We start from the raw sequence: 64,248 nt of genomic DNA, 5'->3' as shown, positions 1-64,248 counted from the left end.
AATGTCCACAATAGCCAAACTATGGAAAGAACCCAGATGTCCATCAGTAAATGAATGGATATACATCTCACATCTTTATCCATTCATTTACTGATGGACATCTGGGTTCTTTCCATATATATATATATATATATACACACACACACACACACACACACACACACACTACATACATACACACAAAATGGAACACAATGCAGCATTCAAAAAATGAAATTTTCCTACTTGCAATGATGTGGATGGAACTAGAGAGTATTACGCTAAGCGAAATAAGTCAATCATAGAAAGACAATTATCATATGATTTCACCGATACGAGGAATTTGAGAAACAAGACAGAGGATCATAGGGAAAGGGAGGGAAAAACGAAACAAGATGAAACCAGAGAGGGAGACAAACATTAAGAGACTCAATCTCAGGTGACGGCTGCTGGAGTGGAGGGGAGTGGAACTGCTGGGGTGGTAGGGTGATGGGCACTGTGTACTATGGTGAGCACTGTGAATCGTGTAAGACTGGTGAATCACAGACCTCTACCCCTGAAACAAATAATACATTATATGTTAATTTTAAAATAAAAATAAATAAATAAAATCTTTTTACAAATCGAGAGAAAAGAACATAAGTGTTCTATGACCTTTTAAATTTTTGTTGAATCATTAAAAACTTTCACACTACAGGTTTTAACTGTATATGGAAGTGAAAAAAATAGTAAGACCCAATACATAATACACTAAAAATTTTTTTAAAAGATTTTATTTATTTGAGAGAAAGGAAGAGATGGAGATAGAGCACGAGCAGGAAGAGGAGCAGGAGAGGAGAGAAAGACTCCCCACTCAGTAGGGAGCTCAATGGGACTGGATCCCAGGACTCTGGGATCTCGATCTGAGCCGAAGGCAGAAGCTTAAGTGACCGAGCCATCAAGGCGCCCCTTCACTTACACTTTTAACACTGGGTTCAGGTTTCATTAATATCAACAGAAACCTTGAAGGTCCTGGCTGTCATAAAGTCACAGGGAGCTTATTCAGAATGTTGTAAAATTCCACACTGGAAATTCAAAACCTAAAATTCAACCTGTTTCAAAGCAGCTTCTCGTTAACAAAGGAACCAGATGATAACAGACACACTTCTGACTTTTCAGCCTCATCTTATATACATTTAAAAACACCCAAATTGGGGGCACCTGGGTGGCTCAGTGGGTTAAGCCGCTGCCTTCGGCTCAGGTCATGATCTCAGGGTCCTGGGATCGAGTCCCGCATCGGGCTCTCTGCTCAGCAGGGAGCCTGCCTCCTCCTGTCTCTCTCTGCCTGCCTCTCTGCCTACTTGTGATCTCTGTCTGTCAAATAAATAAAATCTTTAAACAAACAAACCAACAAACAAACCACCCAAATTGCCCAATATACATACAGGCATTTAATGCCTTGCACTTAACTGTTAATTATTATTTAAATGGGGTGCCTGGGTGGCTCAGCAGGTTAAGCTTCTGCTTTCAGCTCAGGTCATGATCTCAGGGTCCTGGGATTGAGCCCTGCATGGGGCTCTCTGCACAGCAGGGAGCCTGTTTCCCACCACCCCCACTGCCTGCCTCTCTGTCTACTTGTGATCTCTGTCAAATAAATAAATAAAATATTTTAAAAAATAATTATTTAAATGGTGCAATAATAGAATGAATCAATAGTATGAATCAAGCAAGTGAATAAATTCAACTATATTATGAAATTTCTCTAATTTCCAGAAATGGGTTTTTAACTGGATATTTAAGATCTCATATAGATTGAGGGGTGCCTGGGTAGGTAAGTGGTTTGAGCCTCTGCCTTTGGCTCAGGTCATGATCCCAGAGTCCTGGGATTGAGCCCCACATCAGACTCCCTGCTCAGCGGGGAGTCTGCTTCTCCTTCTCTCTCTGCCTGCTAATACCCCTGCTTGTGTCCCCCCCGACCCCTGGTCAAATAAATTTTAAAAAATAAATAAAATGAAATCTCATATAGATCAGGGGAGAAACGTAACTACGTACTCTTTAAAAATCTGATGAAAGTTCTTTCCTTCTAAAAGTTCAGGTGAGGAGATACAACACTTCATGTAGCATTTCAGGGAGTTCACAGAACATCCATAATCCAATCAGAAGATGTGGTTAAGAATCTACAACTAGGGCCTGCCTGGGTGGCTCAGTGGGTTAAGCCTCTGCCTTTGGCTCAGGTCCTGATCTCGGGGTTCTGGGATCGAGTCCTACATCGGGCTCTCTGCTAGGCAGGGAGCCTGCTTCCTCCTCTCTCTCTCTCTCTCTCTCTCTCTACTTGTGATCCCTCTCTCTTTCAAATAAATAAAATCTTTAAAAAAAAAAAAAGAATCTAGAACTATTCCTAGATAAAATCCTGCCAAAAACTGTTTCAGAGCCATTACAAGTCTTGCAAACTCAGGTCACTTTCCAAGGGAGGGTAATCCTCAGAGCAGTCATGGGCCATCAGAACCACACTGAATGGTGGCTCTTGCCTTGTTATGCAAGTTTATTCAGTCTAGGTTCTTCAACAAACCACTATCCCTGAAGCTCTCCTCTGTGAGTATTGGTCTTAGAAAACCCTACTGAAGAGACAGACTCAACATTACATTGTTGAGAAACACAACAGAACCAGCCAAATCAAATTGAAAGTTACCTTGCATAGGAGGTTAGCTGCTGTGGGCAAAGCACAAGTGGGACCTGAGCCTATTGTGGACAGCATTCTACTCTTTCTGTCCTTTCTTTTCTCCCTCCTCTCCATTCCTTCTCTTTCTCCTCTTCCTTGATTCTCCCTCTCTTATTCTTCTCTCCTGCTGTCTCTGACATTGGCCCACATGGACACTGTTTCATCCACCTGTGGTGCAAGAGATTTTAAGCCTTATTAAAGCCAATAGAGAAAGATCATCCTGAGTCACACTGAATTCAAGAAACAACCCAACAGGAGGCAATGAGGATACCTCGACAATGCCCAAGCAACAATTCTTGCTAGGGAAGCTCACTCTTTGGGGGAAGGAATTTTGAGCAAGGAAGGGGGTTAGAGGTTTTTTAAAAAACTGATTTGATGTCAAGAGAAAAAGATTGCCTAAGCAGTATCTATTAATGAAGTCACAGAATGGCTCTACCTCTGGAACGAGCTTCATTTTCTTATATTTTGGTAAGAAATTTGATTCTCAATTGGGAATTCAGCCACTCTACCCACTCAAGGGCAAGATGATAAGGTTCTATCAAACCAAGTGTCTAAACAAACCTGAGACTCTACCAAGGTCAGAAATGCTGCACTTGAAGCCAAAAGATCTCTCTTTGGCTTGTTTTGACTTGTAACCACAAGTTTATCTTGTCTGGGTGTCCAATCACTTTATAAAACAAATGCTGATTTCTGCACTACAGCATCCTCTGAAGAAGCAACGGGAGTCTTGGATGTAACCTTTCGGGGATTCTCTAATTTTTTTTTTTTTTTTGCGCTTCTCTAATTTCCACAGGACTTTAAGTTTTTTCTCCTGAGATCCAGGAACAAAGAATGGTTTGGGAAATGCTGAACCCAATGCATTATAACATCACCAGCATGATGCCCGAAGTCATGCCTGTGGCCACCATGCTGATGCTGTTGCTCACTGGCTTTCTTCTTTTGGTTTGGAATTATGAAGACACATCCTCAATACCAGGTGAGTCAGTCATTTAGTTCTGTAACTAAGGAGATTGTTTACTTGGGGCTCTCGGTCCATGAGGGTAAGGAAAATTTTACAAAAGGACAAAAGCAAACATGGGGAAATGTCAGAAGCCCATAGCAATGTTAGCAAATAAAAACTCAGGTGAAAAATTTTACACCAATTACCTGCACTTTTCAAATGAAAGCATTTGAAAAAAAAAAAAATCTTAGATAATCCCTTCCAGTCTGTGCTTTGCTTTGGTAAAGTAGACTTGGCAGAAGTATCCTTTCAAGTAAGTTTGAAAAAAAAAGATGGAAAAAAAAAAAAAGTAAGTTTGAGATGGGGTGAAGCAAGGTAAACCAGGAATTTTTTTTTAAATTCAAACTCATTCCAGTGTTGCTCTGGAGGTGAAAATGTCTCTGGAATGCCTTCTTTTTTTAAAGATTTTATTTTTAAGTAATCTCTACATCCAGTGTAGGGCTTGAGCTCACAACCTAGAGATCAAGAGTCATGTGCTCCTCTGACCAGCCAGGCTCCTCTGAGCCAGCCAGGCTCACCTGGAATGCTTCTTATACCCCTCTCCTTCTCCCTCTTGCTTTGCCTCATCCATGCGCTCTGCCCTCTTCCTTTTTTGAACTTATTTCCTCTCTTCATCCCACTCTTTCTTTCTCCTTCATCCCACATTTCCTCTTAGTCTTGGGGGTAGGTGTGATGGTGGTGCCACCATAAGAGTTGGCTGGGTCCTGGGCAATGGAAGAAAAATAGGGACCACTATGGTTCCCTTAGAACATCATACCCTGAAAGAATCATCAACAAGATCTGTGGATAACCAAACATAGGGTGTCATATAATTATGCAGATAACTCCAAAAGAAACTGCTACCACTCCACACTATCAGATTAATTCAGAGTTATCAGAACTATTCAAATATTTCTCTGGTGTTCAGTGAAAATTGTTCAGGGCAGGCATCAATCCCCAGTTTCATGAGATAACCAACAAGGCTTTACTTCAAGAGCATAGTCATTACGCACTTCCAAGTGCAGTGGGCCTCATCACAGAGCGACTAAATGTAGGAATGTGAAGCTGATGCCAAGTGCCCCATGTCTGGTTCTTCCAAACCTTTCCAGAGAACTGTGTGTCCTGTTGATCTGATTTAGCCTGGTGTTGTAGGGGGCTTTCATGCCCACTTAAACAGAGCACTCAGTTAATGCTGTTCTCTGCTCCCTGAGGGTTCTGAGAGAAGACTCTTTCATGGCCTTTAACTTGGGCTCCTTCCCACAACAGCCCCTTCCTCACTGGACTTCTCCCACAGTGGGCTCCCAAGTCAGGATCTGTGAATGATAGGTGAGGTGGAGAGTATTTTTTAGCAAGTCCCCCCAGACATTTATGTTGCAAGTGTTAGAAGTCGTCCCTGGATCTTTGAAAAAGGAGGTCAGGCTATGGGGGGCAAGCACAAGAACCGGCACCCCTGGAGCTTTAGATCAGGAGCCTACATGACAGCTCAGTGTGTCTACCATTCCTGCGCTGGGGACATCATGCTGTCATACACTAATTGTACTATGGTTCTCCGCCATGTCTGGAGCAGGGCCTGCATGGTGATATTAAAAAAAATCTGGGATGCCTGGGTGGCTCAGCTGCTTGAGGGTCTGACTCTTGATTTTAACTCAGTTCATGACCTCGGGGTCATGAGATAGAGCCCGCCTGGCCCGCACTGGGCACCATGCTAGGCTTGGAGCCTGCTTAAGATTCTCTCTCTCCTTCTCCCTCTGTACCATGACCCCCAGCTAAAAAAAAAATAAATAAAATAAAAATTTAAAAAACCTTCCCAAGTGATTTTTTTCATTAGCAGTCAGAATTGAGAGCCATAGATATGAGCCCAACCCCTTCACTTGACAGAAGGGGAAACTGAGCCCCAGAGAAGTGAACGGCCTTACCCAAACAATTATGAGAAATAAACCACTGAGTTCAAACCCTTCAGTGAGGGGTTAAAGCCCCCAAAAAGGAAATGGCTTGTCAGTATCTCAGCTTGAAAGGAAGTGGGAGTTGAGGGGCAGGGGTGTAACCAGGAATTCCTAAATTTCAGCTTAGTGATCATTTTGCTAGCCGGGAATCTTCTAGTCCCATGCTTTCCCTTAGGAAATGTGAGCTCTGGTCAGAATCCACTCATGACACAGACTAAGGTCCCATGGTGCCCAGCGGGGGAAGGAAAAGTGGGAAAATTGGCTTTGTTGGGGTGGTTCTTCCTGAACTCCTTTTGGTAGTTTCCTCAAATCACTGGTTCTCTGGGTTCTTGGTTTTACAGGTTTGGGGGAAGCTTAGGGTCAGGGAAAGTCAAGGGGATTAAGAAGGTGTAATAATTTAAAAACACTTAAGTTAGTTACAATTTACAAAGCAGTTTCACATTCATTTTTCTCTTGTGATCCTCATAGCACTCTGGTGAGGTAGGTGTGTTTATGCCTATTTTGCAGATAAAGAAACAGATTAAAGAGGGTCAATGGTGCGTAGCTAGTAAGCGATGAAACTGGAACTCAGAGCTAAGTCTCTTGAGCCATCCCTGAACCTGCATCTGGGTCCACTTCCCCAGAGCCTCTCTCTGCCCTGGGCACCATGTCCCCAGAGGATGGCACTGGGAAAAGGACATGGCCACACATTTCCCTTTCTCCCACTAAGAAAAGTGCACAAATAAATATATCACCACAACACAAGACAAGAAACAGGGTGTTAGCATCCCAGAAACTTCTCTTGGGCCTCCTCTCTCACTTCCAGAGATAAACATTCTTCTGTCTTGTGATAATCACTCCCTTGCTTTTTATAATTTTGCCACCTAATCTCATATCCCCAAATAATACAGATTAATTTTGCCTGTTACTTTTAACTGTTTTAGCAATTAAGTCCTATGTTACTTCTATATTCTTCTTTTGCTCAGTATTGTGTTTGGAAACTTCATCCACATTGTGACATGCCACTATAGCTCGCATGGTATGCAGTAGCACACACATCTCATGGTTTAGTTACTGATGATACTGTTCTCAAACTGGCTCCAGTTTGAGACTATTGTGAGCAGTGCTGCTATGGACCTTCCCATGCACAGGTTTCTCTGGGGCGTACATATAGCCTGGAATGCAACACCTTCTGCATTAGGACAGTGGGTGAGAAGTCCCAGCTGTTGGCTTCCGGGAGGCTATTTCTGCACAAACACGCAGTGTAGTATTCATTGCTCCTCTTTGGGTATGGAAGAGCCTCCCGAAATCACTGCAGGCCTAGATCAGCCTTCCCAAATCCGACAGGCGGAGAGCAGCTTAAGGTGATTGCAAACAAAGTATTTCCTAAATATCATACCAAAGTCTCTCCCCTCCTAGAACAGTCTTTTCTCAGATGGAGGATTTAAGATATACATGTAAATGAAAGGGTCACACTGTGTTATAATAATTCAATATTGTACTTTCTCCTCACATACTCTCCTCTCCTGGCCGGGACTCTGATGGGAACCTAGTTATGCATATCGCTCATCTCTGGCCTCTGACTTGTAGCTAGGGTCTTTACCTAGCAAAGTCTCAGTAAGTTGTTTGTTGGATGACTTAAGCTGACACGTGACTGATCACTAGGGACCCCAGACTCGGATTCTCCTCTGGTTAGAACATTCAGGTTTTCAACCTCAGCAAAGCTCATTGTCATCTCCCTTTTTCAGTGGATAGAGATCTGCACTGTCATATTTTAAACTCGAATGGTGGTTCCCTAATATTAAAACTATCTACATGGCACCCAACTGTTAGATTATAAAAAGGAAGAGTGCAGCTTTTCATTTGTATGTCTTTGTACCTCGTGGGCCTAGCATATTAAGTAAGTAAATGTTTGTTGAATGAATCTATTTTCAAATAGCCAGATGTCTGACCTCCCGTGGACTAAATGTACATGACACAACAATATTTTTCCATTTTATCAAAATGTAAATACTACCTAAAATACTCTAAATGAGGATGACACTTAAAACTTCATCCTTTACATTATACACCCATTTCTAATTAATTTAAAAAATTCACCAGGGAACACTTACTACACATCTACAATGTTTCAAGCTGTAAACACCAGCAGAGTAGTTTATTGTTACGTACATTTTAGTTGATTAGAGATCTATATATCTGATGACCTTTAAGGAAATACATATTCAAATTTGCTTTTTTCAATCTTTTAAAGAACTTAATGAAATTATTTAATATAAAGTCAGTCATCTTCTTATAATACAGTATTATCAGAACAATCAGAAGATTAAGAAGAACCTTTTGAAAATGTTTTGATTCTATAGATACTACCAAAGACCTTCACTTCAAAGATTTTATTTATTTATTTGTCAGAGAGAAAGAGAGAGAGTGAGCACAAGCAGGGGGAGCAGCAGGCAGAAGGAGAAACAAACTCCCTGCTGAGCAAGGAGCCCGATGCTGAACTCAATCCCAGGACCCTGGGATCATGACCTGAGCTGAAGGCAGACACTTAACGACTGAGCCACCCAGGCGTCCTAAAAGACCTTCACTCTAAAGAAAAAAACCTGACAGTCTTATCCCCATTAATCCAGCGATTGCAAAAGACTAAATCGTATTTGCCAAATTTGGGAATTAAGATCTAATTTAGATAATTTAAGCAGAATTAAGATCTAATTTAGATAATTTAAGCAGAAGCTTAGATTATCCAGATTTATTTACACAGTGCTTGCCCCTGGAATGAGAATACTGTCTCAAACCATTGTGCATGTTGGTTTCCTATTTTACTACTGGAATGGAATTAAAGGAGAAAGATTTGATGTAGAAAAGCTACTATTCCCAGGAAAACTCCTAAAACCATTCCAAGAAGTTTCTGTCTAACTTTTTACTGCCACCAGTAAAATCAAGCTAGCAAGTTTGTTCTCTGGTCTAAGCAATAGCAAATTTCTCCATTTTTAATGTAAGCAAGGACATGAACAGTCACTTCTCTTGAGTAAAACCACATCACTGGACCAAATTCTAGTCCAGACTCTAATTGGACTCATTGACTAATTCCTCAATGCTTAGCTGTATTATTTGCATAATGAAATTTAGCTTAGGATTCTTCTCTCAAACGGAATCCTTTTTGAAGGAAAAAAAAATGAATGGTTAAAAAAAAATGAATGGTTAAAAAGTTTACACCAAAACTACAATCTAATTTTAACCCACCCATTCCATCAGCTGGGCATTCAAATCGAAAGTTTTCAGACAAAACTAGACAGCCAAACAGATCAGTCAGCTTGTCGCATGTCCTGGTCTCCGTGCTTGGAACTAGATGGACTGACTGACTTGTATTTAAAACTCACTGACATTGTTTAACATGGCAAGAAAATAGTAGACCCCTACCCTGGTTCATTCAGGTCAAAATGATGGAGACCAAATGGAACTACTGTGGTATAGACACTGAACTACTCTTTTTTCATGTTAAGCTTGTTTCTTTGTTTAGTGATTCACAGATATACACTGGAAGATATCAAAGACCTTTCAGATATAAAAGAACACAAGCAGAAATAACATAAAGCGGTTGCTCTTTTTTGGTGTCTGCTAAAATGCTGACTGTGGTCTGATGACTCTTCTAGGTCCTGGCTATTGTATGGGGATCGGGCCCCTCATTTCCCACTGCAGGTTCCTGTGGATGGGCATCGGCAGTGCCTGCAACTACTACAACAAGATGTATGGAGAGTTCATGAGAGTCTGGATATGTGGAGAGGAAACACTCGTTATTAGCAAGTGAGTCTGTTATAATCAGAGACAAATTTTTAAAACCAAGGCTGTGTTTTTCCTATTAAGTAACAAACTTATTTTGATATCTTGACGCTTTTGTTGCTAAGGCTGTGTTTTTACTTCCCAGGTAAAAAAAAAAAAAATCTAATCCTATATAGAAGTGGAATGCTTGAGTTTTGCCTAAACCCAAAGGTACATAGATAAAGAACTCTGGAAAGCTGGGAAACTATTTGAAATTTCTCTGAGCAGTGAATGGAAACTTAGAATCCAAAGGATTTGAGTTTGACAAGACATACTTTAGGGAGAGGCATTATCTTTTCTGCTTTCCTAAGATTTTGGTCTAATTGCTGTAAGCAAGCAGTTAAAACAAAATAAAACCAAACCCTCGAGAGAAAGGAATCTGCATCAATTTGCTAATGTGCTTCTAATGGCAGGCTCTGGAGCACCTCTAGAAGCGGAAACAGTAGAAAAAGATGTCTTTTTTTTTTTTAATTTTTTTTTTTTAATTTATTTGACAAAGATCGCAAGTTGGCAGAGAGGCAGGCAGAGAGAGAGGGGGAAGCAGGCTCCCCGCTGAGCAGAGAGCCCGACATGGGGCTTGATCCCAGGACCCTGGGATCATGACCTGAGCCGAAGGCAGAGGCCTTAACCCACTGAGCCACCCAGACGACCTGGAAAAAGATGTCATTCTTATGCTCCTATTCTATTTATGACTGTTGTCCAGTGTCTCAGCTGAGTGACCTTAAATAAATCAGGAATATTTCTTATTTTTAAAAAATGATTTGTTATATTTTCTGGATAAATTTAGCAGATTGAATTCATCCGGGGTTAATCAAATAGGCATTGACTGTAGAGATCTAGCTTTGTGAAATACTAGTTTTCTTATTTACTGATCATAGAAAATAGAGAGCACATTCCACTAGACTTTCAGCTATCTTCACTGGATATTTCACAATGTTATACTCCAACACTGTGTCATTGATAAGTTTTTATATTCCCTGACAGTAAAACTAGGGTTTTACTGATCCATTAGAATTTTTGTCCAGATATATAAACTGTTACTCAGAAGTAAGTGAAGCATTTCTGGAAACTACAGTGATTTCTTTCAAGCCAAGACTACATGCATTATTTCATAAAATACCATGGTAATCTCAAAGGTCAATTCTTTGAACCAAATAACACAGAAGGGAGTGGGGACCAATAATTATTGTTGGGTTTACTTCTCTGGGCTACTCTGGTCAGCCAGGATATAGGTTTTAGAAATTAATACTTTACATTAGCAATGGCCTACAGTCTTGAAATGTCTCAAAATGTCCTCAAAATGTCTCAAAATGTCCTGGGACTGATGACACAAGGGCTTCGGGGCTTGGGATGTTTGGCCCTGTTCTTTCATCCACCGGCATAGCTAGTTGGCTTCCAGCCCTTCTCAGCAGACAGGTGAAGTGACCCGCAGGGTATTTAACCTACAGCTCAGGACGTAAAGCAGTGGTTCTCACCCAGGCTGCACATTAAAGTCACCCAGGGAGCTTTTAAACATCCCAATGCCCAGGGCACACCCCAGCTTTCAGAATCTCTTGAGGGGGGGGTGGAACCTGGGCAACAGGTATTTGTAGAGCTCCCCAAGTAATGCCAATGTGCTGCAGAGTCTGAGGCAGGAGAACAGGTAAGCAGCTGCTAGCACCAGGGGACCTTGCCTTGGGGTTGGGCAGCAGCTAAGCAGGGTTGGAGTGCTTTCCTCTGATCAACTTACCCTTCAGTCTAGCTCAAGTGGTGGTAGTATAAGATAAGAACTGGAGTGAAGAATGGGACAAAGGACCAGAGGACCAGAACACATACTACACATTTGGATCACAAGATCCAATCCTGGAAGCCCAAAGCCATTCCTGAAGTAGGATCCTTCAGTGACAGTGCAAGGTGGCATCGGACTGCTCTCCTGTCTTCATTAAGAAAGTCACCTTCGCGACCCTGACCAATTCAGATGCTGATTCATGCTCTAGATGAGTACACAACCCATCCCGCCCTTCCCCCAGCTCTCCCAGTTCTCTCCTCATCCTGCCCTCACAGGCTCTTCACTGGTTGGAGTCTTTGTGTTCTCTTTAATTGCCTCTGAACCGCTCAATTTTGTTGTTAAGGGCTGAGCTCCCTGCAGGAATAGGACATGTTTGTCCCCATCTCCTCCCCTTGCCTGTTCTTCAGGTCCCTTCCAGAACTACCCGTGCCTCTTGAAAATACCCCACTGGACCTCAGAAAGCTTTTTATTTTTAGTTGAGTAGTTTGCCAGGTTTTTTCTTTTGAAAAGTTTAAGATCTGCAGTCATTACAACTGAGTAGAGATTATGGTCCAACTTTCCCTACCAACATCATCCCAAAGTGGTGGGGGCTACAGAACTTCACAGGCAGGGGACAGAGGGGGTTTGGGGGGGTGGGGCGGGAAGGTCAGGCTAGAGTGCTGCCAGGATGTTGCCTGAGCAGCTGGGAGTTTTGGGAGAAAGTTCATCTCATCATCAGTAGATGAGGCAGGTGAGCTCTTAAGGGTCTACAGATACTGTACATGACACTGTGTGTTGTGTGTATATACTAGTTTTAGTAACGAATAAAAAAAAAAGACTATAGGTAGCATCCATTAAAGAGAGTTAGCAATTAACATACTAATTAGGGTTATTTTTGCATACTTGTTAGTAATTAACATACTAATTAGGATTATATTTGTATATCTGTTTTAATCATGTGTACATTTATAGGGAATGCATTCATGTATTCTTTCAACATACATTTATTGAGAATTTACTATATATTAAGCACTGGATGATCCTAACATATAATTATTATTGGCTCCCATTCACTAAATAAATATTTATTGAGAACTTAACTATGTACATGGGATGTCATGAGCAGATCAGTCAAATATCCTTACTCTCGTGGAGAAGTATATTGTTGTGTTGTTAATATACCAACAACAGATGAGTAAAACATATAGTATAGGAGTAGAGTGACCTAATGTCTTGGTATGCCTGGGACTAGGGGGTTTCACAGGATGTGGGACTTTTAATGCTAAAACTGGGACAGTCCCAAGCAAACCAAGGTGGTTGCTCATCAGGTAGATATGAGCTATATAGGAGACTAAAGTGGGGAGGACCAGTTGCAGGCAGTTAAGAATGGCCTCACTGAGAAGATAGCATTTGAATAAAGACCTAAAGGAAGTGAGGGAGTGAGTCATGCAGAGATGTAGAGGAAAAGCATTCTGGATGAAAGGAAGAACAAGTGCAAAGTCACTGAGGTGGGAGCCTGTCTGAAATATTCAAGGAACACCAAGGATACCAGTGTGGCTACAGGAAGAATAGTGGTGATGACATTAGAGAGGTATTAAGATACCCAGTCATGCTGGGCCTTGTTGGCCGTTGTAACAACTCTGAATTTTATCCTGCATGAGATGGGAAGCCTTTGAAGAGTTTGAGCAGAAGAGTGACATATCTGACTCATTCATGTTTCAGCACATTCCTGGCTTCTCTACCCACATTTTACTTCCATTCTACCTACATTCTTTAAGAATAGGTGCTAAAGGAACAAGGATGAATGTACGGAGAGCAGTTATGCAAGAGAGGGTAGCTGGTCCACGTCAGCACAGTAGAAGTGATAGGATGAGAGGTGAAATTCTAAGCATATTTTGAGGGCAAAGCCAGTAAGGTGTTAAGAGATTGGAAGTTGGGTGTAAGAATCAAGGTGACAGCATAATTTCTGCCTCTAGTACCTAGAAAAATGCAGGTATCATTACCTCAGATAAGTGGAGCAAGTGTGGGATGGGGAGAAATAAGGATTCCATTTGGGATATTTTGACTTGACATGCCTAGTAGACAGCTGAGTGGGATGTTGTAAAAGAAGGTTTGTGTCTTTAGACCACCCCCCTCCCATCTCACAACCATAATCAGAAACTAGAAAAGGAGGCTGAGAAGGACAGCCAAAGAAGGGAAAACCAGAAGCATGCACAGGTCTGAAAGCCAGGTGATGAATGCAAATCAGAAGGGATGGAATTGTCAACCATGCCAGAGAGTGCCTGGTGAATAGGAGATTTGAGTGTTGCATTTAGCAAAAGGGAGGTCATGGGTGACCTTGAAAAGAGCAGTTTCAATGGAGTGCTGGGGGCAAAAGTAGGACTATAGTACAGAAAGAGGGGAAAGAATTACAGACAGCAGATGTAGACAACTGTTCCAAGGAGTTTGTCTTAAAGGCAGCAGAGAAATGGGACAAAGAAATAGAAAGGATGTATGGTCAAAGGAGCCTTTGTTAAGATAGGAGAATTTACAAAGTGTGTGTTGAGATGGCAATAATGGATTACAAAGCAAAGTTGTTGATGGAAGAGAAAGGGGTGTGCTAGGTGAGATGGCAAGGGGGTCCAAGTGACGAGTAGAGTTGGTCTTGAATAGGGACATGGAAGTTCACCCACAGTAAGTTTAGGAAGTCTGAAAATATGAGCACAGATCCTAATAGTTGGAGCTTGCAGAGATTCTAGTTTCTTCTTTTTCTTCAGTAAAATAGGAAATAAAGTCTTTAGCTGAGACTGAGGAAGTAGAGTATTTGAGGAGCAAGAAGTCGGGCTGTAATAGTCATCTAGAACAGTGGCAGTGAAGGGACTTGAGGAAATGGAGAATTGCCAGCTGCGCTAAGGATCCACTTGAATTTAACTGGGACCTGTGTGTGTGTGTGTGTGTGTGTGTGTGTGTGTGTACATGTGCATGTGCGGTTTTTACCCCAGGCACATTCAGCTGTCAGGGGTAAGCACAGAGTAAGCTAAGAGTTGGATTTAGCCAGGGGTGAATTTTTACCAGGCAAGTATGACAAAGTAAGGAGAGGGTCAAGGGAGTTGAGAATGCATGGGAAGAGAGTGATTTTAATGATTGACAATAAAATATTTTTCCAATTTTTTATTAAGTAAATGTTCAAATGAATAGGAAAGCTGAAAGAGCAGTTCTCTCATTCCCTGCCCCACGTGACATTGACCTTCTCAAGAGACCAAGTCAATTGTCTTATGGGATGTTCTGCATTTCCAAATTTCTCTCATTACATTATGGTGTCACTTAACATACTCCCCTATTCCCTGTATTTCTTATAAACTGAAAATTATGGCTTAAGGCTCAGTTTCATTCAGGTTAAACACTTTTGTAACGATACCTCCTTGGCAATATTGGGCACTTCATACTGCATCCCATCAAGAGACAAGAAAATGTTGTCCCACTATCAGGGATGTTAAATGTGATCACTGGGTAGGGTAGTTACAGGCAGATCTCTCTATTATAAAAATTGTTTTTCTCTTGCATGATTCCACTATTTAAGCTGGATAAGTGAGACTATTAGAGGGGCAAAGGACAGGGGAAAGGCAATGGGATCAACAGACTGTAAGTCTCAAGCACAAAACAGGTCTACACAGGCAAGTGTTTTTAACTGTTTGGTACCAATTATTCCATTAGTTTCTCTTCCATATGTTCAGTACTCATCATTCCTGAACCTGGCACAGAGGCATGAGCGTGAGTCCTTTTTTTTTTTTAAGATTGTATTTTTAATTTTTTTTTATTTTTTTGAAGATTTTCTTTTTAAGTAACCTCTATACCCAACACAGGTCTCAAACTCACAACCCCAAGATCAAGAGTCCTGTGCTCCATCAACGAGCCAGCCAGGTGCCCCTATGTGAGTCCTTTAAATTCAGAACTGAAGGTGGCTTCCTCCTCAATACCTAAGAACTTACTCTGGCTACTTTTCATTTTGAATAGACAATAGGTTTGCCATCTTTGACAATGTCTTTTGACTTTAGTCATGTTTAAAGAAGAATAATGAAGGGGAAAGGGGGATATAGGCTTCCACTTATGGAATGAATAAGTCACAAGGATGAAGGTACAAGACAGGAATACAGTCAAAGGTGTTGTAATAGCACTGTATGGTGACAGATAGCAGCTGTGCTTGTGGTGAGCACAGCATAATGTATAAACTGGTTGAATGACAACCTTTTACTTCTGAAACTAACGTAACACTGTGTCAACTATATTCAAATAAGGAAGAAAGAAAAGAAAAGAAAAAAAGAAAAAGAGAGAAAGAGGAAGAGAAGAAGGACGGAAGGATGGGGGGGGAGGGAGAAAGGGAAGGAGGGAGGGAGGGAAGAGAGGAAGGAAGGATAATGACCTCATTTACCATCCAGTTTACACTACCCACTACCCCTCCTGAGCCTGGGGATTCCCTTAGTCTCTCTTGAGTGGTAAGAAGTCCTTACTCTCCCAGTCAGTATAACATCTCCTTTAACTGGTATTACAGGCTAGCCCACAAGGCTGGAGCAAGGTCTCTACTATTTTCGGAATGTCCTGAGAGCTCTGGGCTGGAGTCCTTAGTTCTTCACCAACTTTCTTTTCTTCACTTTCTTGATTTATTCTGGTTAGATAAAGCCAGCCTACTTTTGATCAAAGACTTGGTTTTACTTTATTTTTTTTCCATTCTGACATTCTTTTTTTTTTTAATCATTTTTTTTAATTTATTTTCAGCATAACAGTATTCATTGTTTTTGTACCACACCCAGTGCTCCATGCAGTCCGTGCCCTCTCTAATACCCACCACCTGGTTCCCCCAACCTCCCACCCCCCACCTCTTCAAACCCTTCAGATTGTTTTTCAGAGTCCATAGTCTCTCATTGTTCACCTCCTTGGTTTTACATTGCTCACCTGCAGCCGGTCTTCTCCCTCAAGGTCTCTCACTTCTGTCTTCGTCCCTTGCCAAGTCCCAGCCTCCGACTCAAAGAAATCACTGAGTTGTTGGCGCCCCCTAAAGAACACATTTATGTCTGAAGTTAGCTCTTTAGTAACTACACTTTTAGCAGGATTTAAGTCTGGAGTCTCTTGTTCTTTTTTTAAAATTGATTAGTAATTTTTCAAAGTAAATGGACAGGTTAATGTGGTTAAATGCAAAAAGTAAATGTGGTTAAATGCAGTATATAAAAAATAGTGTTCTGCTTTACCTCTGAACACTTAAAAATTTTAGATATGAATTTGTGAATACAGAATGTACAAATCACTTACTTTCTGTTGTCAGTATAGACTAAGGTAGGGGGAGGTAAAAGAAGCTAAAGTCCTGAAATCTATTAATAAGATTTTCAGTCCTCTCATAGCATGATTTTTATATACAGGACAAAGTTTTAGCTATTTGCCAGTCAAATTAATTCCCTAGAATATAAACAGAAGCATCTGGATTTTTGTTTTTATTTTTGTCGCTAGGGAGAGAAAAAACTTGTGCAAAACACAGGGATCATTTGATAAATATATCCAGAATCGAGAGAACATTTGACTTAATAGAGAGTGTTTTGATTTGAAAATAAGAATTTGTTTCCTTAAAGAAATTATCTAGTACATAATTTATTCATAAAATAATTGTTTTCGTTTTTTCACACTGACATTATTTCAGGGTCTTTCTTTTAAAATTTAAATAGGACTACGGAACCATCATAAATGTGAGGATTTGGCTATTTCTTAGCCCGCAGCCTGATCTATTTAATCAGAGCCCCCAGCTCCTTTGGCCCAATGCCTTCTTTGGGAATGTGTTTTCACAAGCACTAACTGAACAACCTCATTAAGGCAAAGTCATCCTTTTAGGAACCAAGTATCAACTTTAAGAGGGAAGAGCAAGTAGTAATATGGCCACTCCAGCCCAGTGTAGGAACCAGGTACATACACTATAATGGCCACTCCCATCTCTCAGGGTTATGTGTTCAGAAACTTCCCATAGTAAGAGAATTTGCAGTTGAAAAACAAAATTTCAGTGGAAAAGTGGAGAGGAAGAACCGCAGTCACAATGAACACATGAAAACTTGTATAAATATTAAGGTCACCCAAATAGAAAAAAAATAACAACAGCGTCTAAAATGTAACACAGGTGATATTTTATGTATTTTGATTTTGTACATTTAAGGCACCATGCTGTTAGGTGTTTTTTTCCCCCCGCTACCCCTCCCACACCAGAAAGCTGCCCAGGTTCTCCCTCCTTTGCAGTAGCAGAGAGACATTTATAGATATACTTTGCTTTCTTGCAATAATGTGCCCGTTTTCTTCCTATTCCTCTGCTCAAATGTTTAGTTCCTTTCTAATTTTGTGATCTCTTTCTCTGAACTCCAATCTGGTCTCAGAGACATGGAGTAATTTATAATCCCCAGGTGAAAAAAAGCTTTGGGAGATCTATTTGAACTTACCTGGCAGACCTGAGTAGTTTAGTTCTTAAGCCCCAAGTTTAAGAGTTATGTCACTTGGGGTTTGCCTGAAATCCCCACCAGAGCATACACAGCTAAGTGACATTTATACATGGCCTGGCTCTGGCACTGTTAACACGGCCAAAAGCCAGACTCCTGACAGTTTACCCTGCCTCCACTTTCTTCACACCTCCCATGGTTGCATGCCAAAAACCTCTATTCCTCCTCTGCTCATCATTCTGCCTCCTCTTTTTAATTCCCAAACCCTTCTCCCTCCCATTTTCTCCCTATCTCCAAGAAAAATGGCGATCCATTTGAATATACTTGAGTGGAAATTTGTTGAAGTGGCTGAAAATATATATGGAGGGAAGTAAATCTGCTTATGCTTACAGTTTACCAAGGGTAATTTGCATTTGGCCATATTGTCCACATATAAGTACTTGGACATCGGCCTTACGATCTGAAGAACCTGTCACCATGCACCTCAGAGGAGTCTGGGTAATGTATGTGCTTGGAACAGGCTTTGTTACCATAGGGAGGCCAAGGACAACACATGAGACTTTCTGAGCACAAACTCTGCAGTCCTCTGTGTACTCTGTGTTTCTAGTGTCCACTCAGGAGCACAGGGATGTTGGAGGGCCCCAAGCCTCTGAGGTGGCATGCTCCAGCCTTCTGTATGGAAGGGCTGGGCCTTGAAAGGAAGTGGCTGACGTGTGACCTCCCTTTCTTCACTTACTCAGGCATGACCATGCACCACTGTGGGTGAGGATTTGGGGATCTGGCAGCTTGCACCCCCTTCTGCACTGTTTCATCTGCCGCTTGTTCTCACTCTGCCCACTTTCTTCAATATCCTTTAGATAACCTCATTTGATTTTTTTCCAAGTGGGGTCTACACCTACGATATGATATTGGCATTTATGAAAACAATAGTCATACAAGCACCACATGTCCTGTTTATTATCTTCTCTATCCTCCAGTAAACACTGCCCTGTCTGTCTTCATGTAGTGTCCATCTTGCTTAGCTTATGAAGGGTTAGCCACATAGCTTATTAACACATGCCATCTTGGAGTTCTGGCTTCCTGACCCATTCCATCCATGGCCTCAGCCATCACTCAGCCCTTGTCCAGCTAGCCTGCTTCCCTCTGGGCCCTGCATGAAGCTATTTTCCAGCCAAAGCCCCATGCCACAGGAAATGCAGTCACCTGTAACATCTCTTAATTTTTCTCTTGGCAGGTGAAAAATGAATTCATTCCATCTACCCCCTAATTCTCAACTTCATAAATTACAGCAGACTTCTTTTGCTGAGTACGGAGCCAGGAGTCCTCTCTCTACAAATCTTCACTCTACAGCATTCATCTCAGCTCCCCACCCTCTCCTTCCCCATGCTGCTTGCACCCACCCTCCAATAAACCCACCTATTATGTATCCTGAAGAGGTATCATTTTGTATCATTTTGTCTTTTATCCTTTTGATTATTACTTAAATTACCCATTTATCCTTCTAATGCCATAGGCTAACTCCTAAGCAGTCTTAACATCTTCTCAACAAAGCGAGTCAGTCTCTCCCTACAGAAGAGTTCTATACCACTGTCCTAAGAATAGAATACTCTACTCACATGTGCAGCCTCCTATAACTCCTTCAGCTTGAGTTTTATCACATTTTCTAATTTTCAGTGCCTCATCATGCCCAAATTGCCTCCTGGGATGTGGAGGGGCAGGAAGTAGCTCCTAGAGGAGGAAAAGGCCTTAAAAGCTGGGCATGGCAGGGGATGGAAGCAAAACAGTGGAGAGGAGCGGAGAAGTTCAAAGAAGACTGTTGGCAAGGTCCCAGTGTTGCTGCCTCGAGGGCTATCAATGCCTCCCCATGCCCTATATCCTAAGAGAACTGTGTGACCCTGGAGACCTTGATGAGTCAGGATGGAATGTAGAGTCTCAAGATAACTGCTGCCACCACCACAGAGAGCCTTCCAGGCCCAGCCCAGCCAGCGAAGCCAGACCCATGAGTGCCCAGGAGATTCCTTCAAGCCCAGAATGATACCCATCGGAGAGGCTAGGCCTGATGAGAGATTCTGAGGATAGGTGGTATGAGGAAGAACTGCTTGTTCCAAACAGAAGAAGACTTCAGCAATTCCAGGAACTCATGATTCTGAGACTCAGTCCTGCAGGGGGTGGTGACTGCCTGGAGTGGGGCTGGACTCTTCTGGGACTCAGGGCCTTGCAGCTCTGACCCCAGTCGTGGCTAGTATTTTTGTGATTTGGAATTAGAAAAAAAGGGGGGGGATAAGGAATGGTGTGTGTGTGTGTGTTCTATCTTTGGTGATACTCAAACAGGGAGTCAGTAAGTAGGAATATTTCAACTGTAGAGGGATGTTCTTATGCTCACAAACACTACTCAATATGAATACTAGAATGTCTTGCATTTTTAAAAAAGATTTATTTATTTATTTTTAGAGAGAGGGAGAGAGTGTGTGAGTAGGGGAGGAGTCAAAAGGAGAGGGAGAGAATCTCCAGCAGACTTTGTGCTGGGAACAGAGTCCACCCTGGGGCTTAATCTCAGGACCTCAAGATCATGACCTGAGTCAAAACCAAGCATTGGAAACTTAACCTACTGGCACCCCTTGAATGCTTTGCATTTAGAGCAACATGCATTTGCTAAGAAAGCCACCTGGTAGTCAAAATCATCATCATGAGCTTTCTGGACCCTTCAAAATTAACACGAAGTTTTGCTGTCTCTGTAGGTCCTCAAGTATGTTCCACATAATGAAGCACAGTCACTACAGCTCCCGATTCGGCAGCAAACTTGGATTGCAGTGCATCGGAATGCATGAAAATGGCATCATATTTAACAATAATCCAACCCTCTGGAAAGCCATTCGTCCTTTCTTTACAAAAGGTAATCAGATGCTGGTGACCTTCTGCTCTTTTGTCTGTAAATGAGCCCCTTTTCTGGAACTTAAATTCTGCTGCATCACTTACATTGAAATAATAAGATATGGGAGGCACTATTCTAAGTACTTGATATTTTAATCCCACAACAACCTCATGGGGTAAATACTCTTGTCACCTACATTTTACACATAAGAAAGCTGAAATAACTTACCCAAGGTCCCCAAATTAGTAAATGGTGGCCCAGAAGACAATGCCAGTGCCTACATTTTTAACAAACTCCATTCTTCCTGTTGATACACAAAGCAATTCCACAGACATGAAGAAGAGCTACAGCTCTGTACTTAGGATCATTTCAATTAAGAATTTAGTGTTTCAGTCACATATTTGATTTAAACATAGCCAAACAATGTGTTCACTGAATCATTGACTGACGTCCTGGATGTTTTAACAGAAAGCAATTTGTGAATAAAACTAGAGAATTTTAGAACTAGGAAGGACTATATATGTCATCTCATCCAGTCTCTGAATTTTATAGTTGGGGAAATGCAGTCCTAGAGAGGTTGTGAATTTTATTCAGGCAACATAGCAAATAATAGATGAGCAGAGACTTGGTCCCAAGGCTCCTTATCTAGACCCCTTTACTGCATTTCACTGGAAAATGAAGCAGCTGGAGAATACACACGGCCAGTCTTTGACATCAATATCAAGGAAGATAATCATGCCCTGTCAACACTGTCAGTGATAGAATCTGGGGCTAGATGGATCTTAGGCCTGACCATGCAACATTCTTCCCTCCAGCCAGCCTCTGTAGTGAACCTGGATGCCTCCCATGTGGCTATTTGGACTGGGAGAATCTATGCCGGACACAGCTGAGCATTGATTCTCTCTACAGAGTTGCCCATCACCAAGGCTGAGTACAACTCTACTATAGACCCCACTGTATTAATCTCCTAGTGCTGCTGTAACAAATTGCCACAAACTTAGTGAGTACCCAGAATACAATGATAGTCAAGACATGGTCCTTGCCCTCAGGGAATTTATAATAGGGGGAGGGGCAGATATCATATCACCAAATATTATCCTAGGTGATATATTATGCTAGAGGTGTGTGCAGAGTGCTACAAGACATAGAAAAAATGGGCCATCTAAAGTATTCTGAAGGGTCATGGGAGGTTTTTTCAGGAGCAGATGCTTGCAGTAAGTTTTGAAAGAAGATAAAAGCTATCTACATTAAGAAAGTTTGACAAGGATGCATTCCACAGAAGGAAATAACAGGATACTCCAAGACAGAGAAGGGTGGATCAGCACTGTATGTCCATAAGTAGGCCCTTGTGCCTGTGATGGACACATGTAGGCATGAGGCCTAGGGGAGGCACCAAGCTGAGTTTATCTCAAAAGTTACAATAAGTCATTCAAGATTTTAAGCAGAATGACATGAACATCTCTTTGTGACTTTTTTTAGATAAACATTGTATATAGAAGATCAGATTTTCTAATAAAAACATTATAAAACTACCCATATTAAATGCCAAAAATAGAGGTCTTTTAAAAAAAAAAAGTTAGAGGTCTAATTACTTATTAGAAGTTCCCTGCTGTGTCTGACATTTTTAGTAATCAATGAGAGTCCCAAGCATTTTTTTAAAGATTTTATTTATTTGAGAGAAAGAGAACATGAGTGAGAAGCAGAGGCAGAGGGAGAAGCAGACTCCTCACTGAGCAGGGAACCTGAAGTGGGGCTCCATTCCCCGGACCCTGAGATCATGACCTGAGCTGAAGCCAAACGCTTAACTGACTAAGCCACCCAGGCATTTCTTGACTCTCCCTTGAGAGTTATGTTTTTCATTAGTTTTCCTGATATAGCAGAAATTTGGAGTTACCCTATGACCCTGCAATTACACTGGGTATTTACCCCAAAGATACAGATGTAGTGGAAAAAAAGGCCATATGGGCCAAAGGGCCATATGCTCCCCAATGTTCATAGCAGCCATGGCCACAATAGCCAAACTGTGGAAAGAGCCGAGATGCCCTTCAACAGACGAATGGATAAAGAAAATGTGGTCTATATACACAATGGAGTATTACTCAGCCATCAGAAAGGATGAATACCCAACTTTTGCATCAACATGGATGGGACTGGAGGAGATTATACTGAGTAAAATAAGTCAAGCAGAGAAAGTTAATTATCATTTGATTTCACTTATTTGTGGAATATGAGGCATAGCATGGAGGACATTAGAAGAAGGAAGAGAAAAAAGAAGGGGGGTGAAATTGGTGGGGGAGATGAACCATGAAAGACTATGGACTCTGAGAAACAAACTGAGGGTTTTAGAGGGGAGGGGTGCGTGGGGATGGATGAGCCCAGTGGTGGGTATTAAGGAGGGCACAGACTGCATGGAGCACTGGGTATTATATGCACACAATGAATTATGGAACACTACATCAAACAATAATGTTGTACTGTATGGTGACTAAGATAACGTAATAAAAAAAAAGAAATTTGGGAGTACATTTTGGTATCTAAAGTAGTAACATTAATGAAGGCTTTGATTCCCTGGGCTTACCTATGGAGAGATAATGAAGAGCAGCCTAGGCAAATGGCCCATCCTGGAGAGATGAAGGTGGAGGGGCAAAAAATAGCTTGTATTTCCTGAAACTGCCAGAAGAGTTCTCCACAGTGAAGGAATTACGTTGATTACTTGCTCTACTTTTTTTTTTTTTTTTTTAACCTGGATAAGATTCAGTACTTTTTCACACATTTTAAAAATTAAAATTATATCCACATCAGACCACTGCCTATAAGCAATGATATTACATTTTGCTTATATGGTTGAAACGTGGCTTCCAGCTCTTGGACAGAGAGGCAAGTCATACATTGGTATAGGAGGAAACCACCAGTGATATTCCAAGCCAACCCTTCTGCACAAAGGGCTGAATCATTAAAGAATATTAAGGAATCCCACCTGGGAATGTGATAGAAAGTATGAAAATCAGAAAGTATGCTACCAACCCAACCTTCCTTTTTTATAGATAAGTAGAAATCTTAGGACTCTAGAACTGCTTACCAGGCTTCCTTTCTTATTTGCAAAGTCTGCCTTCAGGGGGCTCTTTTGTACAACTGATTTTTTTTTTAAAGAAAGAATTATGGCTACAAATTTTCCTAGGATTTTTCATTGCATTTCAAAAACTTACTTTAACAGTAAGTCTGAATAATAAAAGACATAAGTAGGAGAGATGGCTCTTAAAGAAAACTTAAAAAAAAAATAGGAGAAAGGAAGGCTTTAAGAGTTAAATTCTCTAGACAGATCATCTACCAACATGACCCACTAGCTACCCAGATGACCTGGAGCAGAGCCAGTTCACTCTGTCTTTACTCATTTATTCACCCATCCTTTCATTCGTTCATTCCTCTATTTGACAAATAGGATTTGAAGGCCACCATGTACTGTGGACTTGAAGGACAGTGCTAATAGCAGGCTGTCACTGCATTTCAAGAATTCCCAGCCAGTTGGGAAGACTGGTACACAAACAAAAATTTGCTTAGTTGTCACGACCTTGGCTGAGTAAAACAAATCTAGAAGTAGTCTGAAGAGAAACCGAAATTAACAGAAGAACACTCTGGGTAATTTCTAAGACTAGTGTTTTGAACTGCATAAACCACAATTAAACAGGAAGCACTTTAGATCAAATAGTCAAGGGCCAGTTTGAGTAGTTCGATAGCAATACCCTGCCACCTGTTGAAATATAAACATCTCCCTGGCCAAATCTAGACCTTCTTTAGAGAAATACATATACAATAAATATGGAAAATCATTGATGTGTGATTCACAACCATAAGAACTAAATGTTTCATTTGTAGTCTCTCAAGTGATTTGCCATAACATGAAGAAGAGTTTAATTTTGAATATTTTAAGATTTTCATTCATTCATTCATTCATTCATTCACTTTTCCCCATAAAGGTGATGCATGTTTGTAAAAAATTAGGAGAATGCAGAAAAGTATTCAAAAAGACATGAAAATTTCTGCCAAGTTATTGAATTAAAAAAATCATGTATGGTGAAACTCCACACAGAAAAGGCCAAACTAAGCTGATTGTGTGTGTCCCTAAGTTCATGTGACTCCCTCTCCGACATGCTCCCCTCAGCTTTGTCTGGCCCAGGCCTTGTGCGCATGGTGACCGTTTGTGTTGGATCCGTCCTCACGCATCTGGACAGGCTGGAGGAGGTCAGCAACGAACTGGGGTACATCGATGTGTTGACCCTCATGCGGCGTATCATGCTGGACACCTCCAACGTTCTCTTCCTGGGGATCCCCTTGGACGGTATGTGAGAACTGACAAGCTCCCCTTTATTGACTAAGGGGATGGAGGGGATGACAGACTCAAGGAGAGATAATGCTGCTTTTGTACATCACTCGTATTCAAACATCTCCAAGTATTCTTCTGATTTTTTTCCCCCTAGAGTGTCTGCCTTGCTCCTTTATAAGTTTCTGTAAGTAGGGACCATCTCCTCATTGCTCTGGGAAATATGATTCTACCCAGTCAAAATTTGACAAATATGATCAGTTCGTTTGGCCATGAATATACCCTACCACCAATCAAATGGATATATTTAACCAATTCCAAGCATTCTTGTGGGCACATGCACACACACACACACACACACACACACACATACACATGCACAGATATACATACATATATACATAAATATACATATATAGTCCTCCCTCAAAGCTACTAAGCATGAAAATTTTGACTGTCTGTACGATAATGGTGCTGGTGTTGAAGCTGCTGGAAATGATAAAAAGAGCTACTATTAGTTTAGTATCTACTATAAAAAAGTTGCTTTATATATGGAGTTTGTCATGTAGCATTATAACAACTCTTATAAGAATATCCCACTCAAAAAGCTACTCCCTTCGCTATACTACAGAAACAAATATTAAAACACATACACGCAACTCTATCACCACCAAAAAATAAACACTAATCAGTTGGGTTAATTCCATGCTGCTGTTGTCCAGCGTAATGTAATTTCCCCTGAATTCTAGCATATTTGCTGACTCGTGCATTCATTCAAAAAATATTTGCTAATTGCCTATTTTATGCTAGGCACTGTTCTAGGTTCTGGGGACTGAACAGTGAACAAGACAGATAAAGTCCTTGCCTTCAAGGTGGTCACATCCCAGTGGCAATATAAACAGAAACAAGTAAATATACATAATACATCAGGCAATACTAAGTGCCCTGAAGAATAAACGAAGCAGGGCAAGGGGACAGAAAGTGAAGAAGGAGGTGCATGGGGTGGGGGGAGACGGTGTGGCTATCCCAGAGACTGTTGTCAGGAAAGGATTGCACAGGGAGGACACCTGGACATCAGCCTATATGAAGGGAGATCGGGAGCCACATCCAAGTCTGAGGGAAGAACACTTCCGGCACGAGAACAGGGCCTCATTTTAACAATGGCCCAAGGCAGCTGAGCTGTAACACCTGCTGCCTCACTGGCCACATTTGGAAGAACAGATAAGCTATAAGCCTCCTTTTCTCCTCTCCAGCTCTGCTTACCTCATGTCCCCTGCTCTTTACTTACTCCCCACAAAAGTCATAGAAACCATGCCTGACTGTCATTTGGATGGGAGCCCCATTCAACTCTGAGTATTTTTAGTCACACCCATTGCTTCATCCCCTTCAGACAGGAACACTAATCCTGGCTGGCCTGTCCTACATGCAGCTTCCCAGTTTCTTGGTCTGAAAAAGTGATAACACTATATTACTCCCCTAGCAAGATTGTAAGGATTAAATGAGGTCTCTTTTGTAAAGCATTTTGCATGGTGACTGGTATTTAGCAGTTGAAAAGAAACGTCTGTTCCCTTCCTTCTTGCACAATTTGAAAAATGCAAGAGTTTTCTTTCCCCAAACATGCAATTTAATAAAGGATGTTCATTAGGAGTTGACTATGCATGAGGCTCAGGGTAAGGGATACTAAGATGAATTCTATACTCTGGATCAAGATGTAACCAGGAGAGAGTGATGTGGCTTTTTGCCCTCCCAGGTACCAGAATTGAGGCCAATGACACCCATAATTACTTGTGTCCCTCTTATTTCCCATAGTCCAAAAAAACCAGGAAGGAGTTGGACACTCAAAGAGGTGACATGAGATTCTAGGCTGTGTCTATAACACAAACTTGAAAACTTGCAAACTCTGGTTAACTTGGTTGATTTAGATGTCAAGCAGAATAAGTTAATGTTGGTTTGTCTAGTGGCATTCATATGGCTAAAACACCTACTAAAGCCCAGGGTGGCAAGAGACTCTATACAGGGGGACTTCTCTTCTCAGATAACTTTCTTGGGCTCACATTTTTGCTCAACTACTCTGCTCTTTGTTTTGTTTTTCCAGAAAGTGCCATCGTGGTTAAAATCCAGGGTTATTTTGATGCATGGCAAGCTCTCCTTCTCAAACCAGACATCTTCTTTAAGATTTCTTGGCTATACAAAAAGTATGAAAAGTCTGTGTAAGTAACACAAGTTTGGAAAACTTATCAGTGAGATTGGATTGACTTTGGGTTGTGTCTTTGCTATTGTTGGCCTCTTTGGCTAGCTTTCTGCTCTTCAGAACCCACAGGGGAGCTGTGGATGAAGTTGCTGATGAAACACTGTACAGCAATTTGGCTGCACGTGGTGGCCAGACCGGAGTAAGGGAGGCCTGAGGCCCAGGCAGCTTTTCAACAAGGGGACCAAGTGGGTGGTCTGAGAGCCCCATGTCTGGAATTAGGACATGGCAGTGTAGTTTCAGTTGAAGAGATGGGTTGGCTAAACCTATCATTATTATCTGTAAAAATTCTCTTTTCATATCTGGAAAGTGGAAACACAAAATCATTTTATAGCCCTGTTGCTTCTGAATAAATTTAATATAATTCAACTTGTAGGAATTAACAGTAGTCTCAAAAGAATTTTTTCACAATGAATATAATGGACTTCAACAAAATGTGTGATTTCCTTTTTTTTTTTTTTTTGGTCATATATATTAGGGGGATCCTGAAACTGTCATTAAATGGCTTTGCCTTGATTATAAACAAGTCTAGACAGAAACTGGACAAATGCTCAATGGCCTACAGGCTAAAGAATAGGTTTCTAGAGTAAGGAGCCAGCCACTAAACACTGCCCCTCTAACCATCAGTGAGGAGATTATGGGGTTTAGAGGCAGACAGACCTGGTTTATATCCTGTCTCTACCGCTTAGTAACTAATTGGCCTTGGGCAGTTATTTAAAATAAAATATAATCTACCTTCCAGAATAGAGATATAGATTAATGAGAGCCTATATATGGGCAATTATCACAGAGGATGGCACATAGAAGGCACTAAAGATGATAGTTTTCTCCTTCCCTCTGTTCATATCTTCTCCCAGATGTCCCTGATGATCTTAAATTCTCCATCTCTAAAAGTTCCCAAACTTGTTTGAAGACCCAACTTTATCCAGTTTGTGTATTTTGAAATTTAATAATGTTAGTCTCCAGGAAGGAAGCCAACTTGATGTCGCTTTATATATTCTCCTGCGGTTGGTGAATATTAAGTAGGTGATTTGGACACTTGGGTCTTTATATGTTTCATTTAGTTTTCACCAGAGCTTATTGTGACTTGAATCCATGAGATAAAGGATTCATCACTTCCATATGTTCAAATTTGACAGTGGTTTGAAGAGTCTCATTTTATGCTTCCTGGTCATTAGTTTGGCTTTGGTTTTGGCCAGCAAGCCCGTTGAAACTTATTGCATGAAACTATATAATGGTTTCTCTTAGGTTTCTATAGAAATTAGCTCCACAATATTCCCTCTGTATATAATATTTGCCAATGGTTGTTAGTACACTAATCTATATATCCTAAGTCCTAGAGCAGTAAAGACAGAGAGAAATCTTTTAATCTTCTCTCCCACCCATGCCCATTGTAATAAAGCCATTTTTTTTAAATTAAAGTGTAACTGACATAAAATATTTCAGGTATACAAACAACACCATGAGTCAGTAATTTTAAATATTGTGAAATGATCACCATTATATCTCACTACTAAACTTTCTTCTCGTGATGAAAACTTTTAAGATCTATACTCTTAGCAACTTTCAAATCTGTAATACAGTATTGTTAACTATAGTCACTACGCTGTACATCATGTCTCCATGACTTATTTTATAACTAGAAGTTTCTACCTTTTGATCCCTTCAGCCATTTTGCCCGCCCTTACCCCCCTCCACCTCTGGCAGCCACCAATCTGTTCTCTGTATCTTTGAGCTAGGGTTTTGTGTTTTAAGAGTCCACATATAAATGAGATCATGTATTAGTTGACTTTCTCTATCATGCCAGTACTTTTTTTAGAAATATACTGATGGAAAGGATTCTGGGACAACTACTCCCATCCCTATTTATTCAGTTTTATACTTCTGCCTGTCTTAATTCCCAATATTACAGCAGTATTGTTTTCTACTTTTTATTCTGGCAAGTTTGAGGTTTTTTTAGCCACAGAACACCTTAAATAAGTGTTCTTGGCCTGGACTGATAACCTAACCAACCTGTTTGGATGCAAAATACGCTCAGAGTTCCAAACCACAGATCCACAGATACATTCTTATAATACATGTTTGTAAGTTGGAGATTTCCTGTTTCCTGAACACTGTCGATGAACTCAATTCTCCCAGTTTTTAAGGGCATATAAATTCAGACGCATACATCTATGTAAGACCAGCTTCTAACCTGAATAGGGAGGATTCCAATGGACATTCATAGGTCCCAATTCTGGCCCAGGGAGGACGTAGGTGGTCAGAATGGCTGCAGTTCCATCAAGGAATTCTCCATGAATTTATAGTCTTAGAGCATTTCAACAACTCCTCGACCTAAATTTAGGGGCCGTGGCTCAGGTAGGAATGCTATGAGCATTCACAGCCCACCAACTGAGTGAGTATCTGTCCCTTATAAGTAAGAGTTTCAGTAAATATTTGCTGAGTAAATGGACTGGTAGATGAACGAATGAATGAATGAATAAATGAATGTAAATTTATCTCTGGTGTATTTCTGGAGGTATGTATGTATCTACAGACACACTTACAGAGATACACAATAGATGGCAGCTTCATTTTGAATGACACAGTTACTACACTAGCCTGAAGAATACCTCTTCAAATGTCCAAACACCTTTCTTGAGGGGCGCCTGGGTGGCTCAGTTGGTTATGTGTCTGCCTTCATCTCAGGTATGATCTCAGGGTTCTGGGATCAAGTCCATCTTAGGCTCCATGCTCAGTGGGGAGTCTGCTTCTCCCTCTGCCTGCTGCTCCCCCTGATTGTGCCTGTGCTCTCTCTTTCTGACAAATGAATAATAAAATCTTAAAAAAAAAAATTTCCTTGAGATGCCCATAAAGAAACTTCAAAAAGTGGGAAGAATCTTAAAGAATGTTCCCTTACTTTTCCTGCTGAGCTGGAGTAAACATAGAGGTTATTTATGTCAGCACCACCCACAAGGTGTACAGGTGACCATATCAGCAAATTTTTGAAAGAAAGATTTATTGTACATGTAAGGTAATGCAGAATAGCATGCCCTGAGATTGGTAAACAATACACTTACAGGTGGACTCATACAGTTTAAGACAAAGGCAAGCACAGCAGAATCTAGATCTTAAGATGGACTTACTGTTCATTGAGTCTGAGCCCTTCACTTTAAAAGAGATGTAAGAGATGTAAAATAGGTCACATAGAAAGAGAACAATCTGAACTAGAACCTGACTCTCTCTTTCCAAGGTGCTCTTCCCGTTACCACACCATCAAAACACACATAATATACATACTCTTGTGGCTAGTCAATCAATAAATATCTACTTCATGTTTACTATGTGGGAGAAACTGCAAGGTACAGGAGTAAATATCAAGAATAATATTTGATCCCTTGTGTTCACTTTCTAGAACAGGAAATCTCAAACTCAATTGTTTCCAGAGTTGGGCAAGTAGAAAGGGGCTGGGTGGTTATGAGTCAATAGGAAGTGAAGGTGCCTGGGGCAAATTGGTGAGTGCATGCCCACACCAAAGACCTTCACTTGTCTTTGGGTTTGTTTTTCAACTTAGACACTGTACTGGACCCATCAAAAATCAGAAAACATGATTGGATTTATCATTCTGGTACCAGCTTTTAACCCTTAACTAGAGGTTACAGCCTTCATTTTGCTACCAGTACCTACAAATCATAGCTAAATTTGGTTCCTTCAGATGAAGTGTAATGAAAATGTAATTTAAGGATCTTTGCGAAAAATTAAGTTTAAATTCAGTAATTCATGAGTGCTAAAGGCTTCAATTAAAGCAGATAATTTTATTTAAACAAATGGCAAATGAATTCGTTTTTGGGTGCCTGGGTGGCTCAGCTGGTTGAGCAACTGTCTTCAGCTCAGGTCATGATCCCGGGGTCCCGTGATTGAGTCCCTCGTCGGGCTCCCTGCTCAGTGGGAAGTCTGTTTCTCCCTCTGACCCTCCCACATCTCGTGTTCTCTCTTTCTCAAATAATTTTTTTTAAATCTTTAAAAAAAATGAATTCGTTTTTCTAGATGTCTTAACTGACTGCAGATAGATTATATTTTCCCTTTTTTTTTTCTTTTTTAGCAAGGATTTGAAAGATGCCATGGAAATTCTGATAGAAGAAAAAAGACATAGAATTTCCACAGCAGAGAAACTGGAAGACTATATGGATTTTGCCACCGAGTTGATTTTTGCTGAGGTACTGACCTGGATTAACCATAATTCCCACACAATATATGTACTCGACTGTGTGCAGGTTGTGTAAAGATCCCCTCTTGTAACTGTTGCATACTTCTGCTGTTTAAGTATCTGCTCTAGTACTTCTATAATGATGACTCAAAGAGCCCACTCACTGCACATTCTGGTGAGACTGACCTTTAAGATTGAAACTACTGTGTCTGCACAGCACAAAATATGAAAATGGGGGAGCCCAGAGACAGTAAATACAGATAATTAGTTAAATTTTTCTGATCTCACCTGAAGACTATTACGAAAAATGTCAATTACAGAGGTGTAATATTTATGACCTCGTTTTACTGATGTTTTTGATCCTGACTGTCCCTTCCCCTCCTTTTTGGAAGCTTTGAGTCTCTTTCCTAACTTTTCTCCCTTCTTGCAATTGTTCAGAAGCGTGGTGACCTGACAAGAGAGAATGTGAACCAATGCATACTGGAAATGCTGGTTGCAGCACCAGACACCATGTCTGTCTCTGTGTTTTTTATGCTATTTCTCATTGCAAAGCACCCTAAGGTTGAAGAGGCAATAGTGAAGGAGATCCAGACTGTTATTGGTAAGAACTTATCAAATAATAATAGAGCTTAGAAAACAATTCCTTCTGAACCTCAGCTTTTTATGTCCTAAGAATCTGATTTCAAAAAAAATCTTTATTTTAATCCAACCAGAGAATAATAAAGGTAGTCATTTTGCCACACTTGGTTATGCCAGATAGATCGCAAATCCATTCTTACTGTGTTTTTTTTTATTATAAAAACAGTGCATCCTCATTGCAAAAAAATTAAATAACACAGAGATGTATAAAGCAGAAAGTGACATTCCCTGACCCCTTCCACTCTCTTCACCAGCCTCATCTGCACTCCCCAGGGGGAACCACTGTTAATACTTTGCTGTATATTCTTCAAGGTCTTCCTTAATGTGCACTTAAATGTTCTGCCTACCCTACCAGGGTCAAATGCTTTTGTGGGTCCTTCCAGGGAACTGGCTATCATCCACAGCAGTGTTTCTGGGTTTCAAGCAATCTGTTTACAAATGAACTTCCAGTCAGTGGCAGAAGGACAAGGGGAGGATGACAACAAAGGGACAGGAATGATCAGTTTCCCTCTCCCCCCAAATCCAGTGATGCTGGACCCTTCTTCCCCCAGCCCTCTCCCCCTCCACCAGGTCCCTGCTCAGCTCTTCCTGACACCACATTTTCTGTTCTGCCTTTGCCTAAGCATCATTCTGCACGCTGCCACCCCCTTCCATACAAACACTGTCACATTTGGAGGAAATTGCTTTCTGGGGAACAAAACCAGAATTCCTTATTTGGAATGTCCTTCATGTGGATAATCTTTTTTCTTTTCTTTTCTTTTCTTTTTTTTTTTAAGAGGGAGAGCAAATGAGAGAGAGCAAGCACAGGTACCATGAGCATGGGTGGGTGGGGTTGGTGGGAAGAGGAAGAGGAAGAGGAAGAGAGAGAAAGAGATGCCTCAGGATCCTGGGCTGATTTTGATTCTGCAAGAGTAGTAACCCATTCGAGGATGTTCTGATGCAGGGCTTGATCTCATAGCTCTGGGATCATAAGGAGCCGAAATCAAGAGTCAGACGCTTAACCGACTGAGCCACCCAGGCTCCCCAACATAGATGATCTTTTTAGGAACACATTTCTGACATGTGAAGAGATATCAGTAATGATAAAGACCTTTCTCTCTTGACCTTATACAATCCCTGTGAAAAGACTTACTTGGTTGCAGAGCGGCACCATCTTTTTAAAGCCATTCGAGTGTTACTTGAAATAGTTGACAGAAAGGGGAAATTTCACAGAAGGGTTAAATATGTGAGAGAAGGTATCTACAGATGTGTTGCTGTGGATGGGAAATTACCTGGGAAGACAGATAGCAGGAAACCAGAATAACATCTAAGCCCCCAATTCCAGAATGGCTTCTCATGTGCCCCCTGTCAGGTGCTGGGTTCTGGGTCAGGCATAGGGGGACATCAGTGAATAAGGCAGAGCTATTCCTATACCTGTAGGGCTCACAGGCTGGCAGGAGAAAGAGAACTTAACAAGGAAGCCCAGTGGAGTGAAGAGAGAGCCATAGAATGATGGAGTTCAGGCAACAAGGGGAAAATTGTTCTTGAAACCATGAGCATTTAATACAATTTCCTTGAGAGGTGAAAAGTGTTTGTGCCCTATGATGTCCCCCTGACACTTCAACAAACCTTTACAAAGACGGAAAGCAGCTGAACCGTTTGTCCATGTGTTCGTGCTCCCTCCAGATATACCTACATATAATTACTTCCTAGGGAATGCCTCTGATTATCTTCTCTATCATCTTCACTTCTATCCACCCCACCCCAGATAAATGTACCCCATGAGACCCGTGAGTATTAAAAAAAAGCAGTATGCAAAGTGCAGGGCTGTTACAGTTCTCTAACCAAATGAGAACTTTTCTGAATGGCATAGTTGTATAGGAGACAAAGCTGACTGAGGACCCTGGGCTGATTTTGGTTCTGCAAAAGTGGTAACCCATTTGAGAATGCTCTGAAGCTTTGCCAATTCTGGGAGTAATCCCAGCCTCTCTGACCAGTGTCAGGCCAATCTGAAACAGTGAAAGTATCTGTCAACCCTAGCACATCCAGAGTTTAGCTGAGGCACCTGTTTTGCTCTGGTAGGGAGAGAGGTTCTTGCCACTCTACTGCAATAGGTCGTACTTGATGAGATGGAAGGAGGGACTATCAGTGATGCATTCCAGGCAGATGACTGCACAGGTGACCAGACGAGAAAATTTCATTGAAAGGGATTTAATTCACCATTTCACTTTGACTAGAGAAGGAGTGAATGTGTCCTAGAATTTAGAGGAGGATCCCAAACTCAAAGACCTCAGAGGCCAGGCAGATAAAAGTTTGAAGCAGACTGTAGGTCTATATAAAACTGCAGGTGGATGCCCCTCTAAAGGGCTCATCGGCCACTCAAGGTCAGCCCGTCACTGTCATGCAGGGATGTGGGTCCAGTATCCCCAGGTTTTCTGATTTTTCTAGAAATCCAGACTTTTCCATGAAATCTCCTAGGTTTTATAGTAATTAGCTTCAAGTCTGAATTTTTATAAAACATGCTGTGAACCAAATGACATATTCAGCCTAGGTTGCTGGTTTACATTAGAATCTAGAAAAAAAAATTATTTTCAGCCAGGAGAAGACTTTTCTGTGGAAACTATGGGAGTTTTAATGCCCATCACATATTGTAACTACCATTACCTCCTTGTCCTGTTTACCTGTTCCCACAGGTGAAAGAGATGTAAGGATTGATGATATGCAAAAATTAAAAGTGGTGGAGAACTTTATCTACGAGAGCATGCGGTACCAGCCTGTTGTGAACTTGGTCATGCGCAAAGCCTTACAGGATGATGTCATTGATGGCTACCCAGTGAAAAAGGGGACTAACATTATCCTGAATATTGGAAGAATGCATAGACTCGAGTTTTTCCCCAAGCCCAATGAATTTACTCTTGAAAACTTTGCAAAGAATGTAAGAGCTCTTCTTTAAAACTAAGCATGCCACTCTTAAAAATGTCAACTGTTAAATCCTCTCTGGGTCTGTGTTTGCACCATGTACATTTCATTCTATTTACTTGTTTCCCTCTCTTGCCTCACCAGAAGCACATGTTTCCTCTAGCTTAGGACAAGACTACCGTCCTCAAGCCAACAATGCTGGGTCTCCAGCTCTGAGAAGCATCCACATGGTGGCCACACAATGGGTCAAAGGTCCAGCCCTTAATTTGGCTGCCATGAGACAAATGTTGTTTAACCCAACTACTTTCCCATTTCAACTTGTCCCTTTGTAACCATGTAGATCCAACTCTGGTACCACGTAAGCAAAGGAAAATCCAGTTGTGCTTCAGATGGAAATCAAACGAGACCAAGAGATTTAGCTTTTACAGTCTGCCTTTGGTTAGCCAAATGGCCCAATGAACCCTAGTTCCCATTCTAAATGGAATTCAGTACCTAGAAGAGCTTCAGCTTTTTCTATCACTGAAATATAGTGTAGATTCTGCTTCAGTTATGTCAAATTTTAGGCAATGATGTTTATTAACCAAAATTTTCCAGATATTTCCCTCATCCTCCTCTTTTTCCATTTGCATATGATGTATAAATCTGATCCCAATTAATCCAGTTCTCTAATTCATTCTGTTTCTATGTGATCAACCCATGCTATATTGACAACGGGTCAACAAAAATTTATTGAACATATACTATGCCCCAGGTACTATGTAAACACAGATGGTAACAAGACAGACAGATGTGGTCCCCATTAATTTTTTGCATATCTAAAAATATTTGGATGCTTGACACTAATGGGCCAGGAGTCAACATCTTTGCACAAAAAAAACAATCTTTGCCTTGGTGAAATGCAGTAGAGTAATAAAGCTGTGGTTATCACACAGACCTAGTTGAGTATGCTAACATTGGCTGTAATAACATGATGTGCATTGCTTTATCCCAGCAAATTAATGTGAAAAGCAAAAGCAGGGACTGTCCAAGTTGGGCATATATCACGGGGTGAATCATACTGGATAAAAAAAAGAACTTATTTGAGTTACACTCATGCATCTCAGTGAAGGAACAGTATGGTTTGGACCCTATAACAGCATTCTGACCAATTGGTGGTTTCAGGGTGAATCAAAGAGAGACTGCATGACTCTGGCTAACTGTCTGATCATTTTCATAGGTTCCCTACAGGTATTTTCAGCCTTTTGGTTTTGGGCCCCGTAGCTGTGCAGGAAAATACATCGCCATGGTGATGATGAAAGTTGTCCTGGTTACACTTCTGAGACGATTCCACGTGCAGACATTGCAAGGAGAGTGTGTTGAAAGTTTACGGAAAACATATGGCTTGTCCTTACACCCAGATGAAACTAGCAACTTGCTGGATATGGTTTTTATCCCAAGAAATTCAGAAAAGTGCCTCAAACACTAAAGAAAATTGATCAGTACCTACTCTGGAGCATTTCTCATCAGTAGTTCACATGAAAATCGTCCGTCTTTACCAGGTAGTGTCATCCTCACAATGAACATTTGGTGGCCTGTGCCATTTTATAGGCATACCTCATATGGATTGTCAGCAAGTCAGGAGACATTGCTCACCTGTTCTTTCCAAATCAGAGAACAAGATTTCCGGAGAAAATAGAGGCCAAGAGTTTATAGGGAAAATAGTCAATCCCACAAAACATGCTTTGGAAAAAGTAGGTCATCAGCAAAACTTATGTCCTCCTTCCCACAAAATCTCCACTGCCCTGCCCCAAGAGCACTTTAATGTCTGGGGCAGAAACACTCAAGTCCATTAGAAAGGCCAGCCTGATGTCCAGGTACTTAGGGCCCAACATACCTGCTAATGTGAATAGAAGTATTTTGATTTAGTTTTCAGTGGTAAGCTCCATGACATTCATATTCTTTGGAGAAGTGCTTACAAATTCAACATTTGATGTTTCCTATGAATTATTCAATTAACTCTTGATTACCCACAGGTGACCTGTCTGTGGCAAAAGTTAAATAGGTGACTATCCTTTCCCAGGGTCTCAATTTATGCCTCAGCCACTCAATCCCACTTCAATAGACACAGATTTGGGTAATATAAAGTAACTTAGTAATAGCCTGAGTAAAATATAATCAGGACCACACATCTGCTGTAGGAAAAGAAAAATCACCCAGTGCATTTCAAATTCAAATAAAAATTCTTTTCTTCATGTTTGCATCATTGCTTAGCTCCACTAGTGCTAGTCAAGAGATAACTTTAAATAATGGTATCTATGAACTCTTACAATGGCCCCAATGATTTGAGAGAGGAGAGCTCCTTTACATCTACATCTAATTCCACAACCTAGTGGGTTCAAACCCATTCCAACCTCTTTCTCCCTCAACAGTTTCCCCCTCTCTTTCTTTCCGTGATTCCAAAGTTAACAGCAACAGATCAGTAGAGAACTTGGTCAGGGTAGAGGTCTTGCAATCATCTTTTATCCTACCTCGAATTTAATAGTTACTTCAGAGATTTAACAGCTATTGAGTTTATTGAATCATTATACATAGCCACGGATAAAATGCACACCTTGTAAATTAGTTCTTTAAAGAGAATCAAGTATGGAGCCCCGGGTGGCTCAGTCAGTTAAGCATCTGACTCTCGGTTTCGGTTCAGGTCATGATCTCAGGGTTGTGAGATCGAGCCACGTGTCGGGCTCCATGCTGGGTGTGGAGCCTGTTTAAGATAACTTCTCTCCCTCTCCTTCTGCTCCTCTCCCCACTCTTGTGTGCTCTCACTCTAAAATAAATAAGGAATAATAAAAATTTTAAAAAATAAAGAATCAAGTAGACAAGTTAATTTTCCAAATACCACTTTACTTGTGTTAATAGCCAATATGATTGTATCTACTGAATGCCATTTAAAAATTGTAAACTCATTTACAAGTAAGTAAATGTTTGCTATTGAGTTAAGTGCCATCTCAACATTTGAATATTTTTTTCATCCTATTGTTTGGTAATAGGACAACAGATGAGAATAAAATGAGAGTATAAGAACCTTGAGAGTAGGAGCTCTTTTATTTCTTTTGTAATCCATCCCAATCCCCCATTCTGATTCTGTATATTTACCCTGGAAGAAGGATATCACTGAACAGACACTCTTGCTTATACATAATTTAAGTGGCCTCAGAATCCAAGTAAAGGGGAGGCAGGTATTCTAAGAATTCAAGGATAGGTTTTAGTAAAGAAGGAAATATTTGAACTTGGAACAATATGGATCATTTATATGGCTTAAACATACACAGAAATATACCTGTATACCTGGATATGTCCATAGTCAGGTCTGGACAATCATCCAAATAATTCAGACTCCAGTAAGAAAGGACAGGATTTTATAGTTAATGTACCCAAGTTAATTCACTTGATGACTATAAACACACACTTTACTTGGCCTCTAGCTGGAGCTGCAGGGTAGAGGAAAACAGACTTCAGACAGTATACTTTGCCCATCCAGTTCCCTTGGAACATCTACTGTATTTTGTATGTATGCATGTAGCCAAGGCCAATGTTTACACAGTCAAAGTCAAATGGAAGGTTTATATAGTTATACAGAGATATTGTAGATACAAAAATATGCTGGGGAAAAGCTAGATATGGGGGTGGGGGACAAGGGAAGGATAGGAAGAGGGAAAGTGTTGGTTTGAATGACCCAAGAAGACTCCCAAAATCAAATTATCCTGGTAGTCATTCAACTTTTCATTCTGCTTGGTCTGTACTAACAACCCTCATATGTTTGTACAGGCTTTGCTTAAGGAATTGGGAGTATCATTGATTTTTCATTAGGTTGATCAACATATATTTGAAAATCCTGTTTTCAGAATTTTGCCTCATTGTTATGTACTTAATTATCATCTTGAATGTGCTGTGGATTCAACTTTTACCAGTTTTCAAAGAAATTGTCAGTGAAATGCATGTATAAAGACTCTATTGTGGTGAAATCATGAAGACAGTTGTGCCCTCCTATCTTCAGGTGTACTGGACACTGCTCCCTCTGCTGTCATTGACATCCCACTTTTTTCTCATCCAAGGAGAAAATAATGCCATACGGATCATCCCACATATTGAGAAATGTCAGTTGGAAGTTGTCACTTTTATTTCTAAATAGCACCTTTGGCTAATCAAGGTGCTAATATTCTCATAAGTGTATGGCATTGGCCCACTAGAAAGAATACAAGCTGAACCCTCCTCAGTCTCCTGTATCATCTGGGCTCTGTGACTGAATCTTTCACCCATACTTGCAGAAGGATATGCTCAATTAAATTCCGTCAAAGTAATGAATGACATGGAATTTGTGATACTTTAGTTGGACTTAGCTCACGAAAAGCAAAGTTAAAGGCTGAACTCTCCAGGGCTCAACAGATAGGGCTTACCTGAGTGAACGCCCTCATTTCTTTTCTGCAGCTCTTTGCAGATGTTGGCCAATGTCTAGGGAGCCAATGGCCATACCCTCTTTCCACCAGCTCAACCAAACAGGATGCATTCACACAAATCAACCTGGTCCAAGTCCAGCCTGTTAAGTATACTCTGCCCTTCTTTTTCTATCAAGAAAGCATTTTAAAGCATAAAACAAATGGGAATCATTATAAGAATATAATTATAAAAATTACTATAAGAATAACCTTGAATCCACTCTTATTATAACCAAATGTAAACGTTTCACAAACTTCAGTATTTTTAATTTACAGTAGTCCCCCTTTATCCATGGTTTCACTCTGCACCATTTCAGAGACCCACGGTCAACAGCAGTGAGGGAGAAGATGATCCTTCGCAAGTACTATGAGAAGGTCAACAGTAGCCTAACACTGTGTCACGGTGCCTGCATCACTCACCTCATTTCTGCTCACCATGCCGGCATTTTATCATCTCACACCATCACAAGAAGAAGGGTTCATACAGTATAGTGAGATCTTTTGAGAAAGAGTGAAACCACTTTCATACAACTCATATCACAATCTGTTGTCAAAATTGTTCTCTTTTATTACTAACTATTGTTGTTAATCTTTTACTGTGCTTAATTTATAAGTTAAACTTTATCATAGAGATGTCTGTACAGGAAGAAAACAGTATGTATAGGGTTTGGTACTATCTGTGGTTTCAGGCATCCACTGTGGGTCTTGGACGGCATCCCACATGGATAGTGTGGACTACTGTATTAGTAAAATATTTCTTATGATGACGATCTGAAATTACAAGACCTAGAGGTTGAGCCTGTGGCCCAAGTGGTTTTTTAAATTCCTTTCAGCTCTATGACCTCCTAAATAAGGAGGCAATAAAGCCTCGAATCTAGGCTTGGCCTTTTCTTAAATGTATAGTTGGGGCAAGCTGTTCAATCTCTCCATACCTCAGTTTTCTCATCAATCCAATGGGGATAATAATTACTTCAGAAGGTTCCTGTAAGGCTTATAAGAGATGATTCATGTGAAGCTGTTAGGACAGTGTCTGGTACAGGACAACTTCTCAATAAGCATAGGCACAATAATGATGCTGCTCAGCAGTTATGTTGACTCATGACACCCTCAAACATTTTCACATGCAGTAGAGAGGGCAGAAGATGTGCCAGATGCTTTTACATCCATTTCCCATTTTAAGCTTCATGACGACTCTCACATTAGTATGATTGCTCCAGGAAGCCCCACATTGTATTCATGAGAACAGAAACCCAGGGAGTTTGGGAGACTTGCCCTCAAGTCCACCACTCCTTCCAAAGCCCTTGGCCCCTTCATCGAGCTTCCCCTTTGCAACAGGACTCACTGCTGGAAGGCTGAGAAGGACAGTCAGTTTCCCAGCTCTCCCATCTTGTGATGTTAGGCAAGCCCCTTTTGAGACTTGTCATTCCTTGTCTCCTTACCGAAGAAATATGACACAGGAAATATATCAGTTTCTTCATCCATAAAATCTGGATGATTCTGCCTTACTCACCCCACACACAGGTATGTTTGGAGAATCTTTCTCAAAAAGAGATAGTCCATGGGAAAGCGCTATAAAATTTCTCTTAGTATAAGGTGGGGGATCTATTCCCCAACCACTAGGAACATTTCTAGTTTTGCACAATTTCAATTCCTTTCAGCTGCAGTACTGTGTAAAAAAGAGAGCGGAAGAAAAAAAATAGTAATTTACTATAACCACACAGTAGGCAAACTGGACCTTATGATGGCCACAAAATCATCTCTATTTTGGCCAAATTGGAAAAGGCTAAGAAGCCGACTATGGTGGACAGCTGTTAAGGAAATTCTACATTTGGCAAGGATTCCAGATATGAATGAACTTTTCAGTCTTTCATTACTTCCAAATTGTTATGTGTTTGGCATGGAGGAAACCCAACCAGACACAGTGCATACAAGCTTCCTCTGCTAGCCTATTTGAGCTCAGATGGATAAGTAGCTGAACACAATACCCCTTTGCCTCCTTCCCACTCCAGGTTATTGTGAAAGTGTGTTTCTTCTTTCAGACCAAGAAAACAAGAATGACTGCATTTACTTTCTTATTCTTCTAAGTTCTTTATATTCTCACTTAATTCTCCCAGCAATACTATGAAGCAAGTATTATCCTCATTTCCAGAAAAAGTCACCCAGCCATCCAGCCACGTATACCCCTTTGCTACCTGCTTGCTAGAGTTTCCCTCTCATACCTGTACATCCCCAACACACATGGTGAGTGTCTCAAGTTCTCTTATCAAAACCTATTCTCAAAAAAATTTTTTAAGTCTGCTTTTAACCAATCTGTTTTCTTTAAGATTTTATTTTTAAATAATCACTACATCTAATGTGGGACTTAAACTCACAACCCTGAGATCAACAGTCATGTACTCCCACCACAGGAGCCAAGCAGGCACCCCTCTCCTCTGGTTTTTAGATCTACCTAAATTATAAATGATAAAGCAAAGCTAAGGCTTGAAATGTTATCCTCCCTTCCAACACAGGTTTTTGTTTGTCCAGAGGATTTCCCCAAAGCATTATAGACAACAACAAGCTGGGCTTGTGGAAGGAGAGGAGGGAAAAGGAGGCAGTGCCTTTGAGAACCCCTTAAAATGATAGCACCTACTTCACACACACAGGAAGCTGGCTTTACCTACACAGTAGTCTCTAAGTTGTTAAGGGTCCTGAATCAGAATGTCTAGAGGAGCCAGGCAGGTAACATAAATCAGATGATCAGGCCAGCTGTAAATAGAGCTTGTGTGAAAAAAGCAGCATTCTGCCCTAAAGGCATTCAAGTTCAATGTTCACAAAACACAGTGCCAGCCAGATCAGTCATCCTTGGGCTGGACGGGGCCCATGGCTTAAGTCTCTAACATTAATCCCTTTCACATCCATCATTTTTTTGGTGCCCCCTTCCCATCCAACCACCCTGTGAGGAAGGTGAGAAGTCTCCATTTCACTGATGAGGAAACTGAAGCCCAGGGAGGTCAAGTGGTTTGTCCAATGTCACACAGTAAGGACCACATCTAGAATTCCTCCCAGGGATCCCAGCTCTGAGTCTGACCTCACCCAGCCCAACTTCTCTTCCTAGCTGGCCATCTTCCAAACATGACTGCGGTGTCCTCTCTCCAATCTGAACCTCAGTGGACCATCTGTAAATGCAGATTTCACCAGAGGACTTCTACAGTCATTTTCAATGCCTTCATTCAAACTTGTTATTTTGCTTCATAAACATAACACCATTTCCCCCTTTATATCTAGGCTCTAATAAACTGAGTGGGTAAGGCAGTTTCACTCACAGGTCAGACATGCAATTTGGCTGTTGAAGGGATGATGTGGGCATTCACTGCGTATCAACTGCAGAATACAAGTCCCAAACACTAATATGCCTGTATGTAGCCCTGACTTACTGCTGCAAGGGCATGAAATGTGTTCATAGACCACTTTTCACTCACAGATTATCACTTTATGCCCTATTTGAACTTGTAGGCAAACCAATACATACACTGAAGCAAATCCTTTTCTCTGAGTGGCCTTGGTTTTATACTCAAACTAATGGATCACTAAGGTCAAAGGACCTCCCTTCCCTCCTGAAATTAATGCTCTCTCTGGCATGCTTACCACCCTCCCCAAATGCAGCTTGGTGCTTTACTGTTCATGTAACTCGTGAAACAATCAAAAACACACAAAGAAAAATGAACTCTCTACTCGTGATAATGCAGGAGTGCCTGACACATCTTTGTGTGTGGTCTCTGAGGGAAGTGTGGAGGAAAAGGAAATGTTATAAATCATTAAGTTAAAAAAAAAAGAAAAAAATCATTAAGTTGTCACAAGCAATTGCTCTCCATCTTCAAGCACTTACATGTCCAGCTTATCTCATTTAAACCTCACAACAATCATGCAAGAGATTATTCCCCATTTTGCAGGTGATAAAACTGATTCTCAAAGAGTAACTTGCCCACACTTTCTTACCTAGAAATTTGAGCCTCTGACTTATCCCAAAATCTCTGATTTTTTTCCCTGTATGCTACACTGACTAAAAGTGGGATTTGGTCCTTTGTAAAATCAAATATAAATTTAAATATAAAGCCTGTAAGTTTTCATTGGCATAGTTATTAAAATTGGGGGGAAGAGTGGCAGAAAATCATGTCCTTAGAATACTGATGAATCTTTGCCCCTATCTGAGCTCCACCACCCAGATTACTACAGGAATAAGTCCAAAAACAGTGACTTGGGACTCTGTCTTGTCTCTCCAACCCCCAGGCAATGATAGATCAAACCAGTTATATCCATTTGGCTATATGAAGGAGTCAAAGTAAATTAATCAATATATTTTCTCTAGTCATTCATGTTTTAGTCATCTTAGTGTCTGGCACATAGCATGAACTCAATACATTTTTGGTGGATAGAACATTGGTGAAAGAATATTTGAGTCACTAAGAAAATCAAGTTCTACTAGATTCACAAAAATAATTGGTATCATATGTACACCTTCTAAAATGAGCCACTGACCCAGGCTGAGTCAGTGAATGAACTGGCTATACATTTAAAAAAAGAAAAATGGGGCACCTGGGTGGTTCAGTTGGTTAAGCCTCTGCCTTCTGCTCAGGTCATGATGCCAAGGTCCTGGGATCAAGTCCTGAGTCTCCCTACTCAGCAAGGGGTCTGCTCCTCCCTCTCATTCTGCCCCTCCTCCCTGCTTGTGCTCTCTCTCTCTCCCTCACTTAAATAAAATAAACTTTAAAAGATAAACAACAACAACAAAACAACAACAACAAAAATGGCCAAACCAGGGGAGCTGGTACACTTCTTGGTCAGGGCTTCTAGGGAGAGAGTTCCTGCTCATTAGGGAGTTGGGACTAGATAAACCTTGACACCCCTCTTATAACTTGAAATTCCACAAGTTTATGGGTTGGTAAGGAGTTGAACATTTTCCTTTTTTTTTTTTAATAAAGACTTTATTTATTTATTTGACAGATGGAGGTCACAAGTAGGCAGAGAAGCAGGCAGAGAGAGAGGAGGAAACAGGCTCCCCACTGAGCAGAGGTCCCAACGTGGGGCTCCATCCCAGGACCCTGGGATCATGACCTGAGCCAAAAGCAGAGGCTTTAACCCACTGAGCCACCCAGGCACTCCAGGAATTGAACATTTTATGATTGGAGCCAAAAAGCTGGTCCGCTGGAACACACAGCCTCAAAGAGGCCATCTTCCAGAAGAACCTCCCTTAGCTCCACAATCAGTCCCAATTCATAAGGATAGTGAATATACGGTATTTTTGTGCTTAGTGATTGCATGTGATGCCCACTGGTTATCAGGAGAGGTAACACTGTGCATATTTACAGCTCTAAGTCATTTCCAAATAAATCCAAAAAAGCACATTTCATCATGTTTCAATGTGATTATCCCCTGTTCTCCATCATAGAAGTCAGTAGTAGTGGTAATCCTCTCTAATTCAGTAGCCTGCATCCCGGCTTCTCATAGATCTTTGGCAGGGCCTGCCACATGAGTTCTCCAGATAGTCCTTTCACTGCCCTGCCTCCTGTCTCAGGTGCACTGAGGACTGTGCTCAGGGAACCCCCACCCTGCTTCCTGGCCCAGGACTGCTGTTCTCTTCCAGCGAATCTGGTCTGTATTTGCTTTTCATCTTTTTTTTTCTTCTTCTTCTACAGATCCTCCTTCCACAATTCGTTGTGCTTTCGGAACCTCTGTTACCTATTTCCTTTCTTTTACGATCCCTGGTCACCTTCCCGAATTGCTCTAGCACAAGCCACAGGTTCAGGGGCTTCATGGACCATTTTATTCAGCACTGGGGGAGCTGAGTTGCCCACTCCCCATTTACACCTCAAGCTCTTGCCTCACTGAGGGGTCACCTTTCCTCACTGAGCCAGTTTCCTTGGAAGGCCATAACTATCCATAGCCGGGAGGCTTAAAACCTCAGAAATAGATTCTCTCATGCTTCTGAAGGCCAGAGGCTGAAATTAAGGTGTCGGCCGGGCGGTGCTTCTCAGATGTTTGAAGAGAGACTCCGCTGCCTCTCCAGTTTCTTCTTGGCCTCCTTGGCTTATGGCCTCATCACTCTAATCTCTGTCTCTGTGGTCATGTTGCCTTATCCTCCTCAGTCTGTCTCAAGTCTCCCCCTGCCTCTCTTGTAAGGACACATCATGTGATTGCACAAGGATTACCTGCACACCAGGTAATCCCGGATAATCTCATTTTAAGATCCTTAATTACACCTGCAAAGAACCCCCCCCCCCACTTTTTTTTTCCCCAAAGGTGATCACATTCACAAGATCCAGGGATTTGGGTGTTGACATATGTTTTAGGGTAGGGCATGGGGGATCATCATTCAATCCATATAGTCCCTCAGGACCTGCCTGGCAGTTCATACTTTCTAGAGCAGTGTTTCCTAAACTTGAATTTACATCTCAGTGACCTGAGATTCTGTTACACTGTGGATCCTGACTACGTTGGCCCGGGCAGAGCCTGAGATTTCTGCATTTCTCTCAGGTAACTATGGTGCCTAGCTAGGTGGTCCCAGATGAGCAAAGCGTGTCCGAGCATGGTCTACTGAGCAGCCGCGACAGCACCTGGAGCCTGTTAAGATGGAGACCCTCAGGCCCCGCTCAGACCTGCTGAGTCCAAATCTGCATTATAGCTAGATTCCCAAGCTGCAACACTGGGGATTTGGTTGCACGTTGAAGTCTGAGAAGCATCAATCACACAAGAAGGTTTTTATCCTCCTGTGTTACACCCTTAGAAAATGAACAGGTCAACTGTGTCTTTCCTTTTTCTTCCTGCTCCTTCTTCCTGACTCAGTGGTCTTTCAAATAGTTCATTTTATTTTTTTTAAGATTTATTTATTATTTGAGAGAGAGAGAGAGAGAGAGAGAGAGAGCTTGGGAGAGGGGAGGGATGAAGGAGAGGGAGAGAGAATCTCAAGCAGACTCCCCCCGAACATAGAGCTGGTGGCGGGGCTTGATCTCACGTCCCTGACCTGAGCCAAAATCAAGAGTTAGAAACCTAACTGACTGAGACACCCAGGCACTCCTCAAATAGTTCATTTTGAAGAAAAGACTGGTCCCTATTTTGTCTTAAGAAGTCTATCTACATTTGTCTCCACATCAAAATAGAACTATGCCAACTTAAAAGGAAAAGAATTCTGAAACCAATGTTATAAACCTCCAGAGTCAAGCTTTTCCCTAATGCTTATCATTTCCATCTTGCAATAAAAACAATTAACTCTTGCCCTATTCTTAATTTCATTCTTCAACAAACATGCCATGAGCAGGCCCTGTTCTAAGTGCCTGTTCCCTTTCAGCTTATATGTTGAAACAGAAAATAAGTAAGTTGACAGATAATAAGCAAGATCATTTCAGATGATGTAAGGACAGTGAAGGAAATAAACTGAGTGATGAGATATGATGGGGGAGGGGTTCTGTTTTAGTGTTAGATGGTCAGGTGAGGCCTCTCTGAGATACTGAGATTAAGACCAAAGAGTAACTAGTCAAGATCTGGAAAAGAAAGTCCTAGATAGAAGGATTAGCTAATAAGAAGGTCAACTTGGGATGAAAGTTGGAGTACTTGAGGGCTTGCAGGCAGTGTAGCAGCAGTGCCATAATCAGAGGGAGCATGAAACAGGGTTGACGAGGTAGGCAGATGCTACGGCCCCAAATTCGTGTACTGAAGCCCTAACCCTGGTGTAACTGTATTTGGAGACAGAACCTTTACAGAAGTAATTAAGTTAAATGAAGCCATCAGGTTAGGGCTCCAACACGGTGGGCTTAGTGAGTACCTTGTAAGCACATGAGGACACAGTGAGAAGACAGCTGTCCATAAGTCAGGAAGAAAGTCTTCACCAGGGACTGACTTGGCCAGACCTTGATCTGGGACTGCTAGCCTCCAGAACAGGGAGAAAATTGATTTCTCTTTCTTAAGACATGCTTTCTAGTATTTTGTTATGACAGCAGACCAAGCTGGACCACGAGGGCCACAGTAAGAAGCTGGGTTTGAGCAGGAGTATGCTGGGTCTGGTTCATTTGAGCTCAGAAAGGTCAATGTTGAGTTTTCAGGAATTTTGTGAGCCAGTAAACACCAAGTTGGTGGCTTGAGATTGGCCTCAGTGGGAACATGTACACCATGGAAATTGGCAAATTTCTATAAATCAGGGCTCTTCTTCATCATCCCAAGCAAACTTTTCTTTTAACATTTTGCTCCCAGGCCTGATTTCCTGAACTTTTTTTTTTTTTTTTTTTTAACCAGCTCTCCTCTTCACTCAAAATAACCATCAGTATCAAGCTTCACAGTCGGGACCCCTCCCTCCCCCAAATGCATCAGAGCTAGAAAGACTCTCAGAGCTAAAGGGCCTATAAGACCTCTGGCTGGCTGAGCCCTTGCCCCACCCCCACTCTACTCAATGTGGAAACAGGCCTGGAGCTTCATGGCCTGCTCGTGGATGTACAGATAGATGGCAGGGGAAGAGCACAGATAGACACTGGCTCCTTGTCCAATAGCGTTTCTACTCCACAGAAAGGCTGAGCACTAGTGAGCACAGAAGACCGTCCTACCATTCTTACTTCAGTGGAAGCCATCAACAAATGATAAAGGCAGGATATTTTTGCAGACTGCAAATCACTAAACAACCAGAACAACCTCTTGGTGTGGTTTGCCTTCATGGCTGATCACCTGTGACTTGGTCTACATGTGCAGAGAAGGGACATTTCCAAGAGAACTGGTGGATCCACTTATATCCAAATAGGAATGTCTTAATTTTTTTTTTAAGTCCAATGCTGCCTCAGCTCATAAATTCCATGTTCTACAATCTTTCAGTATATTTTTAATTTTCTAGGTTGCTATTCATGTTTTCAGATGACACACCCTCGGCACCCTCTGCAGCCTTTATGAGCATGTTCCCTATAAGGCCATCTGGGTTAGGAGCATATAACAAGAGCAGATCAAGAATCAGCTCTCATGGGATGCCTGGGTGGCTCATTCAGTCAAGCATTTGCCTTCAGCTCAGGTCATGATCTCAGGGTCCTGGGATCGAGTCCCATGTTAGGCTCTGTGCTCGGTGGGGAGCCTACTTCTCCTTCTCCTTCTGCCCCTCCTCCCCTGCTTGTACTCTTTCTCTCTCCCAAATTAATAAATAAAATATTTTTTTAAAAAAGCAGCTCTCAGGAGACAACCTGCTTTTTACTCAGCTTTAAGAAGATATACACTCAATGCTGATACCTTGTCAAGGCTTCTCGCTATTTACAACACAAATTCAGATAATTTAAAAGGGGCCATAAGGGCACTCAAAGAAGCTTCCCTCCTTTAATCACACACACACACAAAAAAAAAAAAAACAAAAAGGCAAAAAGAAAAGAAAAGAAACGAAAAGTGAATCTACCACCTTTTTCAAAAGATCTTGAAATTATAGATTATGGAAATGAAAGTGACTTAAATATGTCAGGATGAAACACTTGCTTCTTTTCTTAGGAATTAATCATATCTCAAGGTTTCAGGAGAAATTCGTTATATGACTGCCACCATTTTCATAGATTCATGGAATCTCATTGTTGGGGCAGACACAATCTACCATCTATAAATCCGGAAGGCCTAGACATGGTGAACTCTGCCTAAGCCTCACAGCTCCTGTGCGGCAAGATGAGGAAGCAGCTCGGTCTCTTGATTTTCAGTCCAATGATGCTTATGAAACTTTCAGTCCCTTCGAGAAGGCTCAGGTTACCCTCTGCCTAGTGTGGATGGCTGTGCATCGCCCCTCCAGGGGTACTGTCACGCAAGGGTGGGGTCCAAATCTCATGGCCTTCAAAGTCACCTCCCAGTGCAAAGACCTGCCTGCCCTCTGCTCCCAGCCTGGCTCAGGCCATGCCTTCCTGAAGCATAAAGCAAGACTGCGCCGTAGCCTGGCTGTGAACAGTGACACAGAAATGGCAAAAGACTTTTTTCCCCCCATTAATGAATGCAGCTGAGTGCTTCAACACTTCATTCTAAGGTCTGGATGTGGGCCAGCCTTGGTCTACTGGCCTATATTCAAGTCACTTTTCTTTTCATCGTGAACTGTGGTTCTATTCATTATGGAGGAAATTGTAGGAAATGAATTGGCACATGAAGTTTTCAAGTCATCCTGCATTTCTGAGGGACTGGCCTCAAGCTTGTAGTGAAAACACAGTCATGAAATGCACAGATGGGGGAGACACGAACTGAAAACCTACATATTTTTTCTCTTTTTCCTTTTTAAAAAAAATGCTATCATCATAAAATATATATAACATAAACCTTATCATCTGAATCATCTTTAAGTGTACAGCTCAGTGGTATTAAGTATATTCAAGTTGCTAGGCAACCATCACCATCATCCACCTCCAGAACTCTTTCATCTTGCAAAACTAAAACTCTGTACCCCTTTCACGATAACTTCCCATTCCTTCCGCTCCACAGCCTCTGGCAACCATCGTTCTACTTCCTATCTCCATGCATTGGACTATTCTAGGTACCTCATATAAATGGAATTTTACAGTATTTGTCCTTCGGTGACTGGCTTCTTTCACCTAGCATAAGGTCCCCAAGGTTCATCCATGTTGTAGCCTATGTCTGAATTTCCTTCCTTTTTAAGGCTGAATAATACTCCACTGCACCGATATATTGCATCTTGTTTATCCACTCAGCTGTTGGTGGGTGTTGGTACCTGGTCTATGGAGTTCCAGTAAAACAAACACAAACATCAGCTGTCTCTCCAATAGAAAAATGTTTACTTATCTGATTTGAACATTTGCCTCAGGGCAGTGATGTGGAATGACCATGGTTGGAAAATTAGTTCAGTGAAGCTGGAAGGTAGGGGATGAAAAACCTAGAAGACACTCTGCGTACAGGGTAGCAGATGGGAGGATGAAAGTAGGCTGTGTGATGGGGCAAAGGAGCGAATAAAAAAAAAAGTGCTGGCTAACATAGATTAACCCTGGAGTCCTTGGAAACAGTGTATACCTCAGACTTGGCAGGTGAGCTTGGACTTCTAGACCTTTGGGCCATCTGCAAGATCCAGACAAGCACATGGAAGCTATACCCAAAACTATAGAGCTGCCCAAGCATAAAACAGTAAAAATGACATCATTTTAAAACACAATTATCCTCAGAAGTCTTGGATAGGTTTTGAAAAATTATATGTTTTGCTAATTATTTGTTCTACATGATTTTCCATGGGTTCTCTTATCTATATCTGAATGGACATAACCTGATGGTGACCCTAAAATTCTACAGTTAGCTTATGTTTCTAGAAGTCTCTAGACTTCTAGAACTACTTCTGAACTATTTCCCTAAATCTCAGGTTATTAGACATTATAATGAAAAAGTTTATTAATGTATGTCAATACTCAGGGTATTGTCCTCTGAACACAATTCTAAAAAAGTCATTCCAAAAATGTTCTGAGCAGTGACAGCATCATTAGAACAACAGTATGATCCACAAGCTGAATATAGAAGTTCCGAATGTCTATTGAGAAACAGTCTCATTCCTGTAAATTAAAGCTCCCTCAGGGGCTTGGTACTGTCTATTTTTTTTTTCTTTTTACATATTCAGGATATTTCCTAACAAGAGGATAATTTTGAAACCAGATTACTAGTGTACCTAATTTTTAATTTTTATTTTTCAGTTGAACAAAGTTACATTAGCTTAGTAGCTGAAATCAAAATAGAAACACATTAAATTCAGTACTAAGATCCAAAGCTGAAAATAACCAGAAAATCAGAAATGATAGGCACAGAGTTGGCCAATGTCCAGTCCTGTCCTGTCCCAGGAGAGCCAGCTCCTGCCTGTTCCCATTTCTGAACATGTTTTTCTCAATACCACAAAAAGGATTCAGAGTTTTACACTAAGTGTGGTAGAGTGTTATTAAAATGTAACAGTGTGCTATTGTTCCTTAACTTCTTAGTATTTGGTACCGTAAGTATGTTCAAGTTTAAAGGAGGAAAGCAATACTTCCGGTGGTGCTGAGAAACAATTCCAGGAATCAGAGGGCATAGCCATTGGCATACACAAATATCTCTTTAATACCACTGTCTTTGGGTAAATACGGTGACAAATGTTATGAATTTTCCTTTTGACTCCTTGTGGAAAATGTCCACTTGTTAAAAAGTACTATCTCTATTGTAATTATGAAGACTGATTTCATCTCCAGAGAATCCAAAAATCAGAATTCACAAACTGGGGCTCAGGGTGAGATAAATGTAGATATAGAGAGTTAGGATTTAGAAATTTTATAGCAATGTGATGCAACCATGTCATTCAAGTACGTGATCAGAGGACTCATCTCACTGAAGAGAATAGAGACTAGTTTAGGCATTTTTCATTTTCTAGTATTTTCTTTTATTGCATTTTTTGAGGTGTCAGTCCATGACGGGCTGAAAATCAAGAAAAATAATTTGTTCTTCACTACAGAAGCTCTGCTTTAGACCCTATCTGGGGTTGAATAAATGTCTATATTATGTGTGCTCCAAAGTAAATAACAAAAATCCTTTGGGAACTCTTATTTCCCCCAGATACTAGCAGGGTTAAACATGAGGTCATGTTCATAGCAATAGCCACATCCGCTGGTTCTAACTCCCAGCCCTGCCCCATGGGAACTGCAGCCCCCACAGTTCTCTCACGGACCTCCGGGCTCCTAAGGTAGCCACCACTGGACCACAACAACTTTATGTGTCTCTCTAGATTTCTTTGGCCCCAGCTTTTCTCAGAACCTCAACCATTTGCTCAAACAGAAAATGCCAGCAGTCACCATCCCCTCATCTCTTGATGCCCCTGGCTGTCTTAGCTTCCCCCGACACCATACCCGACCTAGCTGGAGCCTCAGCAGCCATGCACCCAGGTCCTATCCAACCTGACCCAGGAGTCTGGCCCCTTCACTGCTTCTGGATCCTTGGAAACGGTGTGTTTAGGGTATGGGATCTGGCTTTCCCCAGAAACTGCTGGAAAGGATCAGTGACCCAACCTGGTAGTACAGGGGCCAAACAATAGCAATAGACAGAAGGGAGCTCATGGGTAAATCTTTCTACCTCCCTCCCCCACAAGCTCTAATGCTTGGTGGTTCTGCACATTGTAAAAGGCTTTTCCCACACATACTGTTTTTATTCTTCACTATACCCCTGTGGTGGGTATTACCATCCCCACCATACAGTCAAGGAAGCTGGGGTTCAGGGAAGAAAAGAGTGTCCACATACACCACACAGAGGTACGGGCTGGTCACTGCAAGACAAGCCAGTGCCAGCTTCAACTAGGATCTGCACCAGGAGGCCTGAGCAAGGAACATCTAGTCATATGTAAGAAATGCAGGGGGCCGAACTGTTCCAGAAGGAGAAGAGAGACTCCCATTGGAAAGAAGGGGTGAGAGGACTTGTCTTGCCTGATGCTGCCTTCTTCTGGAATGAATGACCAGTGTTGGAACTCTCAGGCCTGGCACATTTCTGATGGGGTAAGTCCTGAGCCTGGTGTAGACCTGACTCCAGGTCCCAGCCTAGCCACATGCTGGCTAAGTTACTGTGGACCTTGTGGATCTCTAGGTTCAATCCCCTCATACATATGTGGGTGATAGAAGTGCCTTCCTCACAGAGTTGTTCTGTGACTCACAGAATGCTCTGTAAATCATCATATTGTGTGAAGGTTGTTTCACCTCAGACTCCATCTTTAGTGCCCAACAAAATCCTATATAAGCTCTTGATTTCAGCTGCTTCTCTCTTTCTACATCCTGAGTTTGATCTTGCCCATGGGTGGGAGAAAAGCTGGCACAAATGTCAAGAAGTACAGCCCAGTATACTTTCTGAATCACGAGATTCCCATTTTCAGTTAGTGTGAGCCTGGAGACCCCATAAAAAGGTGCCAAGTCCTGGCTTAGGGTGGGAAAGAATGTGGGGCATCTAGGGAGAAGCAAGTTGGCCCGCCACAAAGGTATGCAGGTCAGCAGACCCGAGACGGGGAGAATGGTTTGGAGAAGGAGCTTAGGGTGAGGAGGTGGGGTCCAAGGAGACCCAACTGAGGGAGACCTTTAAAGGACTTGGTTTAAAAGTCAAGGTTTTGGACTGAAGACCCATTCAAGTCATATAAAATAATGTCTCCTTTTGCAAACGAGGGAGCAGCTCCAGAGAGGGCACCTGCCACTCTGGTGGGTAGGCCCTCCTGGGACTGGAACCCAAGTCTCCTGACTCTTGTTCTAACACTTTTAAAACTGACCTTTACCTCCTTCACTCTGCCTCTATCCTGTGTCAAGAAACCAGGCCTACTAGCCTACTAGATGCCAGGACATCAACCAATTTCAAACAGCCTATCCTAAGACATTTCTGTTTGTCAGAGCACAGGTCCCAGTTTGAGGTTTGGGTAGTACACCCCATCCCTCGCAAACCAGTAGGAAGGCCAGGCAGAGGGCCTAGGGCTTCATTCTTTTTTTTTTTTTTTAATTTTTATTGTGTTATGTTAGTCACCATACAATACACCATTAGTGTTTGATGTAGTGTTCCAAGATTCATTGTTTACGTGTAACATCCTGTGCTCCATGCAATACTTGCCAGGGCCTCATTCTGATTGAAGACCTCCCCCCAGCTGGCTCAGGGAATGCCCTATGATCCTCAAGTCTGCCATCAGGGGGCAGACATGGAAAAGGCTTGCCAGCTTTGAAGTTTGGCAGCTTCCTGCAGAGGGGAGGACGGCCTGCCTTGGTTTCCAGCAGGGTCTCTCACCAAATTAGGCTCCCAGCCAGGGAGAGGCAGTAGAAAACCACTATGATTGGTTTTCCTGTCTAGTAAAATGAAAATATTCATAAATGTTCATTCGCTCTATCATTTCTGATTCTTTGGTGCTTACGCTGGCTGGCTCCAGATAGGGCACTTGATTTTAAATCATCACCAGACCATAGAAGATCTGTGACCTTGGGGAGTTACTCTGGACACTTGGCTTCCACACTTGAAAATGAAGCGGGGGAAAGAAAGGGTGGGGGAAGGAAATGAAGGGAACCACAGAGCCTACCTACTGAGAATGCTGACTGGAATAGATTAGAATTTGCCTGACACATAGTAAGAACTCAGGAGAATTAGCCAGCACTTAAAAGTGATTTTACATTATTAGCTTATGTCTTAAATACTTATCGAGCATATACTATGCATGAAGCCCTAAGCCAAGTGTTTAGGAGATAGAATACTGAATAAGACACTTCTTCAGAAAATCACAATTATCTTGTCTTGTGTATTATTATCTTTTTTCTATTATCTTAACAGTAACTCTATAATCTCTGATTTCTTTTATCGTTCTTGTTAAGAGGAAGCTCAGTACCAGATCTGACAGCCAATCTGCTGTTTTATCCACAGCAGCCAGCAGATTTGCGTTTTTCTTTCTGGTTGAAGCTCATATTCTATTTATATGCATATTTTATTAAGTCACCATATAAATCTTTGACCTGACCTGCTCCACCCAGGGGTGTGGGCTTGCTGCTTTACTGACAGGAAGTACTGGTCAGAGACGAGAGCGCTTTGGGAAAAGGAAGGTGCCAACCCAGGAAAACAAAACAAAACAAAACAAACCTTATTTACAGGTAAGGAAGTGGCTAATGAGGCCTGAGGGAAAGGGGAGGAAGCAGAAACAGAAACAGTGAAAATACCTCTGAGAAAGACAGGGTCTGGGCTCCTCTGTAGGAAGAAAGAAGATCAGGTGAAAATACACACTGCCCAGGACCATTTCCCAACACTGATGTGGCAGGTGTGAGGCCAGGGCCCCAGGGAGAAGAGAAGGCCACTGGAGGGGTGTGTGCGCTAAAAAGCACAGGTTAGGGGAGAAGTTCCTTTGTATGCATTTCAGAGGCAAGGGGAAGAGAAGAAAAGTAGCAATAGGTTTCTTGTCAAGAAAGAAAGAGTGGGGAGCAGAAACCACTGTCCCTGCAGAAACAGCCAGACACCTGAAGGTAGACGTTCCTGGGGTCAGCTTGTCCAACGGCTGAGTCTCTAGGGTCTGCTGTGATTGTGAGAGGGCTTCAGATCACTGATATTCCAGAACCTCCCACCCTTCCACCCACCTCCTCCACCATGAACCAGGATGCACATAGGAAGCTAGTTGCCACTTACATTGAAAATACAGCTGGGCTGCCACTGGCCTTGCTCAGCACCTGCTGAAGAGGCCAGCAGATGGGCCTGCACACTTGACCTAAAGAAAGAAAAGGAACCAAAGCCAAATTGCTAACTGTGGCAAAGGAGAAGCAGATTGACCCATCTGCTAAGGAAATGTCAGGACTAACCAACTCACAACGTGACTTTTATAAACTAAGCGGACCCCACAAAATTGTGTATCTCTTTGGGCCAAAAGGTATGTGCTGAAGCCATAAATCGGAAACTATCAAAATGTCTATCAATTATAAAATGGATAAAATGAGTTGTATTGTCATAGAGCAACAAGAATGAATAAACCACAGCTACTTAAAACAAAATGGATGGACCTCATCAGCAGAATGTTGAACCCAAGAAGCCAGACACAAAAATCTTTACGGAAAGATCCAAGACAGGCAAAACTGTGGGGATATCACCTGAGGGCAGTGACTAGAAGGGGGCATGAGTTCGTTTCTGGGCAGCTGGCCAGGTCTTTACGTGCTTACATGCATAGGCATTCCCTTCTGAAAATTCATGGAGCTGTGCATTTTTCTATAAGTATATGAGATTTCAATATAATATCAAAACAAACAACTCAAGCAGGGTCTTGACACAGCAGGTCGCAATGAGAGCAGTGGGTCCAATGACACCCCACCTTGGTACCAAACAGGGAGGGCGCCTGGGTAGCTCAGTTGGTTAAGCATCTGCCTTCGGCTCAGGTCATGATCTCAGGGTCCTGGGATCAAGTCCCACACTGGGATCCCTGCTCAGTGGGGAGACTGCTTCTCCCTCTCTCTCTGCCCCTTCCCTTGCTCATGCTCTCTCTCTATTTCAAATAAATAAATAATCTTAAAAAGGAAAAAAAAAAAAGGTAACCAGGGAGTGGGGAGTGGCCACCAACCCAGCAGCCGGGTACTTAGGGTCACCAGCCAACTCACCCAGAGATCACAACTTGGATACACTAGAGAAGTGAAGCAATGCCACAGCACCTGCCATCCCATGAATGCTGCCTAAATTTGTCAGCAGAGCCAGACTGCCAGGTTTGAATGCCAGCTCCACTGTACGACCCAGTAGTCTGACCTGAGATCAGTGCCTTAAACACCCAGTGCCTCCATTTCCATATCAGTACCATAGAGGTGATGATGAGTACATTAAATCTGGAACCATGCCCAGCACTTGAACTCTCACACCTACCATATGAAACAGACTCCAGGATTAAGTGATTTCAATGGGGCCACATGCCTAGTAAATGCAAAATGGGAATTGGAACCCCAGTTCTGCCTTGTTTTAAAGCCCACAATGTAAGGTCTCCCAAAACAGAGAGGGAAAACTCTCTCCCAGAAACCACAAATAGAGAAGACGACCCAAGGAAAATCATTCAAATGTAAGGAAAAGTGTTAAGACTTCGGAATAAGCAAAGGAGATTACTGGATAGCCTTTCAGTGGGATGCTGGAGCCTTTGCAAATTTTCTGATGGCATCAAGTTATTTTACAACTCTGAAAACTGCAAACAGGGGATAGCAGTGCAAAGAATTCTTGTCTAAAGACATGGAAATAAACTCTGCAATCTCTCTGCAAAGCATAATAAAGCAAGTTTCCAGTCCACATAAAAAGTTATTTCAACATTCCTTAATGCCTTATAAATCTGTGGTCCTTTTGATTTCTCTGAACCAGTTACATCTAACCAGTTCCCTCATTCAATTAGTGACTTAAATAAAATCTTTGACATGTGGTCACTTCAATGTTTGCATGAGAATCATGATTTTACTTTTCTTTCTTTCTTTCTTTCTTCTTTTTTTTAAATTCCCTAACATGTGGGAAGCAGGTTCAGATTTGTGGCCTCAGGATTTCCTGAGGAAGATCCATCCACTCTTTGCTCTACTGAAATCTGCCAGCAGGAGGCCAGGTGACCCTCATGGGGCAGGTGTGAAGCCAGGGCCCCAGGTTTAGCCCCATGCTCTGCTTCCTGTCCAGGGTTGGCAAGGAGAGAGGAAGGCTGGCTGTAACTTGGAATGAACTCTGGCCAAACTGAAAGCAATTAAGAGTGAGAGGGGATGGATTCTGGCAAAGCCAGGGCACCTTCTCAAGCTGCCTAGTGACTCAAAAGGCCTGCAAAAAAGAAAAAAAGGGGGTCTGACTGGGAGGCATAAATACTGAATCCTGAGGATTAGGGGTATAAGTCTTTCTCTGCCTGTTTTCTAGATCTGTGACCTTGACAAATTAAACTCCCTAAGTTTCATTTCTTCCTGCTTAAAATGTAGATAATGCCACAGTATCTACATTTCTTGTGGAGAGAGGGCTTGTGCAAACGAAGCAAAGTGACATATATTGAACCCTTCACACCATCTCTGCCCTCAGTGTGGGACCCATGACAACTATTTTCAATGTCATTGTCTGGTAGGAGACTGCAGCTCCTGGTGGAAGATACAGTGGGGAAATGTTCACAGATTTTGAGTTTTTTGATCAGTGGAACACTATTTATTACAATTAATTTGGCTTGACATAAAAGAGGCATTATAACCCACACTAGGTGAAATACAACCCAATCAATCTAAAAACAAGTCAAGTTCTTACTAATTTACCAATTAGCAAGAAGTTTACCAATAAGCAAGGAGTAAATATTCTCCAGTTCTTAATCACACGAATTAAGGTGAATACAGGATTTCCAAGAGAAAAAGTGGCTAGGGGTGGGAATACTACTGGCTGGCATTTATTGAATATTTGCTCTCTGCCAGACTTAGCGTTTTCACTCTTTGTGACAACCTCAGGAAGTGGGAAGTGTTACCTCCCCTTTCTGGCTGGGAAGTGAAGTGGAAATGGAATTGAAACCCGGCTAAGACAATCAGACCTACTGTGTACAGAGCACCCTGGAAGGCTTGATCCTAGACCCTAGGATGTGAGGATATGCATCTAAATGCAGGCTGTCAGGTGCCGGCAAGACCTCCAGGTGGCACTGTCCAGCACCAGAAGACACATGCTAAGAAGAGGTCAGCTATTTTATCCGTTCAGCAAGTATTTATTGGGGACTATTCCATGTCAGGCACTGTTCTAGACCGAATATGACAAGTAAAAAGCCCTTCTCTCATTGAGCTGAAATTCCAGTGGGAGTGGTTGGATGCTAAACATAAGCAAACTATCTTGTATGTTAGATAGAAATAAGTTCCTGTAGAGAAAACTAAAAAAAGAGAAAAAAATATTTGAGAGCCAGGGGTGGGGTGGTAGGTACAGCTTTCCACAGTGCGCTCGGGGGAGGCCTCAGCTGGGGCACATTTGTGTAAAATCTGGAGCTGACTTGGGGAAGAGCATTCAGAATGGAAGGTACTTGGCATGTCTGGGGAACAACAGGAGGTCATTGCAACTGGACCAGGGTGGATGAGGACAAGCATGTCAGAGACAAAACTGGAAGGTGCAGATCAAATAGGGCCTTCTATACTGAGGGAGATGGGTCAGGTTCTGAGCAGACCAATTACATGACGTGACTTCTCTTTGGAAGACCCACTCTGCCTGCTTTGTGGGCAATGAAATGTAAAGGGGCAGGGGGAGAAGAGGGGAGATCCCTAGGAGCCAGTTGCAGCAATTCAAAGAGATGATGGTAGGTTGGACCACCACAGGGTGGTAACTGGACGTGGTAAAGTGTAGTCAGGTTCTGGGCACATTTTGAGGGTAAAGCCAAAGGGATTTGAGACTTTCAGAAACCTTTGGCACCATCCTTTAAGGAACATCCCAGTGTGGGCCCCAATCCCAATAAACTTCTTGGAAAGCCCTCTCCTGGTCCCTCCAGGATAATAGTACACATCACCCATGGAAAAAAGTTTCCCTGACCTGCATTGTGGCAGCTTTCTTCTGTCCCCTGTGGGCTCTGGGCCCCTCTCTGAAATGTGGAGAATAGTAGTTAATGATCCAAAGACTCTTTACCTTCCTTGGATTTCTCTCAGGACCAAGGCAAATGTCCCTAGGAGTACTGTTTCAATTCTGGTTACTGTATCAAAAAACCATCCCACCGGGTGCCTGGGTTGCTCAGTCTGTTAAGCATCTGCCTCTGGCTCAAGTCGTGGTTCCAGAGTCCTGGGATAGATGGAGCCCCTTCTCCCTCTTCCTCTGCTTGCTGCTCCCTCTGCTTGTGTTCTCTCTTTCTCTCTCTAATAAATAAATTTAATTGCATTTAATTTGAAAACCACCCCATAATTTAATGATACAAAACATTATACTCTTGGATCCTGTGGATCAGTAACTTGGGACAACACGACAATGGCTGATCTCTGTCCCATTATGTCTGGGGCCTCAAGTGGGAAGAGTCAATAGCTGGAGGAGCTGGAATCACCTGCAAGGGTCCTCACTCACATTCCATCGGCTTGTTGGTTGGGACCTCAGCAGGCTGTTGGCTAGAACATCTACACATGGTCTCTCCCTGCACTGTGTCTGTGTGGCATGGTTTGGGCTTCCCCACAGTGGTGGTGGGTTACAGTGGTGTGTATATGCCTGCATGAGATCTAGACCTGCAGCGGCCACTTTGTTAGGAAGAGAGATACCCCCAAACAAGATCGACACACTGAAGATGGCAAAGCAGAGTCGGAAAGAACATGAACCACTGAATTCAACTGAAAGACTCTATCTCAAATTCCTGTTCAGTGAAATAAAATTGATATTCTGTATTGTTTAAACCAGTTCCAACTGAGGTTCTCTGTTTCTGCTGCTAAAGGTGGCATCCCTGAGATGGGTCTCCTAATCTGCCACTCCTCTATAAGCTCCTGGGAAGGGAGCAGGGGCTGCAGTCATTGCCGATGACAACTGGAATTCTGCATCCAGCAAATGGCTGCTGCGTCCCAGACCAGCTGGGGCCTGGTGTCCTGCGCCCATTCAGGCCATGAGTCTCAGGGCCCCATGGATGACACCTTCATCCGTAAAGGCAACAAATCAATTCTTTGCAATTATCAAGAACTTATACCCAGGGGCAGGCGGGGGAATAGAGTAGTTCTGATGTGGATTACTTGATATGGACAAAAAATATCCTAAAAACCCTCTAGATGTGGCTCTGCCACTGACTCCAAAGGAATTACCTGCTTTAAGCCATATGTGTGATGAGAGCAGGTGTTATAAGTGACCCAGACCCACCCCTTGGATGTTCCAGTGTATTCCAGCCAACTTCAAACTGCCAGGCTTGCACACCTGTGCCCCAGGCTCTTTTTCAAAACTGGAAAGCCTCTCAATTCACATGCAAGGAGTTCCATTAGTGCCCAGAATTAATACCCCAGGGAGCAGTCCTCAACCTCTGCTCTGGAAGTCGGTGTACAAATGCGCCAGCTCTCTCACCCTGGGCACAAGCATTCTGAAGTGTGTGTTTGACACTGCTTTCCACAGGACTGAGCTCTGAGGCAGCTGGTGTAGCGATGCACCCCTTGTTGACTGCCTTCCTTCCCTGAATGACTTTCCTGCTGGAGTTCTCAGTCCCTCCCAAACAATTACCTATGCCTAAATCTTTGTCTCAGCATCTGCTTTGCGGGGAGCCCAGACTTAGGCAGCGATCACTGGGGGGTACTCAGGGAGTGTGGGGAAGGAAGTGGACAGTGAAGTCCCCAAGGGATGAAGTAAACATCTAGCCAGAGTCTCCTCTCTACTGGGAAGCGCTGGAGGCATAAAACCAAGTCTTCAACTGGGAGATGAGCATCTTAAGTTTTTGAGGCCCGCTGGTTAATTATGAGTGCCCCGTTGCAAAGGGCTAGTATATCTATATGTGTCAGGACACCATTAAACTGGTTCTGATTAGCTTCTAATCCTAGTAGCACTCCTGGGTGGCATTTTACATGGACAATCCATCCACACGGCCCCCATGTCCCTGCAGCTGAGGAAACCTCTGAGCAGTGATCAGCATCAAGAATGGATCTTCTTTTGTTCTTATCCATTCAATGTGTTTATTTTCAAGCTTGCGTTTGTGGAAAGCATTTAAACAGCGCCATTTAGAAGAAAACAAAAGTCACCAGATGGAAAAATAGAATAAAAAACATTCACACACAAAAAATCCCCCAAGCAATATAGGCAGGGCAGCGGGAGTTATTATCCTGCTGTTGTGGGCAATGCAGCTGTGTTGGAAAAGCTATCTGCTTTTGACAACCTAGAATTTTCGAGAGAGAATGGAACACAGGTCAATAGAATTCCAGGCTGCGATTCACTTCTTGAGAAAGTTGGACAAACCTTCCTTCTCTCTTCCTCTAGTAAAGATAGAAGAACAGTTACTAGGATTACCATATATACTGAATTATAAAGCATCAGCAACTCTTTCTTGCAATATGCCGGGCAGTTGGCCGGTATCTTACTTTGACCAGCCTTATTCCCAAGAGCCTGAGCAGCACCTTTAGCCGAAGGCTGGCTGCAAAGCCAGACTAATAGGAAAGCAAGAGAGGCGGTGGCTACTTCTGAGGATAAGGCTCACATTACCACCTGTCTCTTTGAGAAATCCCCCTCTCATCCCACCACCACACACAACACAACCCCTATACTAGGGGTTGAAAAACTGCACCAAATATGTCAAGGGTGGCAGAAAGGTCAACTTTCGTTCCCAGCTAGGCCCTGGTCATTGCTTCTTCCTTGCATTCCATTGTCTCAGTGCCCAACACAGGGAGAGGAAAATGGTGTTGTGAAATGATGCTCTAGTCAGGACTGGTGTGCTGGGTCCTGTGAAGAGTCCTAACATTAATTTTCCCTGAACTGATCTTAACTAGATTCTCACCCTCTCGTGCACAGCCATTCTGAATGCAATGTGTCTAGGGCATGCCTCTGTCTGCCCAGGAGAGGAATCCGGTCACAGACAGCAACAGTGGGACGTTATGGAGCACGGTGGCTCCAGCAGTGGGAGGGGAATATATTGGCTTTGTAGTTAGATAGTCCTGCCCCACCATTTATCAACTGTGTGACACTCAGTAATTTATTTAACCTCTCTGACCCTCGATTTCTCTATCTGTAAATACTGGCTCCTACCTAATAGTTAACTTGAAGATTAAAAGAATAAAAAACACTAATGACTAACGCATCACAAGCTCTCTATAAATGGTAGCTATTACTACTGTGGGAATCTGGCTGTGGTTTCTAACACTGTGAGCAAGTATGGGCTAATAACAGCTGTTTCCACAATTGTCATTTTCAGGGACAGTTAACGTGATTGCAACTGTGGGTCTTCAAGCAGTGATGATTATTGGAGAACCCAACAGGGATTTCACATTAAGAAACCCATCACATTATGGAAAGAATGGCATGGTGGGTCCCAGGTGGATGGTTAGGACAGCTGGAAAGTGTGTGGAAAGTTACCAGAGGGTCCAGCTGCCATCAAGAGGGCCTCCTGAGGGAAAAGCTCATTCGGCCTGACAAGGACACGGGAGCTGAAGGAAAAAGCAGCCTCGGAGAGATAGAACTCCATGAGCCTTGGGGCAGAACAGACACATGCAGGTTTCATTAAGCACAAAGTCATGAGGAAGAGATTTTATAAAGGTCCAGGCTCTCTGAGGAAAAAAGAAGTTGAACACCACAGGCAAAGCCATCCAGTTCATACATGCGTACTGCCAGGCCAAGCCTCCCTGAGCTCACTCACGTGGTGTGCCCCCTGGAGACTGATCCCGAGCCCTCTCCATAACAACCTGTGTTTCTAAAGCATGAATCTGGAACTTACTGGAGAATACCATGCATTTTCCTTTCCACCCTTTCCAGACACACAGGTATTTCTGTGCATGGCTGGGAAATACCAACAGTGAGAATATTCTAGAAAGGGGGTAGATTCTTTGAGGAAAAGAGGTAAACTAGAGATATTGGTGGAACTGTACATGTTGTGTGAAGAGATGAACAGCAGAATACCCTGGTGTGATATTGTGATTTATAACAAGAAACATATATATTCATCATCCTATTTCTGGCACAGAGCTTCTAAGACCCTTGAAATTTCCTAAATGATAAGAGGAACACAGGTGTCTCGATATTTGTAACAAACCCCTTTCAACCACACCTGAGTTTATGTTAATGAGGTGACTTTTGGAAAGCATCTATGTTTGGGGCTGGCAGTCAGGAAAACCAACCCTGTGATTAGAAGTTGGAACACTCAGTCCTACCCCCCCGACCTCAGGGGAGGGACAAAGGGCTGAAGACTTGAGTTCAATAGCCAGTGGCCAATGATTTAGTCAATCATGCCTATGTAATGAAGCTTCCATAAAAACCCAAAAAAAAAAAAAAAAAAAGGGCAAGGTTCAGAGAGCTGCTGGGTTGGTGAACACATGGAGATTTGGGGAAAATGGCACTCTTGGAGAGGGCACAGAAGCTCCATGCCTTTACCTATGCATCTCTTTCATCCGGCTATTCCTGAATAATATCCTTTTATAATAAACCAGTAATCTAGTAAACAAAATGTTTCTTGATAGCCAGCTGGGTAGAAGCACAGGTAGAAGCAGAGGTAGAAGCTTGGACTTGCCAGGGCTGGGGGCACCTTGTAGGACTGAGCCCTTAACCTATGGGATCCAATACTATCTCCAGGTAGACAGTGTCAGAATTGAATTAAATTGTAGGACACCCAGCCGGTGTCAGAGAATTACTAGGTGTCAGAATCCTGTTTGGGGAACTTTTCACAACACAGTGAGTGGTGGTGACCTCCCAAGAGTATCAGATTAGGGGGGGAGTGTGAAAAAAATTTTGAAAAATCTCCCCCACCCAAGTGTATTTTGATGTTCATACCCTCCCCACCAGGAGCTGAGAAGCACCCAGAGAAGGGCCCAGGCTATCAGAGAGAACAAGAGGAGGCAGGAAAGATGCTGCCATAAATGCCTGGAGGCCAAGAACCATTTCCAGTCCACAAATTGTTCATTTATCTTAGTCAAATAAAAAAAATTTAATTAATTTTGCATTCATTTCTCCCAGAAATATGACTTCACTTCTCTCCC

The 64,248-nt window shown here is 42.1% G+C and overlaps 1 protein-coding gene across 2 annotated transcripts; it reads left to right on the top strand.

Moving 5' to 3' along the window:
* Positions 1–3,500: 3,500 nt before the first annotated feature.
* On the top strand, positions 3,501–36,617 carry LOC111138628 (aromatase). 2 transcript variants are annotated; one of them, XM_022490663.1, is made up of 9 exons: positions 3,501–3,653; positions 9,232–9,382; positions 20,326–20,480; positions 24,619–24,795; positions 26,873–26,987; positions 31,107–31,221; positions 31,650–31,812; positions 34,523–34,764; positions 35,965–36,617. In XM_022490663.1, the coding sequence occupies exons 1-9, from the start codon at positions 3,509–3,511 to the stop codon at positions 36,211–36,213; spliced, it is 1,512 nt and encodes a 503-aa protein (XP_022346371.1). In that variant the 5' UTR covers positions 3,501–3,508; the 3' UTR covers positions 36,214–36,617. The 2 variants fall into 2 exon arrangements, with proteins under 2 accessions (XP_022346371.1, XP_022346376.1); XM_022490668.1 differs by lacking the exon at positions 24,619–24,795 and having other exon boundaries at positions 3,509–3,653.
* Positions 36,618–64,248: the final 27,631 nt, after the last annotated feature.

This window comes from Enhydra lutris, unplaced genomic scaffold (genome assembly GCF_002288905.1).
Source record: "Enhydra lutris kenyoni isolate GAN:26980312 unplaced genomic scaffold, ASM228890v2 scaffoldscaffold4, whole genome shotgun sequence".
Classification (NCBI taxonomy): Eukaryota; Metazoa; Chordata; class Mammalia; order Carnivora; family Mustelidae; genus Enhydra; species Enhydra lutris.
The sequence above is the reverse complement of the archived record's forward strand: the minus strand, read 5'-3'. Positions and strand labels throughout refer to the sequence as shown.

What these genes read in the sequence shown, in the direction of transcription:
- LOC111138628 (XM_022490663.1), top strand. Translation starts at nt 3,509, where the DNA reads ATGGTTTGGGAAATGCTGAACCCAATGCATTATAACATCACCAGCATG. An exon ending in GAAACACTCGTTATTAGCAA is followed by an intron (nt 9,383 to 20,325) that starts GTGAGTCTGTTA and finishes CTGTCTCTGTAG; the next exon opens with GTCCTCAAGTATGTTCCACA. An exon ending in GGAGATCCAGACTGTTATTG is followed by an intron (nt 31,813 to 34,522) that starts GTAAGAACTTAT and finishes CTGTTCCCACAG; the next exon opens with GTGAAAGAGATGTAAGGATT.